Source organism: Electrona antarctica (assembly GCF_951216825.1).
Source record: "Electrona antarctica genome assembly, chromosome: 11".
In the NCBI taxonomy this organism is placed as follows: domain Eukaryota; kingdom Metazoa; phylum Chordata; class Actinopteri; order Myctophiformes; family Myctophidae; genus Electrona; species Electrona antarctica.
Window position 1 is genome coordinate 13,856,090 of NC_136792.1, and position 72,089 is coordinate 13,928,178.

The following is a 72,089-nucleotide window of genomic DNA, read 5'->3' on the forward strand; positions in this document are numbered from 1 at the left end:
TTCCCCTACCATAAGCCCTCAATTGAATTGAATTGAAGTGGGCATTGGGGTGTTTAATTGTGCTAATTCGCTTATTTCCATCGCTCAAAAATAAAAAATAAATGTATATATCCTCTCTTCATAATGTAGTATCCCAAGCGGCACACTTTACTACTTATTTCGATGGAAATCGAGCGAATTAGCACATAAAACCCAACAACCATTGAGGGCTTATATTAGGGGAAATAGCCAATAATGCACTTTTGCACAAAATAACACCTGGACCTCTTTGGTGGGGACGTAACAACTGCAAATAAAGGCAATAGCACTACATTTATTTCATGGTCTTTCTACATGCATCTAGAGTAGACGACCCCGTGATTGGGTTCTCTTTTTTCCGTATCCATATTCTACGGTTCTACCTCTCCCCAGTCCCCATGTCTCTGATCATATAGGCTTCTGTGCAGGGTGGACTGCATGTTGTGTGTTGTATTTATAACTTAATTGATGCTGGGAAATGTAATGCTTCTGGATCTGTGCAGCTGTGGTCCAATATTGTAGGCTATTTCTCTGCTCTTTATTTTATGTTTTAAAGCCTGTCAAAAATATAGATTTTTTTTTAAATAGTTTGGTGTAGAAACCATCTTCATAGTTATGTCACCAAAAGCATCAATGAAATTATATATTTTGTTTACCAGTATTTCTATTTTGTATTACTTTAAAGTAAAAGCATTCCCAATTCACCTAAACAGATAGATCTTGATAGGCTCTATAGGTATATTCGTCTTTAGTCATGTGAATGCCATTATTTATGCTGGGAGAAATCATTATTTTGATTAGTAAAGATCTGCAAATATCTGTGATGGTGAACAAGGCTCCAGTCTGAGTGCTTAGCTCCAGGACACATTTTAAAATATACACAACCACTGCGCTGCAAATGCATTTAATACATTAAACAGAGACCTTGTGAAATTTACTTCATGCATTTTAGTCTGGATGTAGGGAGTGCATATCCTCTGGGCTTCGTTAATGAGGCTAACTATAGCCTCAGACATATTGAATAAATGTTACTGAGTGGCCATGTTGGACAGAGTAAACAAAACAACAACCTAGTCATATGGATTAAATTTGCCTACAAATAAAACTGACCCTTCGGACTACATACCTGAATAGGCAATTATGTCCTACTCTTCAAATGCTATATAAGTGATGGAGAAATGTTTATTTTTCCAGGGTCAGAAAACAATCTATTATTGTCACACACTCAGAGATATGCTAATATGTCGAAAAGAAGAGTGAAAAGAAGAGAGTCCGCACACAGGATTGCTCCAATGGTGTTCTTTTATTGAAACACCATAGTTAAGACACAACGTTTCGACCGCAGGCGGCCTTCACCTGATGAAGGCCGCCTGCGGTCGAAACGTTGTGTCTTAACTATGGTGTTTCAATAAAAGAACACCATTGGAGCAATCCTGTGTGCGGACTCTCTTCTTTTCACTGTACTTGCCTTGGTCCGGCACCAGCCAGGAACTGGATGTGCGCAAGCCACCTGCCTTTTAACATATGCTAATATGTCCTCTGACATTATACATCTCCAGTTGCCAGCATGCTTAACGTCCCAAACTTGGTAGGTGCTCTTACGTGGCCAATAAGGACAGGCTGTCATTGCTTAAGCCCTGTCCCCTCAGTGTTCCTAACACTTCAAAGGGCCATATTTTGGTGACCATTGCTCTTATCAGCACAACATAGGACTAAGGTTTGAAGGCTGCGCCTCAAAGTCTAGTGCAATAAATGTAGCCTACTGTAAATGTACTGGAAGTGCAACTCCCCATCATTACTTTTCACCTATGTGTTCTTGTTTACATGTACATTAACTAACAAAATACCCTTTTACTTCAACTTGCTACTAACATTTACTTTACAATATTTTGAGCAAGCCCACATGGTCCAGAACTGTTCAGAATATTACCTAGTTCTAGCTAGTATGCAATGTATTATTACACATTATAATAAATGTATAATGCATTTTGATTATTGCTATAATGCCATAGAATCGGCACACAATCCGAACAACCATTCCCCAGACGGGATTGTTTCATGTTGTTGTATCGTGGTATGTGTTAATTGGCTCGATAAAATTATGTCGGAAGAGTTGAGCCATTCAACATTGAGCCGAAAAATTGTCACAATGTTGTCACAATATCTTTGACATGGAAAATATTTAGAAGAAGACATCATACAGGACCACCAGACGTTTTTATTTTTCATTTCAGTTTGTTTTGTTTTGTCATATACTTGTCATTGATTGCCGTAGCATCGGCGGCAGAAGCACATTGGGGCTGGGTGAGAGCTTTGGAACTGTCACCACACACGCACCTGTTCTGCACACAAATAAGAAGCACCTAATAACCTCCCACCCACCCTGCAGCTACATCACCACCATAACAACCTTGTCTCTTTGTGAAAATGAATACCACAGACTTTAGATGCTCGGATAGCAATGCTTCAATGCTTTATCAGTCAGAAATGTAAAGAGCATTTGGTACAGGCAAACATTAACGCAAAAAAGGTCCTGGAGACTTGTTTCCAATGTGGTCCTATGTATACAATTTATATTCTATTTCTGTTGTCCCCATCTACAGTACCTCTACTATTTGTAAAGTTACAAGTCATTAAAGCAGACACTCTTATCCAGAGTCGCTGTGCATACAAGCAGAGGCAGAGTAAATATAAACCGTTAATAAACAATGTTACTAGTCAAACGCAGAGAGAATGTCCTTAAAGAAACTAGGATACCATATTCCACACCATATTCAGATGGATATGTATAAAATCAATGTAGTGCAGAAAGTGGTATAGATTTTGTAGCATGTTTGTTATGGCATGGCCATCAATCCCTAGGGCCTAGGGCCTATAGGGTATCATGGGATACAGTAGATCATCAAACCATGTTATTTGGGATGAGGAACACAGAGAGACAGCTAGCTGTCAGACACCTGCCTGGACTGAGCTGACTGGTTTGGTGGACTTGGATTTGTTTTCATTTCATGGTACAGTGCCATTTATTACTGCATGTCACCCACTTTTCATACCGGTATGTCACACCAATGACAATACAGCACAAAACCTTCAGTGGAAATAAAATGCATTCAATGTAGAAAGGTTTCATTTAGGAGTGAATGAGGAATTTAAATTCACATATATCCCATATTGTAATCGTTCTGATCTTAAGCGGCAGGTTTAACACCATGTACGAAACCCAGGTTAGTATCCCCTTTTTACCCTTTATTTTCAAAACACGATTCATGTTACGTCTACTGAAACAGTCACAACCATATAAAAATGAGCCTTCATGTAATCAAAAACCTTGTTACTCAAGACCCATCTGTGCTTCAGAAACCATCTGAAATGATCTACAACAGCACATTTGGATTCTGTTGTGCTAACTAGTACTCATTGTGATAAAGTGTTCAGTCCATATTAGGAGTTCCGCCCTGTCCCCAGTTAACCCCTGGGGTCAGAAAATAGTAGTTTCGGTTTGGGCTGTAGGTGAAATTCCAGGATAGAGCGGGGGCCTTCCTCCAATCATGATCGAGCAGGGGTGGGCCTTGGTGCACATGCTATTGCTAAAGAATCAAATGGGAATATCCGTGGTAGTCATGTGAGCATGTGTGCATGGATAATATGTATTCATTCAACCCAACTTGGCCTACATGGAAGCTAAATAATAAATAGCCTACAAGTATTATTCGTTTACATAAATGAAATGAATATTTAGTGGAATATTCCAGTCCATATAACAGTAGTCTACCGTTTAAATCAATTATTTTGTTAATTAGGGACATCTTTCGTCTTATACCGGCCTGTGTCATGAATGCCGTCAGATCCAGATTTCCATCTGTAACTGAACAGTATAGGAAATCGGTGAAGCTTTTGGGCAGCTATAACAGCTAAAATACAGCTGCCATATTTTTTTGTGCGTGTATTTTATATTATACAAACTCCGCATTAATAATGTACTCCTATTGAATTGAATAATCAATCTCCCTTTTAGCCAGGTTTAGAGCATCTCAGTGGGGACCAGGGCTCGGTAACAGGGAGACCACGGGAGTCGAGAGTGATACTGCGATTACCGATTATGCAACATTTGCCCTAAAAAAACATTATATTATTATTTCATTATAACTAAGATATTCAATTCTACGTTTTTAATGCTGCTATAATGCTAATAGGATGGCAAATGTGCGATGCTAACAGCGTACAAGTAGCTAGTACGGAGGACTGACTTCACGGAGGACTGACTTCCAGAGAAGGAGGCGACTCTTTGCCGCCTCCTAGTTATTTAACCGGAGGTTTCAAAATCACTGAAATCCCCTTTAAAATAAATACCAATGTTGTGTGTCACATAATGTCACATAATGGCATGCCTTAAAATAGGGATGCCAGGTTGAAAGTGGTTAAATATAATATGGAATGCCCATTCTGGATCATCAGGAGATTGAGAGTTTTACGTTTTGCTCTCTTCATTGTAAATACTATGATGAAAACCAGCTTTGAACAGAGAAGTTCAAAGTGCTAAGTTTGTTCAAAGGTACTTTGTGGTTCATGCTGTCAAAATCCTTTTAAAGATCTATAAAGGTATACCACTACATCGTCCTTATAATGAACTTTTAATGCCTTCTGTGAGGCACGTACTGTAGCAGTGCACTAGCCAGTGTAGCACTGTAGTCCATTGAGTACCCTGGCCTTAATCCAAATGGTTTTAGCTTCAAGGTGATCAACCAGGTGTTCTGCAATATTGTTTTCTCAGGACCTTTGAGAGAGTGGGTAGAATAGAAATTGGTCAATTATTTGCCTGCTTGGTCTGGCACTCCAGAGTCCAGACACATTGGCATCATGATTGCAGTTTTCCAGCTTTGTGGGAATGTTCCAGCTCAGACAGAGAATGATATCAAGTGTGTTTAATAGGTGGAACAATCTTGTTGTTTTTTGTTTAGTTTTTTTTACAGGAAATAATTCAAAGTCAAACATTTTTTTTGACTTTGAATTCCCCCACCCCCTTTTATTTATTTGTATCACTTCCTCTTTGTCAACCTCCTTATTACAGAAAGACAGTGACATGCCTGTTATAGTAACCTGTGATAATATTGCTGCTTCAACATTTTCAGAAAGCTCCTCCACAAATTAAATAAAGAAGTTGTTAATTTGCATATGTGTCATCCAGTCCAATCACTCAGCTCTATTATTGTTTTTTTCGAACAAAATGCCTCAAATCATCCAATTGCCATCCAAGGCGTAAGAAGAAATGGCATTATAGCGCCACTAGGAGGCCACAACCTGACCTGCCCTGGTGGAGACCTGTGCCCGAGGGACACTTTATCTATAGTTACTTGCGCAGGCAGAGCGTGCAAGTCATGTTTTCAGTCAGGTGCTACGATGCACGTGTTTGGGGCCAGCACATGTTATGACGTCATATGCTGGCCCCAAGCTGACCGTGCAGGTGTGTTTTTGTCATGCTACGAAGCATATGTCCCATGACGTGATGAAAATATGTACCAATGTCCCTTAGAATGCACGTGATATGATGTCATACGGACATACGGAAGCTGACCGTGCAGGTATGTTTTCCGTGAATCGTGATGAAGATTATGTACCAATGCCAGGGTATAATTGGTTGACGATGGTGACGTAATGATGATACGTTTCAGTGTCAAGTACATACGCATCAAACCACCCAGCCGATCACATTATACCACCAAGCACTCAGAAAACTACATATACATACATATAGACATGTACACATATGGACATATGAGCATATGACGTGATGAATATATGTACCAATGCCAGGGTATAGTTGACGGTGATGTAACGATGATTTTACCATACTTAAAAATACTACGTTTTTTTCCTTCAGAAGCAAGGTACGTAGCAAATAGGTAAATCTAATAATTCAATATGTGAGACTAAGATTTGAAAGTTTATAGCGGTCTACAGCACTTGCACGCTCTGCTTGCGCACTAGTAGGCCATTTATGGCCTACTTGTGTGCAACAAGCAAGTAGGCACTCGACAGAGTGCAGTTCTAGTTGTTTATGTGTTTCCAAAGAGTTAGAGAAAACACTAGTAGAACTTTAACATGTTACACAAGTGTTTGATAATAACCATCTGCTCGTAGTTAAAGTAATCAATCAAATATTTTACATAATGACCACAGCAAGAAAGTATAGACTATAACTTGAATGGCATCCTTATTTCGTTGAGTAAGCTTCAGTGTAGCCAATTGTTGTCTATTTGAATTTGACAGTGCAGGTTTATGTAGGCCTACAAAATACTGCAGTAAAACTGATTGATATAATGTCGAACATGTATTGTATACATATAATGTATTGAATTACAAAATGTGTGTAATTCAGCCCGTGTGTAACAAACATTGGGAAAGGATCATTATGTTTAGAAATATAACAGTGCAGTGAATGTGATATACAATTCTCTCCTTGAACCAACGTATAAATAAATACCATGTTTACGCAAATGAAGAATGCAGCGCTGCAGAAGACACAGCAATGGTGCTAAAAAGCCCTGGGACTTGTAGGGGAAAACGTGACTTGCACTCGCCTTAAACTTGAATATGCAGCTAACGACAGAGCAAGCCCCTGGCTTTTTACCTCCAGTCATAAAGGAATATAGTTTCCTATCAGGCTGTGTCATGACCCCAATTCAAGAGTAATATTCAATGCAAGACTGCCTGGGCAGGCTGCAGGGTACCGATAAAGCTTTTGGAATTCATCACGTCTCATTCCTAACCTGCTCATCAACCCCCGGGTGGCAGAAAGAAGCACGTTGGGGGAGAAGTTTGGAACAGCTGTGTCACCGCACACACCTGTCCTGAACACAAATAAAAAGCACCGAGCTCCCACCCTGCACCTTCCATCACCACCATAATAACCTTCTAATTGTGTGGAAATTTACACAACTAACGCACAATGACATTCAGACAGGGATGTCAATTTAAGAACACACAAAAGCTAAGATGGCTCTAGAGATAAACTGATTTAGACACGACAAAATCCTGTGCTCTTTTATCTCAGACAGTGTAAGGGGACAATCACACTGAGACTAATCACCAGAAATGCGTCGGCAGTAAAACCATTGTTTTCCTAAGGTAAGGTATGCCTGCCGTGTTCTTCTTTGTTGTGTCAGGCATTCATTTTTTTGACAGACGTCACGTGCATAGAATAGGTCAAAGCAAAGCAAAGCAAAGTTACTATATTTACCCAGGGTAACTGGACTAAGCATCAGATACTTGTTTAGAGCCAGGCCCTGCTCATAGAACATTTCATGGTAGTGGTTCAATGCCTTGCTCAAGGGCACTTCAGCGGTGGTAATTTTAACGTGCCGGTCCGGGGATACGAACTGGCGACCTTCCGGTATCAAGACCGCTCCGCAAACCGTTCGGTCACCGCTGCCGTTAACCCAAACGGTCGTTAACCCAAACGTTGATTTGATGACTAATTTACTAATGATCCATTTTTATTTTTTTTTCTGGTCACAATTTTGGCACTCCCCTCGGGATAGCACCCTAGGCAGGCTGCCTATATCACCTATGGTAAATGGTGCAAGTGTTAATGTGCACTTCTCCTTTTTGTTTTGATGCCTGCAGATGTGGTAGGAGTTTTGGGAAAATGACAAACGTAGATAAAGTTTGAAATTAGACTCAAATGCTCTACTAATCCATTTACCCCGCCGTGATTCATTATTTGATCATCCAGTTCCACATGCAGACCACTCCACAGGGGCACCACGCTGTTTTGCTCGACACGCGTCTGCGCCTGTAGCGTCTCGGCGTGATCACCCTCTAAAGGTTACACTCTAGAGTTAAAAGATAGTATTAGCCACTAATTAGCCCCCTAATTAACACAGATGGGGCTAAGATGGAGGGCCAGAGGCACTGATCTGAGTTTAATTTAGTAACCGGCCAGGAGGCAAGTGTTGCAGAGAAAGAAAAATGAGATGCGGTGGACACGTTGGAGATTGAAGAAAATGAACTAAAATGAGGGAGGAAGCAACACACAGTTTAAGATCTGGCATCCTCCTAAAGAGAACATGAACTGTTGAGGTTGAAGTTACGGAGGGAGATCCAAACGTGAGGCGATCAATTGGATGTGAGGATGAGTGTGCAAATGAGAGAGAGAAATCGAGATATGAGAGAGAGAGAGATCGAGATTTGAGAGATCGAGAGAGAGAGAGAGGAGAGAGAGAGAGACATACAGGGGAGTGAGGCTCTCCAACGTTGAAGCACTCTGCCCTAATGGTCAGAGGAGGGACTGCAGGCGGACCGTGGAGTTATAACGAGGAAACCCCGTGCAGCTGGGGTTTAACATTGAGCGCTCGTTTGCACAGAACACTTAGACGGTTCTTCCGGGAGCTTCAAAACGCCACTGAGCAACTTCCACTGAAATTAATAGCGGGGGGGGGCGGGGCTGTCGCTCCGGTTCAGTCTCTATCCTTGTATTACTCTATGGGTAGGGGAGGTAGAGTCTAGGGGAGGTAGAGTCTAGGGGAGGTAGAGTCTAGTCATTGGTCAGATTCCAGGCCAGGCATTGCAGGACAGAACAGACTCATTTAGGCATCTGACTGCAGTCGATGCTGCTGAATGGCAACGGTGCTTCCTCTGTTGCTGGTTACAGGGACGTGCTTGGAGTGTAGAGCAGCATTCTTCCTGTGGCCTGAGGCCTTAAATCAGCTATGCACTGGACATGCAAGCCAACACACACACACACACACATGCGCGCATATGCACGTGCACACGCACGCACGCACACACGCACGCACGCACGCACGCACGCACGCACGCACGCACGACTTCTATGAATCCTATTGTGGTTTCACCTTACCTGAGGACACCAGGTGTTCATGTACCCTATACAGTTTATCTTTTCAATGGGAGTACAATCCTCCTTCAGCTTCAAATATAGTTTGACCTATAATTTATTAGAGATCTGTGTAGCTGACATACACAATTAACACTATCACTGTTGTGGATGTGTTTTACAGTACCAGCAGGAAATTACATCAGTGGTAAAACCACAGGAACATTTCAGTGGATCTAAAGTAGGCAACCTACCCTTGATAATTCACATCTATATATAACCTGATATTGCAGCACCATTCATGAATGCTCATTATTGCTAGAAAACCCCTGGAGAGAGCTGAAATCCCCCCAGAGGGCTTATGGGATTAAAACATATCTTTGGAGACATTAGTGCTCAAGTAACCAGTCCTTACTTTATTTTATCAGCAGCCACTAAAAGCTGACTGCACTTCCCAGAGAGAGGAGGTGAGAGAGGGGTGGGGTTGTCGTGTAATTGAATAGTTGAATAAATAAAATGTTTAGGTCTGTTGTCATGGTGAACCAAAATGAGGGAGGGAATCGCAAGAGAGTGAGGCGTCAGTCGCTACATTTGGAACCGGGGTTTGGTACGTTTCTAAGCGTTAAATTACAATTTGCCACCACCACATGCACTTCTACGTGCACTTGAATGTAACCCACCTGCTTTGCCGTAGGCTACTGCACAGATACATACAGTCAAATATAAGTGAATGCAATTATACCCTGTGCTTCAGATAAAGCTATTACAGAACAGGAAGTGATCTCTTTGGAAGAACATGGCTCATCACTTGACCTTTGACCACCAAATGACACAATATATGTTTGAGATAGTGACTTAGACCCCCTTTACACGAGAACACTGCCCATAGAAAACGACAAACAGCGTCTTCGGGGGTTGAAAACACAACAAAGTGAAAACACCTTCCAGGGTGGAAATCTCCCGTCTCCATGTAAACGGGCAAAATGGTGAATCCGCAAAACTTGTGACATCATCGCTCACGTGGGCTCACAACGCATATGTTTATTACATTGATGCAGAGCCGTAGGTGATATTTGGAGTTCCTAGAACGAGCACTCCCTCGCCCCGCTCATCCTACAAATACAAATGTACCGACTAGCGATGGTGAATGTAAACGAGGCAGTGTTCTTTTGGCAGATATTAGCTAGCAGATACAAGTAAGACGTGTGAACGCGGAAAGCGAACGCAGCTCGTAACAATTATAATAAATTACGTACTTTTTTAAGGGTTTAAGTTCTTTCTTTAATTATTATTACTTTTTTTAGTGTGTGTATGTGTGCGTGCGTGCGTGTGTTTTAAAAAAAAAGTTTTTTAAGTTTTTTCTTTTTAAGTATTTTTTTAAGTTAAGTTTTTTTTAAGTTAAGTTTTTTTTTAAGTTAAGTTTGTGTGTGTGTGTGTGTGTGTGTGTGTGTGTGTGTGTGTGTGTGTGTGTGTGTGTGTGTGTGTGTGTGTGTGTGTGTGTGTATGTGTGTGTGTGTTTTTTGTGTGTGATACAGCTGCGCCCTCTGGTGGCGGGCCGGTGGTGTTACAGCGTGACACACACACACAGACAGACAGACAGACAGACAGTTTAGGCCAGCTTCTATAGTTAGTGCTCACTGCGTTCGCAATCACTGCGTTCGCAATAAGACTTCTGGTGGACGAAATAATAGTAGGCTCCTTTGAAAAACGATTAATTTGCACATTAAAACTATAAGCCTTTAAACGATGCTCTACAAAACACATTATGTTTCTGTGTAAAAAAAAAGAAAGAATAATTACATGAAAACTCTATCTAAATGGATAAATGCTATTCACTGGAGTGCATGGCCTTTACACATTAAGACTGTAAACGATGATGTAAACAAAAAGCCTGATGATAGGAAGTAGAACGGAACTGCAGGTTCTTGTACATTGGTGCCTGCCTGGTCTATCTGGCAGTCCCTCACCACCACCTAGCGACCTGGCATGGCATGCACACTTCACCGTTTTATCTGGAGACCGTCACTGTCTAAAAGTGGCCTTAGTGATCTGTAAGTGTCATATAGGGCGGCCATACGTAGCTGAGTGGGTAGAGACTAGAGGCTGTCTATATGGTAATCAGAATAGTGTCTGAACTAAGTACTGCACCCTCTGTAACCTTCGGATTACCAGATAGACAGCCTCTCTACCCACTCAGCTATATGGCAGCACTAGGTCATGACACTTCATACAGATCACTAAGGCCACTTTTAGACGGCGACTGTTGCGTTCTCATTTTTTGTATTCAGCTTTTACGGGTGCAGTATATACTTAGTTCTTCGGATCCCGGTTACAGAAGGTTAAATAGACACTATACCAGGGTTCCCCAATAGGCGGCCCGTGGGTCATTTGCGGCCCGCGGAGCGCCCCCCTTGTGGCCCCTGGAAGAATTTCAAATGGGGTCTTGAATTTTCAGGGCAAGACCTCGACCTAGCGTGTGCGGACTCGGCCCCAGCCTGGTACCCTAGTCAAAATATGGCCCTTGAGGAAAATGAATTGGGGAACCCTGCACTATACTGTCTATTTAAGAAATCTGTGCTCCATACCATGGTCGTGAGTTAAATAAATGACGATGACGATGACGATGATGATGATGATGACCGGTTTGGCCCGCCGACCGGCACTGCCCAAGTGCTGAAGTATTCCTGTACTTCATACAGCAGTGGTTCCCAAACCTTTTCATGTCAAGGACCCCCAAATTGACATTAATGAGCCCGCGGACCCCCATTTGAAAACATACCGTATGCCAGGGACCCCCATTTGAAAAGATATGCCAGAGAAGATATTTACGGCTGTAGCAGAGATTCTGAACCTGTTTAATTTCAAGGACCCCCAGTTTGACATGCATTAGGCTACGGACCCCCATTTAATGGCATTTCTATCTCTGGGACCCCAATTTATATTGTAAAATCAAAGTTAATTTAACTCTGAGAGTGACCCTAACGGGTCCATTTGGTTCCATTTGTACACTCTCTGAGTTACAGATCCATAAGGGTCCATTTGGTTTCTAACTATCACTTAGCTGGGGACCCCCTGGAACTCCCTCAAGGACCTCCAGGGGTCCCCTAGCCTGGGGTCCACCTATGCTTTCTATGGCATAGGCAGGTGCCGGCAGGATCCGCCGGGAGAATCTAAACGCAGCTGTGCGACATGAGACTAATTAGTTGGAGCGACAGAGAGAGAGAGGAGTGTGTGGAGTGTGTGTGTGTACTTGTGTGCGTGTGTGCGTCAATTTAACAAAGGTGCAGACGATCAGAAATCAGCAGAGAGTGATCGACGTTTGCGCTACTCTATGCCGAATTGAAGTGGTCTCAGACCCAGACTTTTTTTTTCTCTCCCTGGAAATAAAAACGTCTGGGTTTCCGAGGCTAGGGGCCCCCAGACCCCACTTTGGGAACCACTGTCATACAGTAGGCTATAGACCAGTGGTTCCCAAACCTTTCAGGTCGAGACCCAAAAGAGAGATTAGACGTTTGCCAGAGGCCCACATTTTCAAAATAATTTCTTACATTTTATCCATTTGTAAACTTGTGAAATGGGACATGTTGCACAATGAGTAGGCCTCCTTTATACTTTTGGTTGTATTATATAGAAATTTCACGAAATACCTTTCGTTTATGGGTAGGTTTCCTTCAAAACCTAGCTGCAGAACATTATTTTATGTACTCCCAGGACAGAAAATTCTAGAATTTTCGCTGTCCTGGGCTCTAAGGGTGACGTAGGAAGCCACGCCTATCCCGTATAGATACCTGCGTGGCTACGTCAGCCCTCATTCAACTTTTCTTCTGCTAAGCTGCGAGAACGAACTTTAACATTCCAGTGTGTGCAGGGTAATATATCTCGCAAACTCGGCCGAGAGATTAATTCTTTAGGACCGTGAGATCTCTGGCACACTCTCGAAGCAAACAGAAGGATACTTCTCGAGAAAAAAAAGCCGAACTTCGACACAAGTGAGTTCTAGGCAACTTGTTGCTACGCTAGCTTGTCGAAAAAACAGCTCGCGCCTCTTTTTCTCTCTCGCTAAAGCTAGCGTTTGTTAGCTTAAAGCTATCCATAGTTAGCTTAGCGCTACTAGGCAGATACGCCTGTGGTCTACTATTACACGCCACGAGGAAGATAAACCTGTGGCTGTTAAGCACTCGGACTCCTCTCTCTACAAGCAACCATGTCGCTGACGAGGGAGACCCAGCCCGGGGAAAGACGCCATCGAGGACAGCCGGTGCCCGCCGACTGTCAAGAAGGCCCCAAACAAAAGACGTGCTCCACCTGGGGATGCGGGAACACGATGTCGGGCAAAGACGGGCATGACGAGTGCATGTATTGTCTCGGCCTCACCCACACCCGTGAGTCCATGGAGGAAATCGGTCCCGTTTGCCTCCATTGTGAGAAAATGGACGACGACGTCCTAAACAACAGGCTCGGACGTGTCCAAAGGTATTATGACAACTTTGCCGCCCACGGACTCCGAGAGAGGAGCCCCACTCCTCCCCCGCGACGAGCTCGCATACAAGTCCCGCCAAAGGGGCTTTGGCCCCGCGTCACCACCGGAGAGGGACAACGAGCTACCCCGAGACAGAGGCTCGACTACTCGGGCAACAGAGCCCCAACCGGAGCCTCTTCTTCAAGAGCAGCACCTGCCGGCGCTAGCCGAGACAGGTACGCTACTTCAGCCTCTGCAACCAGGGCTCACGAGGCCACTGATTACGAGGCTCATGGCGCGAGGCCAAGGGATACCTTCGCACCGCGCCGCTCTTCCCCAGCTCCACGTGCTCGACAACACGTCGTGCAGGCCACCATTGAGTGCCCGCCCAGACATACAGCTAGACGCAGACAGCCTGCCGTTGCACCCAGCTATATGGTGGACCGCCTGGACCCTTCCCCAGACCGCGCAATGTCTCCCGGTGGGGAGCATTGGACTACCAGGGAGGAAGGGGAGCTTCGTGATGACGAGCTCCCTTCCTTCCAGGAGCAACTCCAGGACTACCACGTCCTGGACGAGGCCTACGCGGACGAGCGAGATGGCCATGATGACCTCTCCCCCGGGGACTACGTCAGCACCACTCGTCGCCCCTTCGACGACCTGGATGCCATGGACATACAGGAGCACCAGCAAGCCAGGGCTCCTGTCCCCCCGCCTCCTGTACCCCCCATGGATGACTCCAATATTTACGAGATATACAGGAAGGCTAGTGCACGTTGTAACCACACATGGCCTAAGTCAACTGTCAAGGTACTACCATGGGAAGGCAGGACTGATGAGTCCGCCCCCCCCCCTGCACCTAGAAGACAGAAGCTCCCCATGGCACAGGGCTTCGAGGAGGCCATGATGCACGCCTGGGACGAACCCCTCCTGAAGGTGGATTTTCCCAAGGCCAGCGCCAAGGGGCCCAACGACATACCAGATAAACAAACCCTCGCCATAGACTTCATGCCAGCTATGGACAAGGCTATAGCGGCCTACCTGGCCAACCCTGCAGCTCCTAGAGTGGATCACCACGTAAAGGAACCGCAGCTCCTGTCCAGCAGCGTGAGGGAAGCCTCAAAACTGAACAAGTGGCAGTATGCACACATGTCATTCGTGGCGAAGGCCCTCAATGCAGGAGCACTTCTCCAGGGTTCTATGAAGAGCCTCCTCATTGAGATGGGACAGAAGTCCATTAAAGTCCAGCTAGCGGAACTGCCAGAAGACCTGGCCGAGTTACGCCGCCTGAATCACGAGATGGCCACCCTCCAGAGGGACTCCACTCTCCACAACGCCAAGGCAATGGCATGTTCCATCCTCCAGGAGAGATGGCGTTGGGTCGATCAGACCAGCGCCATCTCCCTGGAGACAAAGAAAGAGTTTGTGGCTGGAAATATCCACCCAGACAGTATGTTTAAGGACGCTCTGGCCAAGATGTCAGAGACCATCCAACAGCTCGAGTCCTCCACCAAGACGATGAAGGCGCTCGAACCGCTGGCCAACCAGGCCGCCCCGGTAGGCCGCCCCAAGGCTAAGAAGGCACCCTGGAAGGCCAAGACCGATGACAAACCCAGGTCCCAGGACCGGAGCGGAGATAGACAGCGACAGCCTGCAGGCCGAGGCAGAGCAGACCGCCGCACCTCTCCGCCGCCCTACAAGGCCAGGAGCGCTCCCAGAGGCCGAGGCCAGGGGAAGCGCAAATGACCTGCCCGGGCCGGGTCATCTTCCCCACCACACTCAGAGTTCAAGGCCAGAGGCGGGGATCACAGATCTCACCTCAGAGCCTGCGCTGAAGCGCTTAAGGGGGCCTGTACACAGTGCTGTGAGCACCGTTGTACAGACCCCGAAAATTGTTATGTGCAATTCACATGTGTATGTTTTTCCACGTTGTTCAATAAAGAAAACAAAAAAACAAAAAACACAAAAAACAATAAAACCAACTCTGAAGGGCATAGGCCCAGTGGGAAAGATAACCCACACTGTGACAGTTTTAGCTGTCACAGGCCAAAAACTCCACGCCAATTTTTTCCAAACTCAATACCGAAAAAATTCACTAGAGGGAGACATTTCACACAAAGTAAGTCTTCCCCTAGGCAGGCCATGCACCACGCTGACAAGCACAGGGAACCCTTTGTCACGTCATCTGTCACAATGGCGGATATCCGGGGCTTCCCCGTGGATAATCCGTACAATTCAGACAGGATACAGGCTACAGTTCGCCTCGAAACCGCCCACTTCCAGGAAAATTATTTTCTCAGAAGCGAGCGGGCAAAAGGCCGCCATTCTGCAAGAGGAAATCAATTCATTAATGCAGAAAGGCGCCATCACAGAGGTGGCCCTCGACCAATCAATGAACGGTTTTTACTCCCGCTATTTCTTGGTAAAGAAAAAGGGGGGCGGACTCCGTCCCATTCTAGACCTGAGGGCATTGAATCGTCACTTAAAAAAGCTGCGATTCAAAATGCTTACTCCACCAGTCCTCCTACGCCTAATTCGCGAAGGGGACTGGTTTACGTCAATAGACCTGCAAGACGCATACTTCCACATTCCGATTTACCCGCCGCACAGAAAATTTCTGCGCTTCGGGTTCAGAGGAAAAGTGTACGAGTACACAGTCCTTCCCTTCGGAATGTCACTGAGTCCCAGAGTCTTCATAAAGTGCACCGCGGCAGCTATCGCTCCGCTCCGACAGCAAGGGATCCGTCTCGCTACATACGTAGACGACTGGATCCTACTTGCAGACTCTCCACGAGAAGCACTGTCGCACACACATCGTGTGCTCAGCCACCTCGACTCGCTTGGGTTTATAATAAACCACGAGAAGAGCATGCTTATGCCAACACAGTCAATAGACTTTATAGGCATAACACTGAACTCAATCTCTTACACGGCCCGCCTGAGCCAAGAGAGAATAGACGCAACACTGCAGTGCGTGGTGTCATTCAAAAGGGGACGCTCGATTCCTTTTCATGCATGCCTCCGGATGGCGGGGTTAATGGCCTCTGCGGTCTATTTAATCCGCCTAGCAAGGCTACATATGAGACCTTTCCAACGATGGATAGGCTCTCTACATGTACCAATGCACCGTCGGCACCAGAAGGTAACAGTAACATCACAATGCATACTAGCCCTTCAATGGTGGTCAGACAGGAAAACCCTCTCAGAGGGCGTCCCCATGGGAAAGCCTCTGATCAGGAAAGTCATCACTACAGACGCCAGCATGACAGGCTGGGGAGCCACGATGGAAGGACTCACAGCCAGAGGTTTATGGTTGGGGCCACTACGTGCCCTTCACATAAATTACTTAGAGCTCATGGCAGTCTTCCTCGCCCTGAAACACTTCGAGCAGCGCATCCTGGGTTGCCATGTCCTAGTCAGGACAGACAACACCACGGCCATGTGCTACATCAACAGACAAGGTGGACTCAGGTCCCCTCGTCTTCATCAACTGGCTCAGAAACTGATCCTGTGGTGCAACACACGCGTCCTCTCAATAGTAGCGTGTCACGTCCCAGGTCTTCTGAACACAGGGGCAGACCTGCTGTCCAGAGGACCTCTCCGCTACTCAGACTGGTCACTACACCCTCATGCAGTGGCCCAGGTCTGGAGCAGGTTTGGGAAATCCAAGGTGGATCTCTTTGCCACAGAGGAGAACACGAAGTGTCCCCTCTTCTTCGCAATCAGGGGACCATCAACGTTGGGGCTAGACGCTCTGTCACACCAATGGCCCAAAACCCTTCTCTACGCCTTTCCCCCGCTATCCCTCATCAGCCCCACTCTGGACAGAGTGAGGACTCAGGGTCTGAAGGTGCTCCTAATAGCCCCGTCGTGGGGGGTCTGGAGGTCGGAAATAACCCCTCTCCTCTACGACCAGCCGTGGAGAATTCCCCTTCGAGCGGATCTCCTCTCTCAAGCGAGGGGGGAGATCTTCCACCCTCACCCCCAGGACCTAGACCTATGGGTCTGGCCCGTCAAAGGGTGATGTTGACTGCCGTGGGTCTACCTCCGAACGTAATCGAAACGATTCAGAAAGGCAGAGCCCAGTCAACAAGGGACCGTTACGACACAGCCTGGCGCGTCTTCGAGCATTGGTGCTCACGAAGACCAGACCAAACAGTCCCCTACCAGGCCTCAGTGATCGACGTCCTGTCATTCCTGCAGGAGCTCCTAGACAACGGTCTAGGCCTCTCCTCAGTCAAGGTCCATTTGGCGGCAATCTCTGCCTGCCACCCAGGCTTTGATAACCAGACGGTGTGGAAGCACCCGCTGGTAAAACAATTCATGAAGGGTGTACGCAGGGAACATAGGACATGCAGATCCCTCGTTCCCTCGTGGGATTTGTCCCTGGTTCTAAAGGCGCTGGCTACAGCACCCTTTGAACCACTACAAACCGTGAGCCTCAAGCTCCTAACCCTGAAGGTGGCTCTCCTGATCGCACTCACGACAGCAAAAAGGGTCAGCGACCTACATGCGCTCTCGATCTCTCCAGACTGCATGAGGTTCGATGAGGGGTCGACCAAGGTCACCCTAAAGGCAAACCCCGCCTTCATTCCCAAAAATGCTCTCTCAGTGTGTGTGCCAGTGAACCTACAGGCTTTCCATCCCCCGCCGTTCTCCTCTGACGAAGACAGCAGGCTTAATTGCCTCTGCCCAGTCAGAGCTTTACGCATATACGCGGATAGACTGGCTCCCTTCAGACAAGGAAGCCAACTCTTTGTGTCCTGGGGTGCCAGGACCAAAGGAAAGCCCGTCACGAAGGTCACTATCTCTAACTGGATAGTGGAAGCCATCCGTCTGGCCTACACTAGCCAAGGCGTGGATTCCCCTCAAGCCCTGAGGGCCCACTCCACAAGAGGTGTGGCAGCTTCCTGGGCACTCTACAAGGGTGTCTCCATTCAGGAAGTCTGCACAGCAGCAAGCTGGTCTACACCCTCGACTTTCGCCACATACTATAACCTAGATGTGGCAGCGCCTTCGCTAGCGCACGCGGTCTTGGGGGCCGCTGCTCAGTAAGGCATCAGGGCAGCATAGCGCTGCCTCCTGCTCTCCACAAGGACTAGGTTCTGGACCCAAAAGGGTCCGAGCCCCTCCCAAAAGGTTTACCTGGGACCCACTGGAAGTTCAGGTCACGGGAGTTCATAAAGTCCCATAAACGAAAGGTATTTCGTGAAATTTCTATATAATACAACGTTAAAGGTTACTTTAGTAACCACGGTTGTATATATAAATTGAACGAAATACCTTTCGTGGAACGCCCTTCTGTTCTCTAAAGCAGAAGAAAAGTTCCGAATGAGGGCTGACGTAGCCACGCAGGTATCTATACGGGATAGGCGTGGCTTCCTACGTCACCCTTAGAGCCCAGGACAGCGAAAATTCTAGAATTTTCTGTCCTGGGAGTACATAAAATAATGTTCTGCAGCTAGGTTTTGAAGGAAACCTACCCATAAACGAAAGGTATTTCGTTCAATTTATATATACAACCGTGGTTACTAAAGTAACCTTTAACGTTACTTTAAGTACATTTTGACACCAATACTTTTTTACTTTTGAATTCCAGACTTTTACTTGTAACAGGGTATTTCTACATTGCAGTATTGATACTTTTACTTAAGTAAAAAATGTAGTAGGCCTACTTTTTACACCACTGCACTGCTCCAAATAGTTAGGTTGGCTAAATGAAGCTGGGGACACATTTCACATGCAAATGTACAGTGACAAAATACCACATAATACAAGTAAAAAGGGGACTAAACTTCTACTACTTTGTTTGGATGATAGTACATTAAATAGCTAGCTCCTGTAGGCTACTGTATGTGCACGTGAACGTGAGTTCATGTGTGTATATTTGATTGACAGGTTTTGAGCGATTTTTTACATATGATAGGTTGACAGGCCATGATTGATTGATTGATGACTGGAGCTTAACCCGCACGCCCCCCTCCCCTTCCTCGTTTCGCTTCTCCAGAACAAAGACCCCCCGCCGCGACAGCGACAGTGAGCTCCCACTGGGGGGGCTGTCATTTCAGTTCATAATCTTTCCCCCCGTTTATGCAACGTGCTGTTTCATGCTCGCACATGACCCCAAAACACTGTCATCACATGCTCCATACAGAGAGGAAGACGAGGAGGGTGATATTCAATTCAATTCAATTCAATTCAAAGGGCTTTATTGGCATGAGAAAACATACGTTTACATTGCCAAAGCAGAAAGCACAATACAACAATACAGCAATACAATCAAAACATAAAATATGTACATTTGAACGTCAGAATCTTCAATAGATCAATTTCTATATTGTACCAAGATCACTGGATGCAGGTATAGTGCAGGAATATACACAATGATTAGTCTTTAGGGTGGTTGTGTTCCGTTTGATATCCTTCTCCTATCACAGCAACTCACAAATCTTGCTGCTGTGTTTGCACATTGTTGTGCAATAATGTGTGATATAATGAATGTATGTAGTGTATGACAGAGAGATAGAGGAATACAGTACACCAGTGTTGATTTTGTTGACTAAAACTATGACAAAAAATGTTTGTCAACTACCTTTTTTTCACAGATGAAAGCAGATAAAAACTAACGAAGTTATGATGACTATAGGACTATACTAAATATATTGTCAATTTCATCAAAAGATAAACCTAGACTAAAATGTTAGTTCCATGTGACAAAGGGGTCAAAGTTGAACGAAAGTAGAGGGGCACGGTGGCACAGTCGGTAGTGCTGTCGCCTCACAGCTGGGTTCGATTCCCGCTGGGGGCACTGTGGGCGCTGGGGGCGTGTTCCCTCCTCCGCGTCATCAGTGCCCATACCCGAGGTGGGGTTGGCGAAAGGGCCTTTCTGTGTGGAGTTTGCATGTTCTCCCTGTGTCCCCTAGGGTAGGTACCCTCACAAAAACATGCAGTAATCCTGGTCTCTAAAACTACCTCCCCCTGGCCAGCCGGGGGGCGCCTGATGGAGGGGAAAGGAACTGGTCGGAATAACGTGTTCCTTCCACGCGCTACGTCCGGCCAGGGAAATTCCCCCCTGTCAGGTGAAAAGAAGTAGCTTGGACTCCTCATGCATAGAAGGAGGCATGAGGTCAGCCCACTGCCCCCCAGGTTGACAGAGGAAGTGTAGCACCCAGGATTACATTAGATAATTGGCACTGGGTGAAAAAACAGGGTTGCAAAATCGTGGGATAAAAAAATTAAAAAAAGTTGAACGAAAGTTGCGCTATATGGTAGAAATAGGTCAACAATACAAATTACGCTTTATTTTTAATGAGTGGCCCCCAGTGCTCCCCACCAAATCGCCGGAAGTAATATTTGCAACAACTATATTAATGGCAAATATTTCCTACAGCTTTAAGTCCAAAAATCTGACTAACCCTTTAATTGCTGTCACATGTCATTGGTTTTATAAATAATCTTTAAAGGTGCCTGAAAAACGAACACAAATGTACTGGTTCTTCTGGTTCCTTTTCTGGTTTCCTCAAGGACACGAAGAACCATTCACTAAAAAAGTTCTTTGTGAAACTGGCCAGCTAGTCCTCAAATCAATATCATCTACAATTTAGGCCAGAGTCATTTACAAATCAATGACTTAAACACATTGAAGTAAGCTTAATGAACTTCCCGCCCCCTCCTGACTTCATCATGGCAACTAAAAATATACGGTGAAGCAGCTTTTTGCTTCTACGGGCCGACTCCCACTGTACCTTCGGCAGGCAGCCTCTGTAGACATGTTTAAAGCACAGCTCAAGACCCACTTCTACACTCTTTCTTTTAATTGATCTTTTATTTTTTTTATGTTATTCATGTCCTCACTGTATTGCATTATGTTTTATGCCTTGCTTTTCTTTTCTTTCTTTCTCCATTGCTCTGTAAAGCACTTTGAGCTGCATTTCATGTCATGAAAGGTGCTATACAAATAAAGTTTTATTATCATTATTATTATTATTATTATTATTATTATTATTATTATTATTATTATTATTATTATTATTATTATTATTATTATTATCATCACACAGATACAAAATCGTCTTGGCAACCTGTCCATCCTCTTAAAACATGTAAAAAAACTCGGCCCAGGTGGCTGGTGAAGCGTTCCATTCACCTAGGCTCATTGTAGCCTGACAGTGTGTCGCCGGGTAGAGTTCCGATCCCGACGACCTTTGCTGCGTGTCACTCGATCTCCGTCTCTCTCTCCCCCCATTTCCTGTCTGATTACTGTATAGGCTACTATCAATCAAATCAAAGGACGAAAAAAATGAAATAAAATTTAATACTCATTTAAGTTAAATGCAGTATAGTAAAAAAAAAACGTTTCTTTCCTTGACCTTGAAAAGTCATCCAGGCCTTAATATCCTGCCGCTTAGATTAGTTAAATTCCCTGTACACTTATAGTCAGCCCTGTCCCACCTGCAACTGGTCCAAAACTCCTTGGCCAGGCTCTTGACTGGTACCAGGTGGATTACAGCACTTTGCTCGAGTTGCTTTTAAATGTGCTCTAAAAATAAAACAAATTAAAACATATTTTGTCAAATTGTTTTGGTGACCCAATATTCAGACCCCGGCCTGTTTACCAGATATTTACTAGGAGAATGATAATCATATAGTAGTCAAATAAAAAATAGTCCCATAGCATAGTTTTCTAATCTGTAGATCAAAACCTACTCAGAAAACCAGACGGTTATAATGAACTGAGAACCCGAGAAGTGCAGACTCTGCGGACAGAGACACACGCAGATTGCAGCTTATACTGGATATTTATTATCCCGAATGATATACAATTATATACAATTATTCTGTCATCAGCTCACAAACACAAATGAGCCATAGAGGAGCCCAGCTGGGTGAAGATCAAACTGTCAGGCAGCGATGGCGCAGCAGAGGCGAGCCAACCCCAGAGACCAAGCAGTCATGCAGTCCTCCAGACTGGCAAACAGGAGGCAACGGGTAAGTACATTGAATACCAACAGCATAGTAGAAGAACTGCCTGGTAGGGTGACTGACAGCGAGAGGTTCGATCTGGCAGCGAGATGGCAGTTGGACCAGGTTTCTTTTTTATAGTGAGCTGATTCTAATGGAAGGCAGCTGATCGCCTGACTCCAACACCTGTCTCCACTCCACTCCTGTCTCCACTCCTATAGAGAGAAAAGCAATATACTGTAGAGCTAAAAAAGGAGGGCAGAGAGTGGTCACGGTAGCCATGACAATGGTTATATTAATGTTCTCACTATAATTAATGGATACTTGTGAGTAGTAAGTAATTACCCACTAGTATAGTACATATCACTTACTGTACTAGCTATATTAATTAATAGCAATAAGTTAACGTACTTATTGCCCAAAAGTGTCCAAAGTCAATTACTACATAATGTAGTAGGAGGTAGGCCTACATGGAAACCATCTATGATAACAAATGGTATTAAAACATAAAATATAATTTTGGGAATGTACTCATACGAAATGGATAGTCACTACTAAGTTATAATCTTATAGTAAGCACATGAAACCAAGCTATTACTACTGTCTGGGGTGCACACAAAAGCCATATACCATTCAGTACCACCTGGTACCAAAGGTTCAGCTCAACCTACAGTATAACTATGAAGAAACCCAGAGTTCTCAGTAAAATACAAACCTTTCTGACTGAGGTCAGTCTCTTTCTAGAAATTCCTTTGGGGCAACGAGCCTGCAGACCGAGAAATGATATACCTCTTACAAGCACCATATATAAAATGACTTTTCAGCAATACAGGTCCCTTTCATTCCAGATGGCTATCATGCGTAAAGTAAAAAGAAAAAAGGGGGGGGAGAAGACAGAGAAAGAGAGAGAAAATGAGAAAAATTGTAAAATGGCATATGATCTTTATAGCTTGATAAAAAACAAGAAATACATTTGACTGGGTCATAAACTATAATAATTCAAACTGGGTATTAAAGCCCACAACATTCAACTGCAATGATCTGAGATGCAGAATCGCAATGCACCACTGACAGCTTATCAAAGCCATTTTGCCTTAGATTGAACTCCAATGTCATAAAAAAATTGCTGACATTATCGTGAGAAAACAGCCTGGCATGTAGTGTTCAGTGCTTCTGTATTTTTGATTTGTAGCCTATGCATTGATCACCGATCACCAGCTAGTGGTGGAAAAAGTATTCAAATGTAAGAAATGTCTTACTTAAGTAAAAGTATCAATCCAAGTCCAGAATTCAAAATGTCCTTGAGTAGAAGTACGAAAGTATTGCCATCAACATGTACTTAAAGTGCCAAAAGTGAAAATACTCATTATGCAGAATGTCCCATTTCAAATTTTAAAATGTCTACAAATCTTCAGAAACTATCCAATCTATACAAGCTCACAATGTGTCGCATCGCAAAACATTATAAGCTCACAATGTTATTTGTAGGCCTACAAATAACTCTAAATTGTACTTACTTGTACTGTACAACAGCAGCTGGTGGTGTGGTGTCTATCTGATGTTTGACTGTGACAACGAGGCGAGGAAAATCATTGTGTTGCAGAGAATTAGTACAATGTAGAGTGTAGTGTAGAGTACCACAGAGTAGAACAAGAGAGAATGTGTGTGCAAGTGTCTGTGCAAGAGTCCATAATATGCATAATATGAGTCAGCAGTCAGAAACAGGTGCAGGTCATTAAGTTCTCATACAGGGGTCAAGCTAGACTGTGGAGCTTGATAGCCAGAGGCACAGACTGTCCAAAGATGCTTTGTGGTGTGCCAAGGAGGGATGAGTCTGGGGCTGCACATGCTCCTCATTCACACACTCATCATCGAGGGATGGGATGGGAGGGGTTCTCATGCAGGATAGCAGCTTCTTCCTCCTCCAGACTGTCAATTTAATAATCCTTTACTTCTTTTGTTTTAATCTTTTTATTCAGATAAGTGCCATACAGTCATGAACAAAAAAATGCTTTACCTTTCAGTTTACAATATGCACTTTTTTTATTTTTTTAATAATAATCCTTTACAACCGCGAATGGATCTGTGTCATTTTTTTTTATTCAAAAATTGCAGAACAATGGGGGTCCAGATACATATTATTTTGGGGGTCCTTGACAATGAAAAGGTTCGAGAACCACTGATATAGTCAATGCACGTTTTCAAATGTCTAAAATGTTTAAAAAATCTTTGGAAAATAGCAGATCTATACAAGCTCACACCGTGTCGCACTGCAATGCTTAATGTAAATCGCTCTGGATTAAGAGCGTCTGCTAAATGCCTAAATTGTAAATTGTAAATTGCAATGCGTTGTAAGCATGGTAATCCAGTCTGGCAGTGTGCCGCGGGTTCGACTCCCGATCCCGACGGCCTTTACTGTCTATCCCTCTATAAAATAAAAAAATAAATTAAATAAAGGCAAAAGCCACAAAAATAATTTAAAAAAGTACTTGAGTAAATGTACTTAGTTACTTTCCACCTCCACCTCCTCCACTTGGACGGTGATGGGAGTTGCAGGCCTCTTCTTGCTCCGCCAGCAGTTCAGTGCAGTTATACGTCTGTTGTTCAACCTGCACGCTTTGATGGAACGACTCCATCTGAAATAAAACCCACAGTGTTGATGATGTGTTAGAGAAAAAGGTTGCTAAATGCAACTAAACATCTGTTATTTGGTTTTGCAGACTGTGCTACACCTACAGTGTACATGTACAATATGTATGTACACTGACTGTTCTCAAGTGAAGGAGAGGATGTTTAATGGAGTTCTCTCTTTCTCTCACGCAAACACACCTTTATGTAAGTTTCCTTATATTCCTTATATTGTTGTATAATTTGTACTATACTGAAAGATGATCAAATGAACTAAATACGCACGCACAGTGTAAATTGTACTATTATCTCTATAACTGACGCACGCAAAGTGCTTTAAAGCTTGGCTGCTGTACTTGTAATGGGAGTTTATTCCAAGCCATCGGGCCGCGCGCGCAGTAGAATGCTGCTTCACCATATTTTTGAGGGGCGCTAGCCCCTCCTATGTCCAGTTTTGAGGGATTGTGTAAACACAAACATTGTCCTAACACAAACATTGAATGCCATTGACAATGAATGGACAGTTTTGAGTGTTTGTGCAAACACTAACATTGAATGCCATTGACAATGAATGTCCAGTTTTGAGTGTAAACATTGTGTTAACACAAACATTGAAGACAAAAGTGAAGACGCAGATTGTGATAGGCCGGAATGAGATGATGTATGATGATAAGAGCGCTCCTCACTTCACACGGGTGTGATATTTGTATATGCAATAAAAATATATAAGCTTCTTACCCGAGTCTGCAGTCCTGTCGGCTCGGTAGGCAGTGCGGCCATCTAGCTCAATAGCCGCTGCCGGGGTCGTGTTATCCAGCCAGGTTTCTGTGAAAATTAAGCTGCAGCAGTTGCTGATGTGCTTCTGGGTTGTTAATACCAGTTCGATTTCATCCATCTTGTTCCGGATCGAACGTACATTAGAGAGGAAGATGGTAGGAAGCGGGGGAATAGCTTTGAGCGGATAGCCCACACACACCTCCACGTTTCCCTCTCTTCTGCAGCCGCTCACAGCGTCTCTTCTTGCGGCTCTCGGCCCCGGGAATCCTGGTAGTCCCGGTTGGTGGTCTGACGATCCCGGCTGGGAGGGGGAAATCAGCTGGGAGATGGTGAGGCGCTCCGTTGTTGATTACAGGTGTATTACAGTTCACGGTTAATGTGTTATTGTGGGTGCGTTTGGAAATGCGCACCGGGAGTGCACTCGCCTATTAGTTTGCATTGGCAGTGCGCTCAGTGTGCCTATATCCGAACTCACCCTGTATGTACTGAAAGACCAGAGAGTGACACTGTCATTTTCCCTGCATGTCCAGAGAATCAAACCAGAGATCATATACCTCTCTAGCCATTAGACCACCATCACCCATGACACCCTGACCCAACACCCCATACTCACACCCTCTGCAGATCTGTGTCACCAATTTCAGACTTTATTAGTGTTTATGCTTTTTTTTGTATCCATGCTGAATGAGTTACTTGAAAAAGTATGGCCTGCAAGAGAAAATGGGAAGCATATTGTCTGGTTAATGTATTGATTTGAAAGTAAGATATGGGAAAATATTGTCTGCAGTGCATATAGGTCCAAAGGATTATTGCACTTATAAAGCTCTTGTTATAAGTGTAATATTGTATCCACATTTCCAGAGACAGAACACGACCTGAAGGCATCACTTATCATGTGTTCAAACAGCTGACTATCGCTAAAATCACATGCCATAATATGAAGAATACCATGAGTCATCATGGTCCAAACATGCCAAGTCCAGCATACTTGCAAGGTAGCCTACTCCCAATTGCAATTTGGGGCACGCACGCACGCACGCACGCACGCACACATTCATGCTAACTTCAAGGCAACATGAACATTGTAATCAACATGACGATTTTAATCAACATTCCAACATCAGTTATAGAGATAATAGTACAATTTACATTGTCTCAGAGTTATAAAAAAAGGCCTCTAATTTCTTGGCCTTTCCACATTTTGTTGACAGACATTTTATTCATACATAGCAATGTTCACCTCTCCAAGTCCTTCACAGGTGTCTTTATTATGAAACTCGTGAAAAAACAACAACCTTTTGCTGAAATCACCCATGTTTCATTTTTGCTGCATTTGCATACTGCATAAGCACAACTGAATACATTGCACTGCCCCACTATACAAACACAGGAAGAAATTGAACAGAAGCTTTCATCATTCTTTACTGTAACATACAGTTTTATAATCCTCCCACCCAACCCAACCATCCCCATCCAAACATGCTCATCCCTGTTCTCTCCAGAGGGACAGGGTAATATGTCAGATTAATGGCTAAATGTCTGCTTCGGAACATGATTCATTTTACAGGAATGACCCCAGTGTGTGAAGGAGCCATCGTTTGAAGGATAAACCATGGTATTTGTTACCTCTGCATGCAGCAGAATGTGTTGCAGATCAATGTTCTACTTGATGGGTGCATTAATGTGATTTCCTACTTGAGATAGATTATCCATAATCAAGTAAGAATCTGAAAGGATGATAATTAGTCATACTTAATTTGATAACAAGAACAACATGACATACAGTATGTACAAGTGTGCAAGCATGCATTTGCTTGTGTGTGTGTGTGTGTGTGTGTGTGTGTGTGTGTGTGTGTGTGTGTGTGTGTGTGTGTGTGTGTGTGTGTGTGTGTGTGTGTGTGTGTGTGTGTGTGTGTGTGTGTGTGGGGGGGGGGGGTATCTTTAAAGTTAAAAGTTGACTTTAGGACTACACAGCACTCCAGACATATTGGAAAGAGCCTGTAGTAATATTTCACTGTAGACTATTATTCTTTGCCAGAAGCACAATGTGAGCCTTAAATGTACTGCCCTCTGTCTGCCATTTATATTATGGATGCAATTACTTATTTGCATCCATAATCTAAATGGCAAACAGACAGAGGACAGAACATGAAATATTATAGACGTTGTTTTTTCATCAATCACAAGTTTATACCATCACTTCTGAAGAGAGAGTATTCTTATTTTGCCTCAGAACTGTGTCCATACATCCCTGCACTTGCTTACACGCACGCACGCACGCACGCATGCATGCACGCACGCACGCACGCACGCACGCACGCACGCACGCACGCACGCACACTCTGTCTTTCTCTCTCTCTCTCTCTCTCTCTCTCTCTCGCTCTCTCTCTCTCTCTCTCTCTTGATCCTTGCCGCATGGAAAAAGTTTTCGCAGTCTCAAAGCCACTGGAAACAGACTGCAAAAAGGCTTCTTCCCCCGAACAATCAGATACATGAACGAACTGATAAGAACCAGAGCGAAACCGGGCAAAGGAAAACGCTACCCCCCCCCCCCCCCCCCCCCCCCCCCCCCCCTCTTTCACTATCAGGCTGTAATTGTACCTTTTAAACTAAAATTGCATGTATATACAGAACATAACCTCAAATTGCAGCTGTTCACATAAAGTTTATACCTAACTTTGCTACTACAGGGGGAAAAAATTACATTATGTTACTTTGTATTCTATTTTTACTCTTTGAATGCTCTTGCACTCTTTATTCTATCACTATGTTTGCTGTGCTTGCTGTGTTTTGTTGTTTGAATGTTATGCTATCTATGCTGCTGCATTGTCTGTAAGGAAGCCAAACTAAATAACTTTTACTCTCATCCTGCAAACAAGATGTAACAATAAAGTACAACCTCTCTCTCTCTCTCTCTCTCTCTCTCTCTCTCTCTCTCTCTCTCTCTCTCTCTCTATTACCAGCTTGTATTGCATTAATAAGATGAGCATCACAGATAACATTAACAAGTTTCTCAACACATGGAGGTTAATGGTGAACCAGAGTGACAAGTTAATTAAAGGAGAAAGTGCTGTGGGCTGTATGCCTGCCCACAGTAATTAACATGGTACATGATGGTTATAGACTTAGATATAGATGCATGTGGCCTACATTCTTTTTTTTTTTTATCCCACGATTTTGTAAACCATTTTTCACCCCTGTGTCAATGATCTAATGTGATCTTGGGCTCAATTTACAATTTAGGCATTTAGCAGACGCTCTTAATCCAGAGCGATTTACATTAAGCAATAACAAAAGCATGGCATACATCACATATATAAAAAGTAGTTATCATGAATCATGCGTAAACTAAGAACGTAACAGTGGAGTATCTATATGTAAACTATACATACTATACTATATTATATATTATACATGTGTAGGCTACTATAAAATGCAATTCTAGTGCTGTCTACGTAACAAGCTATAAGTCTGTTTAAAATACTATCTAAGTCTACATAAAGTGCTATCTAAGGGGCTAGGCTAGGGCACTGACCCCAGGTTGGCTCAGACCCTCCGCCAACCTGGGGAGAGCAAGAGCAACGGACATGAACTCATGCTTCCTTCATGCATGAGTCCAAGTCGCTCCTTTACACCTGAGGGGGGAGTTTCTTAGCATAATTATTTACCTCTGTTATACATTACATTATACTACATTATACTACTCCTGTTTAATTTCCACTGAGAGCTGGTTGAACTCAGCAGAGCTTCTCCCAGACGTTAGAGATGGACAAGCAGAGACAGCAGCCAAATCTCAGAGATGACCAGATATATAGGAAATAGAATAACAAAATCTGTTTTATGCTGGAATGCACAAAAGAGAAAAAAGGGGGCTTGAGGGAAATATCTCAACTTGAAAACTGCTGTCAAAAGATTTTGTTTGTTAAAAAAAGATTGCCATTGTTTTAATAATAAATTATCTTTCATGCATGTCTATAACAGTGACAACCCAGGTGAAAAAGAAATATATTTTTATATATTAACTAAGTATACTTTTAGTACTTTTACTATACTAAAGGTATACTTTTGTAAGAAAAAAAAAAAAAAAAGTATGTTAACACATTCCGTCGTGTGGAAACGTCATAGGGACCGGGCGAGAGAGGGATATTCTGATTTTTTTCCTTTTTTTATTTGTCAGTTTGCCTTTCGGCTACCGTATGCTACGCTCTGGGCTCATGTTAGCTTATCGTTGACTTAGCTGTTAGCGCGGCAGAAAGAATGACTCACCTCTCCTAATCCAGGGCGCTCTCTGTGGTTTTGAACTGATCGATATACTAGCGCTTCATTTCTGCTCCTCATCCGTCTCTCCCGCAAAATATGAACGCTTTTTGGATCATATACTTTCCCAAGCTTGACAAATATAATCTGCCTCAACAAAAGTCCCTTTGGCAAAACATATCTCCATTTTTACATAGTCATTTAAATCTAGGAAATCCCCACGTGCAGATATAAGACATCTTATTAACCAAAATATCCCTTAAATCGTCATATTTAGACTAAGTAAAACAAAAAGTGAACTTCGTTTTCAATTTCATCAAGATCACAGAACAGGCAAGATCTCTCTTCTTCAGGAGTGGCATTAAACCTGCCAGTCTCCAGTGCTAATGTTCCTGACCTTATTTGTGCACATAGAGATCGTTGTCTTTTGTTTAAATTATACTTCACATAAGGTTCTACGGTATATATGTCCTTTATAAGGCAGTAGGTTCTCAACTTAGGTTTATACCATAGGTCCCTACACCAGTTTTCTTTATATCTGGAGAACATTGTATTTCTAATTTGATGAACATTACATTGTAATCTATTTTGAAAAATAAAAAACAAATCATTTGAATAAAATAAACTTCTCGGTTCATTTGTCCAGGGGTGACCACCTCTAAGATCCCAGTTAAAGATCTTTTTGGTGAGTCTCTCCTCAGACATCTTCACAAGTCTATTCCATAGTCGTACCATTTCACATTTGTGTCTGATGCTTGGGGGTTCCCATCCAATATCCCCGTTAATTGCTAGTATTGGAGTCAATTTATGGACTCCCAGAAAGGATCGAATAGCTCTATGATGCATGTTGTTACAGCTCGCATATTCCCGGAAACCCCAAACACCAGAAGCATAGTCAGACACCGGACATACGCCTGATTCATAAAGTTGTGTATAAGCATTGAATCCTAAACGTCCACAATGTTTAACTTTGTTCATGACAGAGCCCAGTGCCCTGCCGGCTGACTGAGCTAGGATATTGACAGCATCATTAAATGTCATGTGCTCATCTAAGGTCCATCCAAGATACTTGTACTGATCCGTAGGCCTATAAGACAACCTTATTGACCCAAAATTAAACACAACTGAACTTCTCTGTATTGTTTTCTGTCTGAAGTGTACTATTTGGGTTTTGTCCTGGTTTGCTTCCAGTCTCCATTTCCAGCACCATTCTGCAACAATATTCAGCATTAACTGCAGATCGCTCTCCTGTTCAGCAAGTAAGACTATGTCATCCGCATATAATAATATGCTTACATTTTGATCGCCAACTGTAATTCCCAAGCCTGAAGCTTTGATTTTGAGGGCTAAATCATTTACATAAATGGAGAATAATGTTGGGGAAAGTATGTCTCCTTGTTTCACTCCAAATTGTTGAGGGAACCATCCAGTTCTATACTCGTTAATCTGAACACAGGCAACTGGTGCTTGGTAAAGGGTCTCTGTTAATCCAATCAAATGCCTTCTTGAAGTCGATAAAACAGGCAAAAGTAGAGTTATTCTGCTTAATTCTTGAATGTATAATAGTAGAGACGACATAAATGTGGTCAATACATGCTCTCCCTTTTCTAAAACCATTTTGCTCATCCACAAGCAGACCTGTTATCTCAAGATGGTCTCCAAGTCTACCGTTTAAAATTGAGGAATACAATTTATATACACAACTAATAAGACTTATATTGCGTAGCTATAAGTGAACCATATATATGAACCCAAATACGTGTAGTCATCAACCCGTTTCAGAGGAGTGTTGTTAAGTGTTTTTTATAATGTGGTTATTGTTGGATTTGCATATGTTTACGTATTCAGTATTCGTCTCTGACTCTTGATGGGAGAAGTTGTGAGCCGAGATGACAAGGCCATGGGTTACAGTGTTGGCGGCTAAATAATGCAGTTAGAAGTGGGAGGACTGGGGAGTGGGAGGCAGTCTGGATAGTGTGGAGTGCCTGACTGTGAGAAGTGCTATTTCAGTGGAGTGATAGACTGCTTGAATCCAAAAAGTTATTTGTGAGAGATAATGTCATCACAGCAGCAATAGTGTGGAAGATTGAGGCGAAAGGGCCAGAGTAGCAGTGAAGTCTACTGAGCTGGATTTTCTATAAGACCTGTGATTGTTGTAGACTACAGATTGGTATGCAAAGTGCCTCAATTGCCATGAGACGGGAAGCATTTGAGCAACCATGCAGGCTTTATACACACTCACCGCAGGCACTGATCAATAAACACTTTCATCAGCCAACACTAATGCACACCTAAGAACAGAGAGAGAGAGAGACGCACGCACGCACGCACGCACGCACGCACGCACGCACACACACACACACACACACACACACACACACACACACACACACACACACACACACAGAGAGAGGGAGGGAGAGAGAGAGACAGAGACAGAGACAGAGAGAGAGAGAGAGAGTATCACAGAAACAGTGACATTTTCTGCCAGACATAAAAGGAAAACACGCCATCAAATCTCCTCTCATCAGTGATATCCTGGATCAGTGTGCATTCTGTTCTGTTACCATGCACAGATGTCAATGAGGTGTGAAGGACTGAAACATCAAAACATTCCACTGTTCCACCCCACAGTGCAAACACACTCATCTCCTGGGTCCCGGCCATGTTTGAGTATAGCAATACAGTGTTTATGAAAAAGAGACTGTAGAAGGGCGCAAACCAAATTAAACCCACAATCAAATTTATCACCCATGGTATAAATCTTAAACAATATTACAAAGCTTAATGTATTTTCCCTTTGGCAGCCAGAAAGGAGCCATGTGTTTGTACATTATGTTAAGGGCTGCAATAAATTCTTTCTCACTGTACATTTTTCAACTTAAGTGGTTTTTTTTAAGTGATTTTCTCGCTAACCAAACAAATGGAGAATTCTCAAGGATTCTCGTCTACAGGACCCTTGCAGTGTACTATTTCTGGATGACAACTCTCCCAGTGTGTTTCAGAAGAGCAAACAGGCTCAGTTTGTATCATTGACAAGCCTTGAGTTTGGAAGGGATTTACTGCTCAATAGGAAATGTCTTGTACGACTGAACCCAGAGGTGAATTATGTGCACTGTGACTGACAGGACTTCAGGTCACATTGTGTTTGCGTGCAGTCTTACACTTGTCACTAATCCTGCTTTCAGCCGCTGAAGCCAAATTCACAGCATACAAGGTCATTTGCTGTTCTGTAGGTCTCTTTCTATGTTATCTATGTTTTTCTGTCTCTGCACTATGGATGCATATATCGCTACGGGGTGCATACTGCACCCGCTACGGGGTGCATACTTAGTTTAGACTAGTCATTGGTTAGACATGGGTTAAGGTTAGGTTTAGGTGTGCTGCCCCGTGGGAGGTTAGGGTTAGGGTGAGGGTTTGAGATAGATTGTAGTTGTAGGTCTAACCAATGACTAGTCTAAACCAAATACTGTCTAAACTAAGTACATGGCTACAGTATATAGCTCTCCTAACACAAAACACAAAGAAGAACAGCAAACTGTTGTAACATGTGTGACCCGTTACAATATTAGAGTGGTTATAGCTATAGTGGCATAACTATAAATACCTGTTATAGTTATGTTGGAGTTACTAGAAGTGCTAGGATCGACTATGGAGCCAGTATGCACATCATGTATGGCTATCTCTCCCACACAAAACACGAAGAAGCAAAGCAAGCTGTCACTGTGACAGACAAAATGTGAAATGTTGTATCTTTATTTGAAAGTGTGCTGTACCCTCCCATATGCATACTTCCCCGTAGAGAACTCTCTCTAAGTGTGTTTGCATGTTTTTGTGTTTGTGTATGCACAGCTGTTTGTGTGTGTGCACATGTGCAATTGTGTGTGCATGCGTGTAAGTAACAGACAGACAGCAACAAACGGAATGTGTCCAATGTTCTAAAGACTGGTTGCTTGGTCGAAAACGCTGTCCCAGAGCCTGCTGGTCCACGCCCTGAGGCTCCGGGGCTCCAGTGACACGCCATCTGTCATGGTCACATTAATCTACAGCTATTTAGTGGATAATGAGAGGCTGTCACTGGGTTTGTGGAGCTTCACTTTTACCCAAACTTAAATGTAATATATTCCATAAAAATATATTTCTCATCACAATATATTGAAGTAGGCTACAGCAATACATGGCGACTTGATGTATACTCGTCTTTAATATTCCATCTTGACTTTTCAAAATAAATAAGAAAAAAATGGTGGGGGGGAGTCAAAATCGGTGAATAATGTGGGTATTATTTAAAAAATCACACCCGTGTGAACTGAGTGGTGCAAGGTCTTATATAGCCTGATCAGCTGTGGTCTGACGTAATGTCAGTGACCATAGTAACCATGCTCATTCTTTTGGGTCACATACACACACAGGTACTAACAAAGCCAGTTGTTGGAGTGGTTTGCACCACTCAAAAATATTCCTACAAAAATAATAATAGTGGAGCTGGCAACTTCTCCTTTGGTCCACCCATTCCTGGGACATGCATGGAATGAATGAATAAAAAGAAAGAGGAAAAAAAGAAAGAAAGCCATTGTGGGTGTGTGTGATTTTTCTCTTTCACTCTATCACTAAACGCGGGTGATATTTGCGCCGCCCTCGTTGAAAACCATGTATTTCAAACTCCAGCTTGTCACTCTCCAGGCTGCATGAACAGCGCTCGAGCGTTCAGTTTTCTGCCCCCTCAATGTCGTAACTCTGTCTTACTCTATGGCTCTGATTCAGTGTTATGCAAGACTCACATGTCATTCGCTGTCGTGGAAATCAGCTGACCAATCGGGCGGGGTATGTAAGCTCACCTACTGTAGGTCTGGATTCTTCCTGCGTTCCTTTCGTTCCTGGTGTTGTTATGCACTGTTTGCTCCCACCGCCACCCCAGCACCACCGGTGGGCTCTGCTATTCTGTTCCCCATGGGGGGTTGTTATTCTTATCTATCTATCTATCGTATAATTGTGCTGAGTAGGGAGAAAAATGTAGTAGAGCCGAACGCCAAGATATAATGTTATATGGACACTTGTATTCTCATTATAATCAATATCTATCTATTTGTGAGTTATCTGACTGAATTGTCCGGGTGAAAATTACCCGGGTTTAGTGCTCTGGGATTAAAACATCTAATTTCCTGTCTTCTCTTCATCACAGCAAGGTGAGGCAGCAGGAGGAGGAAGAGGAGGACAGAGGTGGGGAGGAAGGAAGTAACTGATCCATACTACAGCATGGTGGCTGACATCTACTGTAAAATACTATATAGGGTATTTGCTCACCATTGTTCTCCGGTTCTGAGCAGGATATAGATAGATAGACCTTTACTGATCCCGTGGCAACTTCCTTTGGAAGGAGGATGAAACAAATGATACAGGACAGGTACAGTGAAGGTAGAGAACAAGTACATAAGTAGTAATGATGGACATGGCCTTCTTCACATGGGCTGGTTGGGTATGCATATGAGCAAGCAGTTGTGACGGCCCCTGTACCTTTAAGGAATGTGTACGCTGTTCTGTGTCAGGCATGCTTAACCCAATCCCTTTGCAGGGCTGGATTGGGAGGGCGGAGCTGGCAATCTGCAGAAGGGGAGACACCTGGCCAGTGTCCTCCCCAAACACTATAAGACACCTGCTGTGTTAATGTTCTGGTCTCTCCATTCCTCCTCAGGCAGGCTGCAGAGCAGCCACACCAGAGCAACTTTGCTTTTGTTATGTTTTGTGAATTGGGCAGCTTGTTCCCTGCCAGTTTAAGATGGAACTAAAAATGATTTGTTTGATTAACTTTATTCATTAATTATTAAATAAAATGATTTTTTGCTGCTTTAAACTCTGTCTGGTCTCCTCTCTTTGTTAAGGCCCATGAGCCAGCCTTAACACAGTATAGAAATGGACGCTTAGGCATTGTGTATTGCTCAACAAAAACAGCACAGACTTAGGCCTCTTTCAGACGGCGATGGTCTCCAGATAAAACAGCAAAGTCCCGTTGCGTTCACATTTTTTATTGACCCTTTACGCGAGAACGCACACTTTATGAAAATGCTATAATGTCGCTAGGTGGCCAAATAGACCAGTCACCCACATACAAGAAGAAGAACCAGGTAGCTCCCCCTTCACGCAACCCTATCAGGGTTTTGAATGACGCTTCCAGACCACGACAGGGTTGTGGCCGCCGGCCCGTCGTTTGCTGCCTGCTTTCTACTAACGCATCGAGTGACACACAGGCTGGCAGGCAGCACAGAGCATGCAGGCAGAGCGCGCCACGGGATGGTTATATATTTGATAATACATTAGGCTACATAAACGCTGCTGCCGCCTATCACAAAGCATTTTATTTACATCCTGGTTTTACATTCACCATCGCTGATGAGCGGCGCTTTGTAGGCGAGGAGGGAGGCTTGTTCATTGTAGGAACTCCATTATATCATAAATGGCTCTGCATCAATGTAATAAACATATGCATTGTGAGCCAACATGAGCCATGATGTCATAAGTTTTGCGGATTCACCGCTTTGCCTGTTTACATGGAGACGGGAGGAAACGGCCGGCGTTTTCAAAACAATCCACTCTGGAAGGTGTTTTCACTTTGTTGCGTTTTCACCTCCTGAAAACACCGTTCTCGTCTAAAGGGACCCCAGCAAACGATACTTTATTTTGCCGTTTTCTATGAACACCGTTCTCGTGTAAAGACCACCTTAGAGACCTAAAGACTTGACCTAGCTGTGTGTACTTGGACTGACTGTGTTAGCATGGGGTATATGCATGGGTATTTGCATATTTTATACAAAGAGATGTCATTACCAGTAAAATGGGAATATACTGTAGTAGGCACTAGGCCTAGATGTATACTGTAAATTGTAAAATCAACGACTAAGTGGATGGAGGTGTTTTAACAGTACAGTATTTATGTAGACATACACCTGCTTAGGGAGACAGAAGATCTGTGTTTATAGTGACTGCTCCATGTTTTACCATATCAGTAGAGGAAGGTGTCAAGAGTTTCTGACAGGAGTCACAATGCCAGCCAAGATAAGTGAAAGTGAAAATTAAATACAGAAAAATTAAAAGACAGTCTGCTCCTGAAGGAGGTGGAATTAGCCCTGCCACATGTACAGTATATACAGTATATCTCAATGCCGTTGGTGTTGCTCTCTAACTAAATAGACAGCATGCAACTCGAAAGTAATACACAAAATCACACTAACGAAACTCACAGCAAAATAATTATAATTTTAAATAAACCATGCAAAAAATACAAAACACAGCAAAAGGATAAAAATCACATAATCAACCTAAACACCTCTAAAATTCCACTGGCTCACGTTATGTTATGTTATGTTATGTTATGTTATGTTATGTTATGTTATGTTATGTTATGTTATGTTATCAATCTTAATGGAAAAGTGGTCTCCTATACCTTACCCTCTAGCTTTTTCCAATACACAACCCCTGTTGTGCATTGAAAAACAAAATTGGGACAAAAAGGAGAATGAGAGAGAGAGAGAGAGAGAGAGAGAGTGTGCGCGTGTGTGTGTGTGCGTGTGCGTATGCATGTGCGCGTGTGTGTGTGTGTGTGTGTGTGCATGCGTGCGTGCGTGCGTGCGTGCGTGCGTGCGTGTGCGTGCGTGCGTGCATGTGTGTGTGTATAGAGGGGGTTACAAGTGGGTCCTCATTTCAGAGATGACTGTCTGATGCGAAGAGGTGGTGGGTGCATGTTTTAGTCATGCACCATTTCATTTAACAAGCATATTATGTGTGGTTAATGTAATTATAAGAGGTACAGGTTACTGTGAGAAGCGCAACACAGCAGTGATCACTCTACTGAACAAGAATGTAAAGTCATCATTCAAAGTGAATGATGACTGTACTGTACTGTTACTGACTCAGGGTTTTCACTACCTCAACACAAAAGCGATCCTAGATATTGACCATATTTTGCTTATGCTTTCAAATCTTAAATAACCTCAGTGAAATACAACTGTAGTTGTGGAGCAGCAGCAGAGGGGATAGAGGCTGCCTGGGAATCAAAAGGTCACCAGGTTTGCTCGATGGAACGCCCAGTCTATATGAGGCTAACTAACTGCAACTTTTTTGTGTATGGTAATTACAAACTAAAAGCAATGCTAAATAGTCCTTAGTCTTCAATCAGTAATCTGCAAAAGTAGCACATGTACATTATGAGATTGTAGATCTGCTGTTTTTGCAATTGTTCTTACCTTGTTCAATCTGTTGTAATACAAGTCAAATTTACACAATTAAGATATATCCATCCATCCATAGGTCAATCCATCTGCCAGTCCATCCATCCATCCATCCATCCATCCATCCATCCATCCATCCTTCCATCCATCCATCCATCCATCCGGAGTCGGGTTTGTAATGTAACAGTTCCAGCAGAGATAGACTTACTTTTCCCGGAGCACATTTGTATTTCTAACTGCAGGCTCCTGACTCCCGAGGCGTTCCAGGGCCACCATGCCGATATAATCGCCCCATGAGGTCCTTGATCATCCCCCACAAGCACTTCTACTATACGGTTAATATGGATTTATTGTCCTCACAAACGGTTCTAGGCCCAATTTCAGGGTGTTGTAATGTTACGGGCTATCAAGCAGCCGAGGAACGACTCCCAGCATGCCTGTGTTAATTAATGTTTTATAATTGTGTTCAGGGAGGTAATGTATGTGTTTATTTTAATGAATGTCATTGGGTTATATTCAGCTTATCATCCATTGCATGTGTTGTGGGACACCGATAGAGATGGGGGTTAATTACACCCCATTCTCTTGTTCAGTGTTTTTAGGTGTTTTGTGGGCTGGTCTTATGAATACAAAAAGTTGTAGTCCTAACTTCTGATGCGGACCATACACAGGGTGTGTGCGTGCATGCGTGCGTGCGTGCGTGCGTGCGTGCGGAGGTGGCAAACTTTTATGTAAACGATGAGAAAATAAAGGAATCTAATAATAGTTGTCTTTGTGGCTTTAATACAAGTTAGATTTGTAAAACACAAATTATGAGATTGCGCTCACTCAGGTTGAGATGTCGCAAGAACACAAAATAAATGCACATTTGCATCGAGTATATATTACACAGTTACCAGAAAGGGAGGGGCTGCACTGGGCAGAGTTTGAGAAACATTTTAGCAACAAATGAAATGACTTATATGAATTATTACTGGTTTGTGTGGGGGCTTCTCAGCAGAGTCTGAGAAGCGTCTGCTGACCTTGAAGGTCACTGAGGTGCTAAGAGAGAAATACGACACACCAGCACCTCCTGGTACCTTCTCGGCTAATACAAACAGTCTTTGACACCTCCTGGTACCTTCTCGGCTAATACAAACAGTCTTTGACACCTCCTGGTACCTTCTCGGCTAATACAAACAGTCTTTGACACCTCCTGGTACCTTCTCGGCTAATACAAACAGTCTTTGACAGCTACAATTGTCCAGAACATATAATGTCCACTCTCGTTTGAGAGTGGTTGAGTAGAAAATAAGAAATCATAGTGTCACAGTGTTTTATAGTTACCATTAGAAAAGTGCACTTTGCAGGTATATTAGTACATACAGTACGTACAGTATGTGCGTGCGTGCGTGCGTGCGTGCGTGCGTGCGTGCACTGTCAATTTGACAGTGGAGAGACAGTATATTGACAGTGCCAGGGCTGGACGTCATGGGGTGGCAGCATCATATAGACAGCGCATTTATTATATCCAGACAAAGGCGGAACTGGATGGCTATTTGCCATCATGATTCAGCCAGCTAAATTAAAAGCCATCTTATACAACTTAATACAAGTTCTCTATAATAACACTGGGCACATTAAACACAATCGATTAAGGAAAGCACAGACAGCACAGGCATTTCCAATAACTCTTATTACACCACATGCACACCAACGATCAATGATAGCACTCAAATCTATTAACTGTCTTTGTAAATCCGCACACAAGACCATAACATGGCACATCAGCATCAGACATTCACATTCAGTTGGTGAGAGCTTATTAGCCTTTTCTGTTTTCTGTAATTGTGGGGAAAGCTTTAGCTGAAAATAACCGATCGACAAGCTCACACTGTGTCGTGCGCAGCACACTTTTTTTAATTTATATATATTATTTTGTATTACTGCATGTTTTTATGAGGGTCCTACCCTAGGGGACACAGGGAGAACATACAAACTCCACACAGAAAGGCCCTTTTGCCAACCCCACCTATGGGTATGGGCACTGATGACACGGAGGAGAGAACACTCCACCAGTGCCACACAGGGAATCGAACCCAGGACCTTCTAGCTGTGAGTCGACAGCGCTACCAACTGTGCCACCGTGCCCCCCTCACAGCAGACTTTCTAAGTACATGATGCAAGTCAGATGACTTATTCCATGAATCTCCTTTTGTTTTAGTCAATGATAGCCTATAGTATATTTAAAAAAAAAAAAAGAATGCTCCCCGGACGTGTTGGGCAAGTTAGACTGATTCCAAAGGGAATGTCCAAAAATGTGCGTGATTCATAGAGCTTGTCCACTTTAACCACTGGCCTCTGGACTGTACGTCAATTATGAACTGAATAATATATACTTTACAATCAAAATATTCTCAGGAGATTAAAAGCAGACCAATGTATTCAACGCTGCCACTTTACAGTAGATCAATACTCTAATAGTCTACTCTAATAGTCAACTATTGATTTGGGAAAGACATGTTCTATTCAATAGAGCATGTCTTTCCCCCTGGCTCATAAACATGTCCCATGTACACAGCCTCACAGCTGAAAGTGAATGGAAGTCACAAGACAGATGGTCTCCGGTGGTTCGCCTGATTAGAGTATACTACATACAGTAAATAAGGCCACAGTGCTTCCTGCATCTGGCCCGGGAACAACCCGAGGCACTTTTCGCTGCACGCCATCCCCCCCTCTCTCTCACTGTCACTATATCAAATAAAGCAGATTATATTTAAAGGACAACTTTAGTTTTTTTTCAACCAAGGTTCATGTTTTAAGTTGTTATTAGAGAAAGTAAAAGATTAGTGTTAATTCTTTTTTCATTTGCTGCCTTCTTTCGTTTTAGCGATTTTAGCTATTTTGGACAGGGGGGCATTCAATGTGGTTAAATTTTAATTTTATTTTTTTCAAACTTTTATAGCGATTTCTTTTTTATTATTCACTATAGTCCTACTAGACCCCAAGAAATTACATCTGGCCACAATAGATCACAGGATTTACTGAATGAGAAACCAAAAATACACAGGGAAGATATATTTGAATATTATAACCACATGGGGGTCTAGTAATGTTAACTCCATAGACACATACAAAACAGTACAGAAGTCACGGCACCCCATCTTTAATTGTTTGTTTGTTTGTTTACAGCAGTAAATGTCATGTGACGTCATGTGGTCTAATATAAATAGGGAGGAGCCCCTCTTCACACAAGTGTGATTTTTACCCCCCTCCACCAAAATATCCTCACCCCGAATTAGCCAACATACAAGATCACCGGTGTGAGCGAGGGTGATGTATGTAGGTCAGGGGATTTTTAAATTGGAATCCTGAAAAGTAAAATTTGTATTTACGTAATTTCAAATGCCTTTAATTATAATTATGTTAACTTTGTGAACTAAATACAAATATATTGGGCATAAGAAAAGACAATAACATTTTATTACTACTCATTAGGCTACTAATTTAGACGGGTCCTGTTTGCAAATCAATAATATATCAGTAAACTGATATTAACCTGAGGGCCACATTAAGTGAAGGTGGGGGCCGCATGTGGCCCCCGGGCCGCCAGTTGCCCATGTATGATGTATGATGATGATGTATGATGTGAGGCCTCATTCACACGTATCAAACACCATCAAACAAATGTTTGGTAATTTACAGCTGATTGCTGGTGGTATTCTGCCCCATCAAACAAAAATGTTTGGTCAAACCATGTGACTCCCAAAAGCATTGTGGTGGCCTAAAAAAACAGAAATACGACCAAACATTTGCTTGATCAGTGTTTGATACATGTGAATGAGGCCTCAGGGAGACGAGCGAGGCACCCGGCTGTGAGGTCGATGGAGGTTTAGCGGGTGAAAAAAAAGGTAAATGTCACAAACCCCCATGTTCTTCTATTCATTTCCCTCCTGTCATTGATTAGCTTTCACCTCGTCTTCAGAGATGTTCCGTCTCGCCTGAGCAGCAGTTTAATGAGGATGATGGACGTGAACTACATTTAATTGATCCATCTGCATTTCCCCCACTGTCCTGCTCCTCCCAACGCTGATTACACACAATCATTAGTTAATTGAGGCGGCTTCAACGTTGGCCAGGCTAATGAGTGTGTGTGTGTGTGTGGGGGGGAATGTGTTGATATCCATTTGAAACAAATGCATGCGCACGCACGCACGGGTCGCATGCACACACACACACACACACACACACACACACACACACACACACACACACACACACACACACACACACACACACACACACACACACACACACACACACACACACACACACTTATGGTGTCAGAAGCCGCAGATATCTCCCATCAGGTCTCTTCTTCCCTCGTGCCTTCAACTGAACAGTCTCCTGTGTTGTGGAATACTAACCATGCAACTTGATGCAAGGTGAAGGAGCGCGACTGTAGACAAAGAAAGGTTTGCTTGAAAAAAATATCACAGGACCGCCATGCACTCCTCTCTGTCCCTGACGTGCTCTCAGTTCCAAGAGCTACCAGTACCTTCATGTAGCTCTCATATATTCTCACAAGAGCAGACATATTACACGGAGGGAGGAAGGATGAGATTCAATTGGTGTACATCAGAGTCTGTTCCTATATATAGATGATTCACAGCAGCATAGGTCACATGACAACACCATGAAGGGTACCACTTTATCTACCGCAAGGATGAGTAAATAAGTAAAGCCTTTCCGAGGCAATTGGTCCCACAGGGTCAAATTGACAAGGTGCCTTTTATCATGATGATTGCAATATTTCACAACAATGATGATGACTGTTGATGCATGATGTATTGACCCACATGACGCAGGGGCCTAAAAAGTATATACGGAATAAAACTATACGGAATAAAAACGTTTATACGGAATAAAAAAGTTGATACGGGATAAAGTTGGGCAATTAATGGGTGTGTGGGGGGGGGGGGGGGGTAGATATAGTTAGTTAGTTAGTTAAAAATCACACCTGTGTGAAGTGAGGGGTGCTCTTGTCATCGTACATCATTATGACGTAACATGTCTATTTGCTCAGACACATACAGTATCTATAAATGCTCCAAATCCCTGTCTGTCTGTGTGTACTGTTGTAATTCACGTGACTGCATGGAGAACCGTTCGCCCCACCGACTTCAAATTCCACACACGGGTTCCACACCACCACCGGGAGTGCAGTGCCCGGTGTCGAGTCGGTCGGACCCACGGTTGTCCTGAACCGCCCCAAAAAGTCCTCTGCCCGGGCTCTAGACATGGCCCCTGCATGCCCAGGGTCCATATATGGAGCTGGCCTGTTCTCCATATTTGGGTATGTCTGACAAAATAACTTCATATATGGGCATAAAAGGGACACAGACATGTGTGGGGCATTAATTTCCAACTTGCATCGTTCCAAGTAGGCCAGTGACCAACGGGCACCGCTCTAGAGGCTCTGGACAGGGCCCCTGCCCAGGCTCTTATGTATGTAATATTGTTTTGTTGTTTGTGCTATGTCAAATGTGTGTATACTGTATGTGTTCTGCATACTTCTGCATGGTCGCGACTCGCAAGACAAATTTCAGTGTGAACTGACAATAAAGTACTATATCATACATACACACACAAGGTAGAGAGAAAAGAAAAGGATGGCCTGTGAAGAGGCAGTGAGATGTTTTCATTTAACCGATATCTTCACAACCCCCAGCGAGGATACACGTCTGTCAAAAGAAGAAAAAATAAAGAAACCTGATGTTAGCCAGTAAATATACAGAAACCAACATAGCTTTAGGCAAAACAATGCAACCCGTTCTCTTAATTGCTTAATCCATTCTTGTATCCTAATGTCCACAGCCTGTTAACATAACATGAACACACATTGATATTCCACATGAATCTTCTTGTGTACAGATGAAATACTCTCAGTAGACTACTTGTTATTGTCAAAGCTTTATTAAATCAAGTCCTTGCAGATTTGGATTTGAGACCCCATATAGCCTGTATGAAAATGGGGTCCTTTTTAACATTTCATTTAAAAACATTTTAAAATAGTACAAATAGCCGATCTACAAGCTAACAACGTGTCGATGTAGATTGGCTAGTTGAACTATTTTTAAATGTTTTAAAAAATGGCAAATAAGTTTAGGGATAAGGGGTAAGGGGTGGTGCAAGATGGAGCCCTATATATCAAAGGTGTGTGCGTGCGGGCGTGTACATGCATGCTCACATGCACACACTGTGCCCTGGGTAGGTACAGTATGACTCCAGAGGATATCATCAATGTTTGCATTCAGGACTTGAGAAATGGATTACATTGTGGGTCTGAGCCGAGGTACAAGGTGCAAATGACTTACATCTGTTTTTATCTCATATTGTTGTGGACATCTGGGTAGTACTTACTATGCACAAAAGACATCTAATATAAGACAGAGATTTATCACACCTGAAAATGGTGTTAAGCTGCCAAAGATCCAATAGTAGTTCCATTAACGTTTGATGAAAGCAGTGTCTATTATTTTTCTGCTGTCAAATTGCCATGTTGCAGTTATCAGCTACCCCGCACCACCCATACACCTAACCGCCACTCCACATCCCCCATAGCCTCTACCCCCCACGCATTAAGCCCTCACCCCAAAACCGCCCAACTCCCCCACCTCCATATCTCCCACTCACATACCCAACTGTCACCACACCTCTCATAGCCCCTAGCCCCCAACTCTCCCCAATGTATGATTGTTTGGTCCAAGTGACATGATAAAATATATACTGATATAACAACTGATTAGTATCGATGACTTTATTTGTTTAAACTATTTTTGAATAAATGAATCGTTTTAGACCCATGTGTGTAAATTGGTGTAGTAATAATAACACTATTTTTGTTCATAAAGTATTTAAAGGACATTTTTAAATTGTGATTTGTGATCATGAAAAAAATATATTTAAATTATACACTGTAAATGAATGTGGGTCATTGCTGACCCATGTTGTGCATTAGAAGGGGTGTGCATCAGTGTTGATTTCGTTGACTATGACGAAAGAAGGTCGTCGTCTATGTTTTTTTCACTGATGAAAACTAAATAGAAACTAAGCTATAAGAAATATTTAGTCTACTATAAGACAAAATATATTGATAATTTTGTCAACGGATAATAATGTTACGGAGAGATCCAATAGAAATATTATTTTAGGTCGACAAAATCAACTGTAGAACTAGACTAACACTAAAACATTTCAGATGACTAAAATATGACTAAAACTATATCAGATTTTATTCAAAAGACTGACTAAACTAAATCAATTTAATTAATCTGGTTGCTGTCTCTGAAGTTACTTAATAATTACAATTTGTCAAGTTTGACAATAATCCTTTGTGTGATCAACAGTGCAGCCATTGTTTCATGATTATTATTTTTGATCATTCATTTTGTTTGGTTGTTCTACATTTTATGGAATCATATTTGTAGTTGTACTATACTGTAGTGATTCTGGTCCCTGCCTCCCTTGTTACACAATGTTTTCAACTAAATGTATTCCTCTTCTCTCAAAGTAAAGTAGGTAGTAAGGCAGTGTAATTAGTCATTTGATTGCATACTGTACTGTAGCTCGAGAGTAATTATACTTAATTATACGTAATGAATTAGTGTCCCTGGAGACGTCAATGGTGTTCTTTGTCCACAAATGAGAGAGATTAGAGAAGCGAACAAAGGTTCAAAGTTCAATTGGCACATCCACTTAGCTCAGGGGTGTCCAAAGTGCGGCCCGTGGGCCAAATGTGGCCCTGGGGCGAATTTTATACAGCCCATTATTTTATTTTTTTACCTTGCTGGTTACATTTTGTTCACAGCACACACCTGACAAAAGACCATTGAGATGAGATTGAGATAGAATCGTTTAAATCCGAAGGTACGTTATGTAGTTGGCCCTTGGGTGTTTTAATATTTTCTAATATGGCCCCCTTTGAAACACGTTTGGACACCCCTGACTTAGCTGTAGCCTAAGTGCTGAAACACTTGGAGTCTTCCTTCAAAACACACTTGAAATGAGGGGCGCCCACTGTATCAGCCAGATGCGAACATTGGAACGGGACGTATAGGGATCAAACACGTACGTATAGGGCTCTATACTAGGCCCCTTCATGTTTTCTTTTATACTGTAATATCAAATGCCACAGCTGTATAGACATCCCAGGATTCCACTGTGTCATACTCATTCTACTAGAAAATAGTGGAGTCACCAAGAATGCAAAGGGCAAATGAAACTGTTTACCAATGCAAATGTCAGGTCTTTCTTTCATACTGTTATGTATAGATGCACTGTGACTACTCTCTATGTACTACTCTCTATAGTGCGTTGCACTTCTGACATGCAAACAAGAATTATCTTGAATCCCCGAACAAACATAAGAAAAGCCTTCACTGAATGGGATTTAGAGGAAATGTCAACGGGGCTCATTTGGGTGATGGAAGCACAGTGGAGTGGCCATTAAACTGCATAATAGCTCCTTTTATTTTCAACTCTGATAGATGTGCAGCCATCCACATTCACGGCCCTCTTTCTCATAAGGAACAATTCTTGTGCACTGTTCTCCCCCCCCCCCCCCCCCCCCCCTCTCTCTCGCGCATACATACGCATGCACACACGGCATAATTTCAGAACAGACTCAATCATTAATGAGAGTTTTGTACTCAAATTAAGCATCGCTCTCTCTTTTCAGAGATGATAGTAATTAGCTGGCTCTAAAAAGTCTGCTCAAGGGGCACGTGAACCACACTGTGACACCCAGGGGGTCACGACACCATGGGGAGATGTTTGATCAGCTCCTAATAACAAATTAACAATTCATCGCTGTCGGGCAGAAACTTTGTATTCTTTTCTTTCTTTCACCTTTATTTATTCAGGGAAGTCAATTGAGAACCAGCTCTCTTTTACAATGACGCCCTGATTACACTGTACATAACATACATTTGAAGTTTTTAACACAAATACATTACAAGAAAAAAATCAAGTTCTTCAGTTTTAAGACTGATTGTAGACAGTTCCATATGTGGGGGGCATAGTACTGAAAGGCATGCAGTCTTACCCAGTTCAGAATTAATATCAGGAATTTCTAATAGAAAGTGTGAGAACGGGTGTGATGATGGCCTATTGCTTTAGGCCGTAATAGGCTGCAAAGATAGTTAGGTAATTTCTTGAGTAAGGCTTTATAGATAAAAACAGTGCAATGCTGTTCTCGTCTCATAGCCAATGATGGCCAACCAACCTTCTCATAAAGTCTACACTCTACAGTGATGAGTGAGAAACCATATGTCCCCTTTTTTATTTATTTTTCCACCCCATTTTGTCCATGGCCACACACATACTGATCTGGGGGTCCTTGACATGAAAACAGCTTGACACATGATCAAGTAAATGTTATGTTCCATGCAGAGGCGTATGCACAATAAGGCGAGGCAGGGCCCCCGCCAAGTCTCGATCTTGCTTCTCCTTGAAAACAGACTGACAAAAAAAGAGAGACATTCACGGACGTGTCCATTCCGTGGCGATGCAAATGTATACGCCTTTGCGTTCAAGCCAAGGGGAGCCAAGGTTACCTGTTCTACCATGCTATAAAAGAACGCAAGGGAGCTACATTTACACACAACTGAAGGTATTCGATGCGTGCTCAGCTTATATTGTCTTTATTAACGTTTTGATGTGTTCTTGGGGGGCAGGGTGTCAGCTTTTCGCCTGGCCAACTCGTAATTCCTGCATTCGCTACTGGTTCCATGAACATAACATTTAACATGAACATCACATGGACCAATCTTCGGTCATACGTCAATCCAATCCAATCCACTTTATTACTATATCACATTTTACAACTCAAGGTTTACAAAGTGCTGCACAGAAAATCAAAATGTCCTAGCACCTTGAATAATATCCTTGAGTGTACTGTATATACTGTATATACACCGTGTATACACAATGTATATATATATATATATATATATATATATATATAGAAAACCAAAAGCTGGAGAACGGTCGACGGGTCAAAGCAGTGTTCAGGCTCGATGTAACACTGCTAAGTTAACCACTGCATCACTAACAACACAGGCTATTTTCTTTCAAATAAACATTAACTAAAGTTAGTTATATAACAAATTACTATTCACTAAAGTGAAGAGAGGTCTGTAGATGCATTAACATGTTCCAAAATGCCGTAAATTGGTCAATCTACCTGCAAATGTGCATCCGAAGCTGTGAATGGAGCTGGACGAGGGAGCAGTGGAATGTTTAGAACTTCAGGACCCTCCTTCAGGCTAAATTGTGAGGTCACGTCTGCTTGCCTTTTCAGCCTTACAATGGGAGTGACGCCACTCTCTTAATATATACTCTGGTTGAGCCTAGTTGAACAGGACGTGATTGTGTGATGACACCACGTAGCTTCAGTCCATGCCGTCTTCTCTGGATGTAAACGTTGGTTTTCCACTCGCGAGGTCGGATTAAAGTTGTAAACATCATCCTTTATAGGTTTCCCCATTTTCTGCAAAAAGTAACAGTTTTGGACAAGGTTTCCACCAACAACGACAATGCTTTCTGATGATGATTTCATCCCATTCAATGTCAGAGTTCCTATAGTGCGTGTCTGTCAGAGCAGACTGTTATATTTAGTAAGTGTGACCCAAGTGCACAGCAAGAGAGGAGGTGTTGTTCAGGTGAAGCCGGAGGGTGAATTTATTCACAAAGTATTTAGTGAAAATAATGGGGTTGGTGGGGGTAGGTGGCTCTGTACGTTTTAACAGCGGGCGACAGACGCAGACGGATTTTCCGGAAATGCATGGGAATGGGACCCGGCAACTACTGGCAATAGCCGGCGAACAGGCTATGGTCGAAAAGTGGGCGGAGGAGGAACGTCATCATTTGGGCGACGTCGCCCGGCGATAGTGGGCGATTGGGCGATAGCCAATTCAAGGGTCGCTCGACGTTGTTCTCCTTCTGTTAAAACGCAGTCTTCAGAGAAAAATAACCACCACCGGAAGAAAAAAAAGGCAGGAGCTGCAACTGTGTAGAGTTGAACAGCTTGGTAAATAGCTGTGTAAAGCTAAATGTAACTAGCACTGAAACTGAGTTTAACAATACTAGGCTTGGCCTGTACTTTACCATAAGTGCTTTTTTAGAGGCAGTGCTTGATTGTAGGATGGAAGACAGGTGCAGAGAATATTGGTGAAGGAGAGCAGGTGTGCTGAGTACAGCCATGCCCCCTTTTAAACCAGTCCCTTGACTTGAAGTGCTCTCGGGAGGTTCCCTCGTCAGGAAGTGCCCCTCCAGCTGAATCAAGTTTCCTTGATTAGGGTGCTGGGTTAAAAACAGTTTGGAAATGCACTCGCCCTCCTTGTGCAGAAACAGGAAGCAGACACTTTTCGTTGCCATGGTTACCATCATGCCATTGTGTTACCTGTTATTTTGTTTGTACAGTTATATTGCATTGCATCGTGTATATGTTTGTGTGACATGTGGATTTCATTATAATGGACATTTAGAAGGAATTACAGCGTGACTGTCAAAAAGGACATTTCATATACATCCATGGGGTTTATACATCATTGTGTTAAAAGGTGTTATGTTTGTGTGGTTTCATTTATAGTTTTTCATGGTGGGGTAAATAAAGAGCCCTTGTGAACATCAGTTGGAGCGTTGTCTATTCTGCATCAGATGAAGATTGTTTAGGAGCAGTTTATTCATCATGTATTTGTGCTGGTACAGTACTTACATTTGTTGGTCGCGGTTTCCATGAGGACACAGAGCAGGGATGCACAAGGCAATCGAGTTTAGATCGGCATAGACTCGCTTTATAAGCCACTTCCACTCAAGGCTGCTTGGTTTCGGACAACACTGACTTAATGACGCGCATACCGAGTGCAAGTGTGTAGGGCGAGTGGCGAGGAGGTGGTTTCAAAAAGGGCCAACATGGAGTAGTCAGTGAGGGGGGAGTGGCTAAGCAGTGCTTGCATGTGAAGGTGAGGAGGAGTGAGCCGTAACACAGAGGGGTGTGTCAGGTCGTGACAGTATGGCTGCAGGCCAGATAGGTGATGGATTGAATCCTCATCTGTCAGCCAGACGGGGAATGTGTGTGTGTGTGTGTGTGTGTGTGTGTGTGTGTGTGTGTGTGTGTGTGTGTGTGTGTGTGTGTGTGTGTGTGTGTGTGTGTGTGTGTGTGTGTGTGTGTGTGTGTGTGTGTGTGTGTGTGTGTGTGTGTGTGTGTGTGTGTGCGTGCGTGCGTGCGTGCGTGCGTGCGTGCGTGCGTGCGTGTGTGTGTGTGTGTGTGCGTGCGTGCGTGCGTTCCTGTCAGTCGCAGTGACACAGGTAGATACGAGTATAATCGGTTTTCCTCATATCTAGATGACTGACAGTCTGGTCTGCTGTGAGACAATAATAATGGCCAAGTCTGAGCCTGTGCCAGACTTGTTTATTAACTGTTTAATCATCATCAGCCAAAGTAAGCAGTGTGTGTGTGTGTGTGTGTGAGTGTGTGTGTGTGTGTGTGTGTGTGTGTGTGTGTGTGTGTGTGTGTGTGTGTGTGTGTGTGTGTGTGTGTGTGTGTGTGTGTGTGTGTGTGTGTGTGTGTGTGCGTGCGTGCGTGCGTGCGTGCGTGCGTGCGTGCGTGCGTGCGTGCGTGCGTGCGTGCGTGCGTGCGTGCGTGTGCGTGCAGTATGCACAGCACTGCGTGTGTGTGCGTGTGTGTGTGCACAAGCATGTGCGTGCAAAAAAGAGAGAAGAGAAAAGAACAAGATCTAAGCCTTTCATTATGAGTATCTGGGAGGTACTTGAACCCAATTAACATCTATGTTGCTGTTTTTAAATGTTTGATGAATACACGGCAGCGCAATGAACGCCACAGCAATTAATGTAGTCACAAATTCATTAAAATCCCAGATAATTAAAAGGGGTAAAAGAGGTGACCAACCTTCCACACCCTGTCAGCAGCCCTAGACGTGACCGTTTTCCTTAACCACTGAGGAAATAAAATCATGTACAAGATATTGCTATCCTTTGAGTCTCATCCAGACAGGGTCACCAACATGTCCGTACACGGACAAAGACTTGGTCATGTCCGTGGCAAATGATTGATTGTCTGTTTTACACACCATTATAATATTCTTATTTTGATCATAACACCTGAATGTCAATCTCCAGGTTTATAGGGTTTATAAATCATAAACCCTATAAATGTTTTATTCGCTAGGACGACCCCCTTAACTCTGATAGTGTTCAAATGGAACCAAACGGACCCATAAGGGTCCGTTTGGTTCCATTTGAACACTATCAGACCTAGTGGGCGGCTGTGGCTCAGGAGGTAGAGCAGGTGGTCCAATGATCCCTGGGTCGTCGGTTCGAATCCCGGCTCCTCCTGTCCACATGTCGAAGTGTCCTTGGGCAAGACACTGAACCCTACATTGCCTCCAATGAGTTGGTCGGTGTGAGCTCGCCACCATTGGTGTGTGAATGTGGGAAGTGAGGACGCTGGCATCGACTGTTCGCCGCTTCACCTCCCAATGTATGAATGAATGTAACCATGAACCATTGTAAAGCGCTTTGAGCACTTGGAAAAGCGCTATAAAAATGCAATTCAATTCATTATTAGTAGACCTGTTATTCAGGGATATCTATTTATGTGTTTCTGGGAATATTATTGTCCACTCATTTTGTCCGTGGATACAAAAATATGTTGACAAAAATGTCCACCACAAGCCAACATGGCGATGACCCCACGGTCTCATCCCATTGTGTTTCTATGTAATGTCTTGAGTCTTTATAGTGCAGTTATACATAGTAAGTAGGGCAGACGTTTGAAAAAGGCAGGGAGGGGGTTTATGTTTTTACAATCATCATCATTAATAAACCAGATGAACAAGCACAATGTTCTCTGTGAAGAAGCTCTGTCGACATCGTAAACTGAACACAGAGAGCGATTTACATGCAATAATCCACCCTCAAACAAGCAGGCATCTGCTGGAGAAGATATACAAGGATGATCAAAGACCATGAACACGTCCGGCTAACTCACCCGATTACTGTTGCTTTCTGAACTGCAGCCAATAGTGAAGAGTAGACAAAAGACTGTAGCAGACAGAGAGAACATTTGAGGGCAACAGAGAGAGAGCGGGGAGGGGGGGAGAAGCTATTTATTTGAAAGAAATAGCTACTGGCTGTGGTGAACAGCTGTTAAATGCATATCAACAATCACCGCCTGGTAAATATGCCTACCACTCATTCACGGAAGCAAAATGGAGCAAATCGCAATTTAATCATTAATTCATGACAAGACCTGATCGAGGCCGATTCAAATGCCTTCTAAATCAGTAGTTCTCAAACTTCTTCATGTTTTTTCTTTTTTTTTTTTTATCCCACGATTTTGCAACCCAGTTTTTTCACCCAGTGCCAATTATCTAATGCAGGGGTTCTCAACGTTTTTGGCCGGGGACCCCCGGAAATGCTTTGGCAATGTCTCTGGACCCCCGCCCCGCCCCCTCCCGACCCCCAATATAAATTGACTGCTACAATAACCTTAATAATAGAGACAATACACCATAAATAAATACTGAAACCAGATATAATCATTAGGAAGGTGTATGCATGTACTATGTGTACCATGTAAACTCTTAATTTTCGATTTTCCATCCATTCAGTTGGGAAAAAAATAAAATAAAATAAACCTTTTTTTTTTTAAATAATTTGGGGACCCCACAAAATAATTTGGTGACCCCCCCGAGGGGTCACGGCCCACGGGTTGAGAACCCCTGATCTAATGTAATCCTGGGCGCTACACTTCCTCTGCCAACCTGGGGGGGGCAGCGGACTGACCTCATGCCTCCTTCTATGCATGAGGAGTCCAAGCTGCTTCTTTTCACCTGACAGGGGGGATTTTCCCTGGCCGGACGTAGCGCGTGGAAGGAACACGTTATTCCGACCAGTTCCTTTCCCCTCCATCAGGCGCCCCGGCTGGCCAGGGGGAGGTAGTTTTAGAGACCAGGATTACTGCATGTTTTTGTGAGGGTACCTATACCCTAGGAGACACGGGGAGAACATGCAAACTCCACACAGAAACTTCTTCATGTGATGGACCACCAAAATGATGAGCCATGGCATTAAAAGAAAAAATAAAGAAAGAAAAGAAAATAAATTTCCTCCATTTTCACATGACAGAGCATGCCAATCTCTTATCCCAGTACATTACAGGCCAGGGCGGAGCTGGTTAGAACGTTAATGCAGTATAAAAGGCGAAGTGGCTCATGCTCGCAGAGCTCATTGATGCTAACTGAGTGAAAGCGTTTACACCGATCGAACAAGAGAGAAGTCATTATCCAGCTAACATAGCGTTCATGTTGACACCTCCAGTGTCATAATGTCAAACCACGCAGAAGGAAAACAGCTCCTTGATGAGCATCGTGTCACGGTGGATCGGTCATAACAAATTTAATTTGGTGTGATAACTCATTGAATCAATAGTCTCAATAGGAGAGTTACTCTGAAGCCCTATTCTGTCTCAGCGAGAACAGCTAGCAGATATTTAAATACATCACTTCTTAACTTAACAAAAAAACAAGCGGTAGCTAAATGAGAGGAAATTAAGTAATATTGTTATTTGGACAACAACTAATTCAAAGTAATCCATCTACATTTGAGCACCAATATGTCCTGTGATCAAACAGTAGGAGTGTTGCTGCTAAGCTCTTGCCTAAGACAGTCAGACACTGAATTATTTCAACACATTCAAAATCCATGGACTTGTCGTCCATGGATTCTTGGTTGAATGAGCATTTTCACGCACGCACGCACGCGCGCACGCGCACGCACACGCACACGCACACGCACACGCACACGCACACGCACACACACACACACACACACAACCAGTAAGGAGCCTGAGGGCGGGCCATATATGGAGTGTGTCTTGAGTGTACAGGGTTTGATGAGGTCAGATCAACATATTGAGTGTCAGAACAGGTCAGCTCAATATATGGGGATCTAAGGGTGGCAGCAGGGGCAGTGTCTTGAGTGTACAGGGTTTGATGAGGGCCCAGGTAGGGCCGGGTCTTAATTTCCGGGCCTGTTGAGAACTCTATTTTTCGCCGGCTGACGGGCGCAGCTGCACTAATAACTTTGGGGCAGGCCCGTCTAGAGTTTAAATGAACAGGTATCAGTCAAAAGGGAGACATCGAAGAGGAAGGATGGATGGGGTAGGAACAACAAGAATGTCAGAACAGGTTCTGACATATATCCATATATTAATATTGATGACTTCAGGGATCTCCATATATGGGCTTAATTGCGACAGTACATCGCATTTTCTATGACTTACCTGGGCACCATATATGGGGGCTTTGAGTGATACACTGACGGGAAATGCACTATTCCATAGTTAACTGCGATCTTTGGTCGCAATATTTAATTTAATTTGGGGTATTGGTGTGAAACCTCCATTTCCCCTCCTTCACTCACATGTTCTAATATCAATCGTTGTCAGCACTCCCATGGCTCTACAATTTCCAAATAAATAAATCATTAGTAGTTTCATAGTGGGGATTAATGAGAGATCCATACTGGCTGCCTCTGCCTCTCTCTGGGAGTGCAGTGTCACTCCCACCACATTGACATAAAGCACATTTGTATCAGCTGGCTGTACCTCAATTGGCAGCACGTACTGAATGAGAGACAGTCCGAGGCCTCTATAACATAATGTTCATAACTCTCACCTTCTCTCTCTGTGTCACAGTCTTTGCTATCCCTCTCTAGTTTTGACTTGTGTCTGTCTGTCCGTCGGTCCATCCACCCGCCCGTCCATCCGACCGTCCGTCCGTTCGAAGCTCGCTGGAGTTCCGTCCGAAGCTAAGCTGGCAAACTCCTATAGGCAGATCAGTGTCATTGTTATTGTGCATGCTGCTAGAAGGCCAAAGATGTATTCATAATTATTGTAACTATTTGGTCGATCAATGATATGTATGCCATTTTTGTGAATTGATAATCTCAGACAAACCATCCGGAAAGCCAACATAATTTAACAAATTTAAAGATGGAGTGCCGTGATCCCTGTGATGTGGTACTAATACAGACAACATACATGTGCACCAGTTATACTTGCTTTACAAATATCTCCAGGAGGGGCGAGATCCGGTCTCTCAATACACCCACAGGTGTACATCAGTGGCCTCCAGGCTTGTATCCTCTGTTCCCTCCGTTTGCGTCAGCACGTGAAATGACAGAAGAGGAGAGCAGAGGGAAGTGAAAGAGCAGAGCAACAGTGGGAGAACATCTAATTACTGTGATGAGATCATGCAGGGAGCGTTGTGTGAATCCTAAACAGCCTGAGAGAGACAGAGAGGAGAGAAGGAAGCGAAGGGTGCCTAGGGGGACCGGTGAAGAGCAACGTATACAGTCAGCAATGGAGGAGTTGGAGATGTAGGGCGAGAAGGGGATGGATAGAGCAAGAAGAGAAAGGGAGATGAAGAGGGGTGGCATGAACAAGGATGCCAGCTAGGGAGGAGGGACAGCTGAGTAGAGCGGATCGGAGGGAGCGAGGAGAAGAGACGAGGGGAGGTTACATTGTCAATTCAATCAATAGGCTATACCCCCACTAAGCCAAGCAAGTGTCCCCTACCGGGCGGCTTAAAGTGCTAACAAGAAGCAGGTGTGTGTGTGTGTGTGTGTGTGTGTGCGTGCGTGCGTGCGTGCGTGCGTGCCCAGTTGCTTTTGTTTGTGTTGTATGTCTCCCCATGGCGTCGCTCACACATAAACGACACCCTGTCTTCTTGGTGTCTCCTGTGTCCTCTGTGTGTCGCACGGCTCGCAATTCATTTTCAATGGGAATCACGTGGTTTGACGAGACTCCACGGCTGTCTTCTGAAGCCCTCCCCCCACAACACAGCCGTGTTGGCCATAGCCACTTACCCAAATGCCCCCAAAATGTGCTGACCTCATCACGGCTATGGCAGTTTTTTAGCCCAAGGAGTGTTTTTTGTGCAAAACTAATGCTTGGAATGGATTCAGAATCATGAAAACCCCTAGTTTGACATGTCACATGCTACTTAAAGCATAATGAAATGTAGAAAACATTGCCTTATAATAGGTTGTCATTGGAGGCATCTTGGATTCATGCAAATTTAGGGTATTTGCAGTGAGCAGATTAGGGTAGATTTTTTATCCTGGCTAGTAGACCTAATGTCCTGTCAGAATCAGTTGAGAAACAAAATAAAGCAATATATTCCAAACTCAGTGATTTTCTTTTACTTTGTTTACTGGACTTTGCTTTGTGCCTATGCAGGGCAACTCTGGGAAGCTGGTAACACATAATACTGACATTATTCAAAGCATGAAAACATTGCCTTTTTACACAGTTACCACCTAAATACACTGTTGCTTGCCACAGAAGATTACAAGAACCTGTCTGGGTTATAGACTAGTACCGAAGTCCTGACGTCACTGGCTTATCCCCTGTGTTGCGGAAGTAATTTATCTATGCAGAATAACATTGGGTCATCTTAGAATCATCTCATATAAGAATTGTGATCCATTTTAACTTTTTTTTTTAAATATTTTTTATCCCACGATTTTGTAACCCATTTTTCACCCCTGTGTCAATTATTTAATGTGATCCTGGGCTCTACACACCCTCTGCCAACCTAGTCCCCATATATGGGGGACATGGGGAGAGCAACAGACTTGAACTCATGCTTCCTTCATGCCTGTGTGTCCAAGTTGCTCCTTTACACCTGACAAGGGGGAGTTTCCCTCGGGTATGGGCACTGATGACGCAGAGGAGGAAACATGCCACCAGCACCCACAGTGTCCCGAGCGGGAATCGAACCCAGGACCTTCTAGCTGTGAGGCGACAGCACTACCAACTGTTCCACCGTGCCCCCGATCCATTTTTAACTTGTGCTGCTAGGAAAAATATTCTGTTGTCTTGGAGTAATGAGAAACCACCAAGAAAGAAAGATTGGCACAATCAAGCAGTGCATGCCGTTGGAATTCTTAACCTGCCTGCTACGCTCCACAACAGATGCCTTCTATAAAATATGGGACCCATATTTGCGTTTTATTGGCCCTCAGTTAGCTACCACCTTGATCATAGGGTTAGGGTGACAGAAGCGATACCACTAACCTGGATGGATAGGATCATCATTCCTTGTTTATGGATTTTATTTTAATTGACTTTTTACCTTCTGCTGTGGGTATTAATACTATTACTGTCCCACTATTTTTATTTTTATTTAATTTTCTCAGGGTAGTCGTTCACCCATCTAGACTATCAAGCACCAAACAATGTGTCCATTATTTATTTTTATTTTATGGCCCGATGTAGATATGTGTATGTGTATATATGTGTCACAACATGTCTGAGCCGAGCTTGTTTTGTTTTGTCTTTGTCATAAAAATCTAAAAATCAATAAAAAATCACACCCGTGTGAACTGAGTGGTGCAAGGTCAGCTGTGGTCTGACGTAATGTCAGTGACCATAGTAACCATGCTCATTTTTTTGGTACGAACACGGGTACACGGGTACAAAGCCAGTTGTTGGAGTGGTTTGCACCACTCAAAAAAAAAATTGTGGTCAAAGATATTGTATTATTACTGTATTATTTACTATAGTCAGTCACTAATACTGTATTTGACGCAGTCAATTTTTTTCAGAAACGTTTTTTAATTGGGCGGCAGTAACATTATCGTTTTCGCATCATCAGTTGATTCTATATCCATATGAATGAAATCGCTGGGATCATTTGTTTATTTTTGGAACAAAGTTCATTTTTGACACCATTTTAAAAAATCACACTGTGAAGTGACGGGTGCCTGTATTTATATTGTACCACATCACATCACATGACGTTTACTGCTAAACAAACATTAAAAAGTTCATGCCACTCTATGTGGCGCTAGTGCCCCTCAAACAGTCTATGGACATTCAGAATGGAGGAAGAATGGGGGAAGACCAGGTAGGATGTGTAAATTACGTCAGAATTCGGCGCTCTGTTGGTAATCAATTTGCCACATGAGATGAATCTAGTAACAAAACAACCTGTGTGAAGTGAGGGGCGCTCTTATCATCATACATCACCTCATTCTGGCCAATCACAATTTGCGTCCTCACTTTTCCATCTTCACTTTTCTGCCCTCACTTTTATCTTCAATATGTACTTTGCTCAGCCAATAAAATCATCGCTATAGGGTGATCAGCCAAGGGGCCCAGGTAGCTCAGTTGGTAGAGGCTCTCGCCTTTGGGCAGCAAGGTCATAGGTTCGATCCTGGGCACCGCCAACTCAGCGCATGAGTAGCATAGCAAGTTGTGTGGTAAATTCTGGGAGCCGATGGTAGGTGTGGTGCACCATCTCAGCAATCCATCTCCTAAGGGGCTAGCACATTGTAACAGGGACAGGTTTATTCTCGGCTGATATCGACAACAAACCTCTCCGACCCACTAATTTACGGGAGATTAAGGGAGATGAACAGGAATCTGCTTCCCTGATTGGCCAAAGCATCCCCATCAATTTTGCGAATTGGCCAAGGATTGCGTGACATTTGAGCCACTGTAACAATATAAGTGGAAATGCACCCAATAGGACTATTCTTTCACACAGCTCTTCATTGATCCACTTTGATCCAAGCTTCTACTTCACTGGTGAAATGTTGCGTTGGACGGTGAATCTCAGAGGACCAAAGAAAACCCTTCATGCTGCTGTGGCAGTGGAGCACAAGGTGTACTGCTTCGGAGGGTACTGTACCGGGGAGACCTACACGCACAACATGGGCGAGATTGATGTTCACGTCTTCAACACAATGTCTTTGCGTTGGATGAAGTTGCTCCCAGTGACAACCGAAACAGGAGAACGTTCCCATGAAGTTCCCTCCAGGCGTGTGTGCCACACAGCTGTGCTGATAGACTGTAAGATCTACATCTGGGGTGGAATAGTGAACATTGAGACAGAGGAGACCAACAACGAGATTGTTACCATCAGGGGGGTTAAGTGCAACGTGCTTTATGCATTTGATGCCAACACCCACAGGTGGTTCAAGCCTCAGGTATATGAGATGGTTCCAAAGGCGAGGTGTGGCCACTCAGCCTGCGCCTTGGGGAAGGTCATGTACATCTTTGGAGGATTCAACATTAAGACTGGGCGCACTAATGACATCCACACGCTGAACACCACCACAATGGCCTGGTCTTTAATTGATACCAGAGGCACTTTTACACCTATCTCAGATTGTCACTCTGCCACCATCATCGGGGCAAAGATGTTTGTATTTGGGGGCCGAGGGGCAGACGAGGATGAGAGACATTTCAATAACGTCAGAGTGTTTGACACAGAGACCAACTGCTGGCTAGAAACACCTTCTGCACAGTTGCTTCCAGAAGTGCGCAGGGGTCATTCAGTCTTTGCCTATAAAGGAGAGCTATACATATTTGGTGGTGACAACTATCCTCAGGAAAAGACCTTCAGGGATCAGTGGAAATTCAATCCAGTGACCTTCTCCTGGAAGAAGGTTGAGCCCAAGGGGCCACGCCCATGTTTACATATTTCTAGGATGTGCTGTTGCATGGTGGGTGATCGCATCATCCTCTTTGGAGGATACACACCGGAAGACCTGTACATCTTAGACTTAAGTCCTAGTCTGAAGACGTTATGTAAGCAAGCAGTCATTCAGTATGGTCTGGAGCAGTCGGGACTCCCACATGACATCAAGTGGGAACTGGTAGCCATGACTAGGACAACAGCAACGGAAGATCATGACATTAGCAGAGAACAAGTTTCATAGAATGGAACAGAAGAGTACGGAATTTTGTTTTAGATTGCCTTCCTTAAAAACTATTCCTTCATTGAGATGAGAAAGATGGAAAAGCACAGGAATGTGCTCAACGATTCCCAACAAGAACTAAGCAGAATCAGACCGCCAGGGCAGACATGGCTGCATAGAAGATATCTATGAATGGAAACTTCTAGGTACAGTTGATCTCTATCAGGAAAGTAGAAACAGATCCTTTTTGCAAAGGAACAGACAGAGGACTCAAGGAAACGGATGTTAGTAAAGAACTGGGAATGGGAGAGAAATGACTGCAAAGGTGGAGACCTTTGTCTTTTTTGTTTTGTTTATCTTTTTTTTTAGATACAAATTGTCAGTTCAATTCTAAAAGGGCTTTCAATTGCACATGTCAATTCACTTCCACTCTGAATTGAGGGAAAGCTGCAAAGCTTAAAATGAACATAAAGAGGTGTGTATATATCAAACTTCATGAACTTGCTGTGGTGGGCTGCCCAGAGTACAGTACAGTACATTTCAAGCACAAACAAGCATCAATACAAATAATTGAAAATTACGTTTAAGAAACTTTAATAATTGTGTTGCTTCAATGCTTCTTTGCACCGCGCGTCTCTGTCTCCACAAGCCCACAACGCGTCGCTGATGCTACATGTGTAGGCTTGTAGATCAGCTCTGTTCCCTGCGCTTCTATTAAAAGGGTAGACAATAAATAAATACAGAAATTGAATTGAGAGAGAGAGAGAGATGGGGTTTGGGGGCTAAGGGAAGGATGCGTATCCGATCAATAAACTTCATAAACCACATCATCCGTGGGCCGCATGCGGCCCAGTGAGAGGTCCAATGCGGCCCTCGAGATGATTTTCAAAAAGGAAACAACGCTGCTACTCCCCCTCCCCCACCCGCCCCGCTAATGGCCCTGCTGTAGACTGCTTTGTCTCTCTCTGTTGTGGATTGCTCTCCTCACACTCTGATACAGCAGGACATGCTTAGTGATGTCCTCTGAAAATGCATGCATTCATTCACATTTGCACATGCATTCACATTCTTTCTCTGTAATGGGTTTGCTTAACTACCGTAATTTAGCATATGGGCCTTTATTTGGACGTTTGACTTTGCATGTGGACAGTCTGAGTACCAGCAATCTACAGACACACTTTTTGACATCAAATACACACACAAAGCATGCAGAGCCATTCAGTTCCATGACATTAAAGTGCTTCCCCTCCCTCTGTCGTTTACCTGTGTGTATTAAGACAATAGCAAGCCCCATGCATTAATGTGTCCTGTGCCTGGCCCCTGGCCATAGTGCTAAAAGCAGAATAACCAGTTCCATCTCCTCACTCAAATGGATGTATTTGTAGACAAAGGTCTTAACTACCAATCTTGAGAAGGTTTTTCGCATAACATTTTTCTAAAATGGGACATTCATTTAGTATGTATATTTATTTATGTGATTGTGACAGTATTAGACACTTTTTTGGCAGTTTGGAAAAAAAAAAGTAGAAAATACACTTTATGCATAATGTATTATTTAAAGTTTTCAATCAAAACATGTTCAGATGGGGGTCCCTGACACAAAACATGTACAGAGAAGTTTTCAATCTTTTGAAAACAGCAGATCTACATTTCCACAACTATATATATATATCTATATATATATATATATGAGATACTACGGTAAATTAAAAGGTTGAGTATGGGTATATTGTTTCACTCCTTGACAGCAGCAATGACAATCCCTAAAACTGCAGTGCAAATTACTTAGCTGGAATGTATAGTTGCTGTCCTACTGCCACCTACTGTCCATTTATTATATTACACAGTGGGTGAAAAAAACACACCCCTTAAGGCTAAACCCCACCCAACAGAGGTGTGGCTACCAGAGGTATTTTTTGGGCTGACTGACATTGATAGGTACCTACACATGTCAGCCCGGCAAAAAGGAATGGGACTCCACTGTAGATCAAGGGCAACAAGGGCAACACTGAACGCCGGACAAAAATGTGTTGATGACAAATCCATACTCTGCTAGCTTCACTGTCACTGAGCTTCTGGTGGGCTTTACCCATGTTGGTATGCATTCATTCTGTGAACCATCAAAGCTTGCTGTTTGCCACTGTCTTGGTTCCTTTCTTCCTTTGCTCCCAGGTCAGCCCCATGTCTCCCCAGATGGGTATTGCATATAGGCAATAGGTATGCATTAGAAAATGTTACTATAGTAATAAACGTTTCATGTCGGTATAGGAGATCAGTTATAGTGACCGACTTCCTACAGTATACGGACTCAGTATGTTCCTTCAAATCTAACCCTGCCCAACACATAACCCAAATCCAATCCCAACCTCAACCCTAAATGAGAGAACATTGTGGCTGAGGGATCATAGGGTTGACCCCTGCACTCCATCACATTATCACAAGGACATGTAAGGATACTGTAACTTTGCTTATGTTCTGTTGAGTAGGATTAGTCTGAAATAACAGCTGACCTTCCTTGCTGAATACTATTGTTGAAGTTGGAAATGTATTTCTCCAAAACTGTTGATAGTATCAGTTTAGAATTTGGGTGAAAGGAGTAGTTGGGAACGATTTGAAGGTGTAGTTTTGTGAATATCACAATAAATGCATGAATATCACTTAGTAAAGGCACACTATTCTTGAAGCTGGATGATTTCACATATCACACGTGTACAGTACATATGTGAGTATGTTCCGTAAAAAACTGGTGTGGATGGAAAACATTTTTGGATAAATATTATTCTGTACTGTACTGTACTGTACTGTACTGTACTGTACTGTACTGTACTGTAATGTACTGTACTGTACTAAATGCAATTACTGTACTTTGGTTGCGTTTGCAGTATTTGCAATTAGTTGGTGTGTGTGTGTAACCGAGATCTCCTGTATGTATAGGGGACGGTCAGGGGAGTCTATAAGGGTTGGCGTTCAGGGAGGCCTTATGGCCTAAGGATCTGTATTTCTTCTTTGGAGCTGGGGAGGGAATGGAGCTGGTCACGTTTGAGTCTAAAGCCTATCTCTAGATACCTCCTTTATTATAGATACCTCTTAATGATATACTAATTCTGGTCTACTGCTCTGCTCGCCATACTATATAGAGTGACGTGACGTCATGGCCTGACATCACGCTGTCGACCGTTTCCGTGGCAACAGTGTGTGTGTGTGTGTGTGTGTGTGTGTGGGGGGGGGGGGGGGGGTAATGTCATTCAATCACACACATACATGTGATTAATGACATTACTGATATATCCAGAGGTTCATTATATTTTTTCCTATCTGTCATGTGATATTGATTTAGGCCAGTTACTGCTGTATTACATTTACATCCATCAATACTTCCCCCGAAAAGGTTATGTCGTGTTACATTTTCTTCCTAATCTAATATTTGCCACATTCTGTATTTCAGCAAGTAGGCCTTAGGAAATCAGTCAATGTGCATTTGTGTGTGTGTGTGTGTGTGTGTGTGCGTGCGTGCGTGCGTGCGTGCGTGCGTGCGTGCGTGCGTGCGTGCGTGCGTGCGTGCGTGCACACTGCATGCGTGCGTGCGCCATGCGTGTGTGCGTGCGTGCGCCGTGCGTGCGTGCGTGCGTGCGTGTGTGTGCAGGGGTAGGAGGGCAGACACAGGTCCAGCACAGGAAAGGTCAGTGTACTGTAGGACCCAGGTTGAACAACGGACCAGATTAACTTACATGACAGCTTGACATCCAGCTAGTACCCGTTGTACCTCTTATCAAAGTACTTAGTGCAGTAACTATTATCAGTTTGACTTGGAGGCCAATCTACTGTATAACATCAGTACCCTGGCGCCACATCGATGACCTCCATGATGATCTCCATATTATGGTTATGAAATGGACACAGGTCCAACCAAATTCCCACTTGGTGCAACACACCCACGGTGGACGGGTGTCCGAACTGCCCAAAGCCCTCATATGAGACACAGACTGAGTAGGAAAAAATTGTGTTGTTTTATCAACATTAGTGAGGACCAATTATATGAAGAGATGTTGAAAAGTGGTGAAGTGGTCCTTTAAGGTAAGGGGTGCCATGCCCTTGATTGCATGTATGCCATTAGCAGTGTTTTGAATTGGATGCAGGCCGAAAACAGAAGCCAGCTTGATTCACAGCAAACCCAAATCATAGTTATTGCCAATTCAGGGAAGTGATGGAATTCTGTTAACTTGTGATGATAAATGACCGGACCATTCTAGGCTTTCCTGTTTCCATCCCAGTGGAGCCATGAGCGCTCGTGGTGAATGACCCCTCCATAACAGGTGTGAGACTGGGCTAAATGGAGACAAATGACGTCCAGTCAGCCAGACAGGACCCTCTCACCTAGCAGTTGTCTGGTAGTTTGATCCACATACACCTTGTCCCCCCCAATCCAACTAATCCCTTCCACCCCCATTTGTACTATCACAGCAAATCACACCACCAGTAAAATAATGTCAACAGATGGTAAAATGAATCCCAATGTGATCAGGAAGGGACATTCTGTTGACTTGGAGCACAGGCATATGTACAGAATGACCCAAGCAGTTTCACAACCCTATTGTAATTCCCCTGACATTTGTTATCAGAAAATAGATTCTGATAACATTTTAGGCAAGAAATAAGCCATGCATTTGCTCAGTATTAGTTAGCTTCACATTTACTGCAGCTGGACTGACAAACACCTTGCTTAGACACGTCTCAACACAGCTCAAACCTGCTTCTCTTGGTGCATCTGCCTTGTTTTAAAGTATGCAGTAGGTAAAATAGAGATCAATTAACTGACAGTCCTTGGTTGATGTCTCCCAGTTAATATGCATGCGTATTTGCCTGCATGTGCTCTACGTCTGCAACCCAACCTATAATATGATCGATTCTGTGAAGTATAGTCCTTAAAACATAAGAAAACGGGAGCACGGTGGTGCAGTCGGTACAGCGCTGTCACGTCACAGCTAAAAGGTCCCGGGTTCGATTCTAGCTGGGGACGCTGTGGCACTGCGGGCGTGTTCTCTCCTCCGTGTCATCTGCGCAAATACCACCCTGTTCAGCCGTGGTGCCTGATGGAGGGGAAAGGAACTGGTTGGAATAACGTGTTCCTTCCTACCGGGGAATAACGTGTTCCTTCCTAACCCCCCCCCCCCCCCCCCCCCCCCCAGAGGGAGAGTAGCGAAAATATTACAGCACAATGCCCTGTAGAGGACTGCAAAACAGAGAGAACAAATTAAAACGATGATTCACCCGTGAGTTGTACAACATGCATTATTCCCAATCCCAATTATCTTTGTATGCCGAGAGAGACTCCTCTATAAGGCACACAGTTGTTTCTGGCTGGAAGCCTGGAGACTTAAGTAAGAAGTGTAAGAAAGTAAAGATCTTTAAGAAACACCTCTGGGAGACAGAAACACAAAGGCTTCAACTCTTAGCTATTAGAGCCTGCGATCCATCTGCAGATAGATAGCCTGCCTATAACCCTTGTTAAACCTTTAACATGGTCTACTGTGCTGCCTGCTATGTATATAATCTGTTGGTCACACTTTCTCCCCTAGACCTAAATGACTGGCTGCATACATTTCACATGCAGCACAGCTAGGGATTGTAAATGTTTAGATTGTTCTATCTGGATGAGGCACTAGTAGAACATGACAGCAGAATATTTAACGTGTTGTTCCTCTTCAGCTCATACTTTAAGCCGGTTGGTTACATGCCCCGAAGCTTATCACCAATGCTGCTGTGTCTGTTTTGAAATTCAGCTGATACAAACCATTATTCTAATGAATGGTAAACGTGTAGCATGCTTTGAAATGGCTGTGGATAATCTGAAGCGTGCATTATGTAAATAGAGTGTATTATTGTACACTTCCAGCATGTGTAAATGTTATATCTAATTCATCCTGGCACTTGTATTTGTATAGTAGCCAAATGAGTAAATATCTTTAGATTCTGATGGTAATCATTGATATCATTGATTGTTCAGTCTCCACTTGTTTAGTAAACTGAGAATGCATTTTTAGAGCGGGATACCAATTTGATGAAATCAGGTGCAGAACTCTACTGGATAAACAAGTGGAATTGGAGGTGCACCAACAAATAAGCAGAAAAACTTGGAACTGGAACATTGTAGAACTGAAGCTGATAAATGGGTACTCTCTCCCAAATGGCTGAAATTGCCAACCCACCTGAACATACTTTCTGTTCATTAAAGAGCTGGATAGATGAGGACACCCCTAGTACTGAATCAGAGCTTGCACTTGTCTCTGTCCCCTATCGTCCCCATTCTGCTCAAGCTTGTAGAATATTTTGATTTGGGAAAATAGGAAGGAGTGGACTTAGTATAGACCCTTCAATGAAATATATTCTGTAGGGTTTAAGTGGTTAAACTGAGTATGTTAAAGATGGTGCATCTGTCATGTGGAGGCTTTACTTTCTAACTTGTAAGGGATTGGGAAATGCTGTTGATTGATAGCTGATAGCTGTAACAGACTCAGACCGTTCATATCACTACAGCAGATCTTCTTCGTCCCATGAGTAGATGTGAATGAAGCAACACCAGCCCTTTAACAGGAGTGGTGTAACCTGTCCATCAGTACAACGGTACGCCTACATATCCTCTGGAAACCCATGTCATCTGAAAGTGCATACATGTGCCATCAGATGCCACGGCACTTCATCCACCCACCTTTGTACCCTGTGACTCACAGGAGAGGAGATAAGGGAGCAGATCGCTAGGAGGAGCAGAAAGAAGAATAGGGAGAAACTGGAGACTGCAGGGGGAATTCAGTTTTCAGCTTCACCCAGCTGATGTCTGTTCGTTCTGCTTACCGCCCTCACAAAATGCCTAAAATGGTTCAATTAAGTAAAAATCACACCCGTGTGAACTGAGTGGTGTAAGGTATTATATAGCCTGATCAGCTGTGGTCTGACGTAATGTCTGACGTAATGAAATCACACCCGTGTGAACTGGGTGACCATAGCAACCATGCTAATTTTTTGCGAACAGACAGACAGACTAACAAAGCCAGTTGTAGGAGTGGTTTACACCACTCAAAAAATACAAAACTTAAACAGCCAGCTGTAACAACAACACAAATAGTGGAGGGAAAGGCGAGCCTAAAGAAACTGTGACTGACAAATGTGACTGACACTGGAAATGGACTCAAAGGGAGCCAACAAGGCATGAAGCTCAGTGAGAACTGAATGGACTCAATTTACAATGTACAATGTAGGTATTTAGCAGGCGCTTTATCCAGAGTGACTTACTAAAATCAGACCTGAGTAAATGGCATGAACCCCTAGACAGGTTAAATTGTCACATAAGTAGAGTACAAAGAGAACAGTGTGGTCCTTAAGAAACCAACATATCTGCATTGCATAACATATAGCATCTATAGCAGCAATGCATCAATCTATGCTGCTACTGTGATGACAGTGCATGGTGGTTAGAGGAGTGATGAAGTGATAGATGCTGACCTGGAGTCATCATCTATCTTCTCCTGTCGTCTGCATTGCCCCCTGTTTGCAGTCATGCTATTAAACTCAGGACAACCTAAACAGTGAATAGTAAATACACGTTCTACTCTCTACCACACCACTCCCAACACCTTGCCCATTGTGCATGTACTCTGATAAAGAGGTTGTGGTGCAGTTTGATAACCAAATTATTCTTTTAGAATATGCCTATTCCTACACTTCCTTTAAAAGTGCAGTGAAAGGTTCATATGTGAACTCAGCTGTATGAGGCTGTTTTTGTAATAGGCTACATTGAAAACATTGTGGTGGACATAAAAGGTTTCTAGCGATGATAAGTAAAGGTGTCCAAACCCTTTCACTATTATAAGGGATAACCCTGTGCTCATTTGTAGGCTAATTATTGTCATTGAACTGACATGAATTGACATGATAGGGCAGTTATGAACTTAATTAAAATCACGGTATGCTCAAAATAGCATGAATCGCTTGATGAATCGGGCCCAATAATAATAATAATAAAAATGTACGATAATTTCGCTGCCAAGTTGGCAGAGGTAGAGTAGCGCCCAGGATTACAGTTTAGGCAATTGGCACCGGGTGAAAAAATGGCTTACAAAATTGTGGGATAAAAATGTAATGAAAAATCACACCCGTGTGAACTGAGTGGTGCAACTCCCCCCCCCCCCCCCCCCCCTCTCTCTCTCTCTCTCTCTCTCTCTGTCTCTCATTAGCAGGCAGCAGTGCAGCACTATCTCTCTCTCTCTGTTTCTGGCACAACAGCGCCACTTTTGGTAGTCATTGGTACTCGTGCTCATAGTGACATAAATAGTTAGGTGAACACATAGGTGGTCACATAGTCACGGACATTGCTGTTCGTTGGAGTGGTTGCACCACTCAAAAAAAAGGAAAACAATTGCCTGCTTCCACGCAGTATATTATGTGATGCGTTTTTGGAGTCTCAAACACAGCACATCTCCATGAATGACATTTTAGGGAGGCAAAATGTGTTTTTCAAAGACAGTTGGCTCTATGGTTTTATACGCCACTGCACTGAACGGTTGTTTCTTACAGTGAATGGTTTCTTTTTGTTTATTTTTGTGAAATTACATAAAATACATGTGTGATTTCCATTTTCCGTCTGTCTGCGATAGTTGTCTTTCAAATCCGATAATTTTCTCCGGTAGGATAATTGAACATTTCCCATCTGCCAACACTGTAGAGTAGAAATGAGTAGCCTACATTCCATTTTCAATGAATGTCAGAAGCTACAAATAGACATCCGACATTTGTCGACGCTGTGTGGCCTCAACATTTTTCAGCGGTGATGGTGAAGCATCAAAAAGATCATACACGCTTGCTTCTTTTTCCCCACAATTACTGCATTGTGTAAACGGAAAAAGAATAGCATGTCAGAGTGAGTGCGGCATTGTTTACAATGTACAAGGTCGAACTGTGACCGTGATGAGGCCAATTAAATGCTGCACTGACATAGTTTACAGCAGCCTTTTTCACATTACTTTTCTTTAAGAAACCATGTGATTAAATGTGAGCTATACAGAGATAAATCATGCAGGAATTCATGGATACCATAGACTCCCGTGTTAAGGCCTTCCAGTCTCACACTGGCCCAGATCTCCATCTATCCACAGTTGTGTGGAATGTGAGTTCCACACAACAGTGGATAGATGAGTAAGAGGCTCACTCGGTAACTGTGATCGAATGGGGATGTAGAGCAGGGGTGGGCAACTTTATATTTCACTCCAGAGGGCCGCATTGCATATTACTGTTGTAGCAAGAATTGCTACAACAGCTAAAAAAAAGCTAAAAAAGTGCGACACGTTTTGAGCTTGTAGATCAGCTATTTTTTCTATAATTGAATGGAAATCCTGAATTAATTTGTGCTGTTTTTTAATTGGAATCCTGAAAAGTAACATTTTTATTCAATATCAAATGCATTTAGTTAGTTATGTTAACTTGAACTATGAACTAAATACAAATTGGACATAAAAAAGACAATAAAAAATGTATTTCATTACGCTACATAATTATATAGACCGAAGTAATTAAAACGGGTTGTGTTTGCAATGCTGAAAACAATAATATGCCTATATCAGTATTCTGTAATTAACCTGTGGGCCGCATTAATGGCGGGGGCCGCATGTGGCCCCCGGGCAGCCAGTTGCCCATGTATGATGTAAACGCTATACAGGCACTCTACTGTACATTGTAGAGTGCCCTGGAACACATGTCCTGGAAGTATCCAGGACGCACAGTTCACACAGTGTTTCTGCTGCTAAAGCACGGTAGAGAGGACCTACTGTATACAGGAACTATATGTTACTCTTTTTGATACAGAGACAGTCATGGCGGCAAGACTAACTGTTCAGGAGAGGAGAAAAACATTATTTTTTTTTAATCCAAAATGAGTTAATAGCACAGGCAGACTCTTCACATTATGTCTGAAATAAATGTCGGAGCTGAAAATATGAAATAAAAGCTAGATGTAATGTTAGAGACCACAGAAGTGAACCTTTCAAGCCTGTTTTCTCAACTCGCTGTTTTCTCTAAGACACTACTACTGTATAAGCCATATCTCAAACTGGTGGGTCAAACCGAACAACCAATATGTCAATTTGAAGCTATGATTCCCTGCTTTCATATGACATGAAAAAATCCAATGACTTACTGTGTGTCAAGTTTGGTCACAGATTTCCACATTCATTTTGCCTTTCTTGGGTTTAATTCAATATTACAATTTGTATTCAGTTTAGAGAGGGAAAAAAGATTGAAAAGCATTGTAAGTAAGTAGGTTGGAAAGGCACGCGTGAGTCTATTCCCATTACAGTGCACCAAGCCCCTGGGAGATGGATTGTTGAGGTGGAGTGCCACACTTATACTATACAAACAGTAGTCAAAATAACAGATTTGAGTGGGCCACTGAGACAATACTATACATCTGACTTCAAACATCGCTTAGATCTTTGGTTACTGAGGGTTAATCCGTCTTTTAGAAAAGCTTAGATTAGATGTTCTATACGTCGGAAAAGCTAGATTTCATCCAGGTTGAAGTCTATATATGAGACATACTGTACTCATATTCCTTGAGTCTCTCTCTCTCTCTCTCTCTCTCTCTCTCTCTCTCTCTCTCTCTCTCTCTCTATCTCTCTCTCCCTCTCTCTCTCTCTCTCTCTCTCGTGTCTGTGTTCAAATGTCTCCAGTAACCCTGAGGAGGTTGTCATCTGAATATTGATGCATTATATTCCTCCTGCTAGCCAGAACTTGAGGAAGAGGAGCCATAATCCCAGCGTCCTCCTTGACCTATTATCAGCCTTATATCTCTTATCAGCCGCAGCCTGTGAACACGATTAGAAAAGTAGCCGGGACATGGTGCTGCCTCCGTCCCTGTACTGTGACTTGTCCCTGCTGCCACCTGTCAATCAAGCTAAGAGGTGCAGATGTGTGCTGAGTCACGACCCTCAACACCCAATTAAAATGATTGGTGAGTCACACAGTGTATGCATTACAGAGTAGTAAGGAGGGAGGAGGAGGTCTCCATGGAAATAGTGGGGTCCCGTGTGTGGACCTGGAGGTGAATGGCAATGAAAACTAAGGGGAGGGAGGGGGAAAGTAACCCTTCATCTCTTGTAAGCTGGGGAGGCAAGTAGAGTACTAGGGTTTCCGTGATGTGGAATACATGGGCAGAATTACAGAATTTGCCAAAATGTTGAGGCTATACAATTTGGGGTTTTCCCTATAGTGTGTTTTCTAATTATTATTATTATTTTCACAGCGTCTATAAACATGCTGTCATTTATGAATACTGTGTGATGACTCTGCCAATCCTGGAATGCCCCCTGGCCTTCACAAAGTTTTTAAAGCAGTTCTGGGACACGCATTCAGGATTCTACAGGCTACAGGTCGGGGTGGTTGATCGTAGACGGGCCCCAGCCATGGAAAAGCAGGTTGAAGCCAGCAAACCACTGAACCCCCTGGCAGACCAATCAACACAGCTCAGTCAAGACTGGATTGCAGCAAAGTGTGCAGGGAGGGAGCTCTTCACCTGCTTTGGACCTTGCTGAATACTGGAGAGCCCCGAGCGTTGCAGGAGGTGACGAGCAATCGATTTCCAGGTCACCTGTGAGAGGAGCTTCAGCAAATACTCTAAGACTCACTGGAAGTTTTGGGCAATATTAAACTGTAATTCATATCTAGGCATTTTCTATTGAGGAGTTACTTTTAATTTCCATGTGTCCATTTATCTTTAATGGCAATGTACTGTATTGCATAAGCTATCCCGATGGCCATATAACCAGTTGTCCTTGGGGGGGTTCCAGGGGTCCCCATCAAAATATTAATATTATTACAGCATCGCAATCATTTTAACCATTACATACATTTACAATATACATGTATACTTTGGCTATTCAAACATTATTGGCTTTTTGATTATTATTTATTAACATACATCTTCTCTCCTAGGGGTCCCTGAGTTACAGTGTGCGAACTTCTCTTCCTTTCCTCCATTGTATGCATTATTGTTCAGCACCTGAACAGTTTTTTTGGGATGTGCGTGTTTCCCTTTGGACTCTATTGTACCTGTATTGCAACAACATACAACAATAATTAAAACAGATTTCATAAGACCCTAGTCAAGAGGAAT